The sequence below is a fragment of the Ixodes scapularis genome, unplaced genomic scaffold (genome assembly GCF_016920785.2).
Source record: "Ixodes scapularis isolate PalLabHiFi unplaced genomic scaffold, ASM1692078v2 PGA_scaffold4__175_contigs__length_147842914, whole genome shotgun sequence".
Classification (NCBI taxonomy): domain Eukaryota; kingdom Metazoa; phylum Arthropoda; class Arachnida; order Ixodida; family Ixodidae; genus Ixodes; species Ixodes scapularis.
The window spans coordinates 93815161-93885753 of record NW_024609879.1 but is presented as its reverse complement, the minus strand read 5'-3'; the positions used below and the strand labels follow the sequence as shown (position 1 = coordinate 93885753).

The window sequence follows — 70593 nt, the reverse complement described above, 5'->3', positions numbered from 1 at the left end:
CGGGCGGCCGCTTGTGCCACCTAGCTCACACATGCTTAATGACGGTACTCAGTTTAGCTTCGGTTTTGAAAGGCGACTAAAACTGGTCCTTTGGCGCAGGCTTGGCGCAGATTACCCATATTTTGGCAAAATGTAGCAGGATGTAGCAGGGTTAGCCCCTTGGCGCAGTTTGGCGCAATTGGCGCAGCAATCACATCACTGCAGGTGGATCACACATTAGCCTTGGTGAGGGCGTCGAGAATGAGAGCTTTCTCAAACAAAATACAACGGGGCAAGATAGTTGGCATAGATAAATGTTAAACATGATGATGTTGCCCAAGCCTAGGGAAAGTCACCACGTTTAGCTTTCTCAGATGAGCAAAGCTATATGCACTCCGGAGTGCATTTCGGACGAAATGGCTATACGCACTCCGCGCAGAGCTCATGCCGCTCGGGCCACCCTTTTCGAACGGCGCGTGTATCACTGGGGAGCACGTTAACACAGACCCCCGCCTGCATTCACGACGCTTCGCGGCGACAGTATCGGCTGCTAATTACAAAACTTACCAGTACACGCCGCTTCGCGGCGTCCAGCCGGCAACCCAAGCCCCGCTGTCCCCGGATCGCACCTCCAGAAAGGGAGACCGATACCATTTAGTTCTGTGAAGTTTCGTCGACAACATCATCGCAAAAAAGAAATGTAAATATCGCCAATGCCTCGACAAAACAAAATGTTTGAGAAAAAAAGAAAAAAAAAAAGTAGGCCCACCACGAATCGAACTTGCGTCCACTTGTGAACAAAGCGGACACCTTAACCCCTATGCTATGCCATCGCTTAGAAAACTCGTTAAGACCATTCGTTTTATACGAGTTTAGCGGAGTGCGTATAGCCATTTCGACCGAAATGCACTCCGGAGTGCGTATAGCTTTATTCTTCTCGGATACATATTCGGCAGTCGCAGGTTTCTGCTGGGGGAGCTTTGTCGACATATGTTCAATTTTTCATCCGAACACAGATGGTAATAAAGATCTCGGGGGCCGCTGATGCGTTTGTTCTCAGCATTTCTTAACACATTGGTATATTTCAGCACCTAGTACAGCATCAGAGCGACTAAACACTTGCAAATAAAGCACGGGTTGTCAATTGCTTCCGTCATGAAATAGCAGACGCTCACAATTCAAGCTCACGTTTGATTGCGTTTGACTACGTTGCCCGCGGGACGCGATTTCTACCACAAAGTCTACATTTGTTCCTTTCGGTTCCGCTGCACGAATGACACAACGTGGCAGACGAACCCTCGTCGTCTGCTCCCGCTCGTCGCTGGGCATGACGAGATTGCATTTTGACGCACGCTCGATTTTCTCGGTGCAGCTGGTGCATGCACCCGTGGGGTGCCGGCGCTCAAACGAACACGAAACGTGCAACCAGTGCCGGCCAAAACGAATCCGCGCTCTACGTTGCAAGTGGGCAAGCTTGAGCACGAGTGCAGTGAAACGAACTCGCTAGTAAATACTCTGCGTATCATTAATCTTCTTTTTCTTTCCGCAAATCAATGCCTGTTTAAAGTGACAACATATATTATTATTCTTTGTCATGAAAATGAATGAATAAATGCGTCAACGAGTGCGAGAAATTGTGCATCTGTTCCGATCTACTAAAAACGCTGACGACAAGTAACAGACTGTCAACTGCTGGACACAAGACAGGCAAGCAGAACTCACAATTCTTTTCCGTAACAAGTGGCATGGCATGCGCGAACTGTAAATTCCAAGCGAAACTTACCGCGGGAGCGGTACAGCCGGTGCCGCTGTAGCGGGCAGTGGCAGCAGTGGTAAGACCTGCGCCATTTTAGATTGTGAGCGGCTTGGAAACCGCATATCATTTTATTTTATAAATGTGGTTTTGCATCTTATTTTATTATTTATTTTGAGCTTATTTATTTATTTTTAGCGCCTCCCACCACAGAAGCACTCAAGGGTGGTTATGGTCGTGTTTCGAAATTTACTCTATTTTACTCCAAAGTAAAAACCCGCGGCTCTGCCTCGTTGGCCGAAACCCAGAACCCAAAACCAACGTTACTAAAACACTCAGTTGGGAAACTCCCATAGAGACAGCCCTAAAAATATGGCCCCAATCTGTCTCCGAGCACCGAGCTAATGACGAACACAACGCCACCATTTCTTTCGCAGCGGCCACTCGAGAAACTGCACGTGACGTCTATTTTTGGCTTTGACAGGGGTGGACCCCCGTCTCCCCGGCGGACGCGCCGCGTTGAGCTACTAAAGTTAAAATGCACCTAGGTCGGGACGCGCTACCTGAAAGGCCCGCTGAGACGAGCGTTTCGCCGCAGTAAGGTTGCAACGCCTATTGGCTGAGAGAAAAAAGCAAAAACAAGCAAAACAACACGAACCGGAAGTGACGAAAGTTTTTTTGTTTTGTTCGTTTTTGCTTGTTTCAATTTTATTTTTTGTTTTTACTTTTTGTTTTTCCAAGTGTTAGTTGGGTGCTTTTTGGAGCGGTCGCGTCGGTTCCAGCGGTCTTTCTTGTATTTTACGTTGTCGTGTTATGTGCCGTCGTATTGCCGAGTGGAGTTGGTCGTGATATTCAATGCTTGGGAACGAGCGTCGGCAGTGAAGTTCACAGCGCATTTATGCAAGCTAGCAGGCCCCGTCTCGCTACATGGAGGCCCGTGGGACGCTTGTTCGGAACGTAAAAGGTGAGTGGAATTTACCTACTCTGGTGGCGTTCGATCGTTGATGCGACACCGCAGTGGTGGAATTTGATAGCGCTTGGCTACCTCACGTAGCGTCGGGGACAAAGAAGATAGTAGAGATAATCAACGGGAGTGGCATGTGGCTCCCGGGTGCCGCCTGCGCCGCATTTGCATTCAGAATCGCACTTAAAGGGGCGATCCAACAATTTTTGTACTTCGCGCAAATACCGCTTAAAACGGATCCCTGACATTAATGACCTATGAAACACGCGTTCGTTTTTCACCCCACGCAATCGAAGTCCCAGAAAAAAATTGAAGAGAAACGAACAGCGTTCACCCCCTCAACTCGCAGCCAGAACAAGCGGCCACGTGATCTGGAGCCGATTATATGCCGCCAATGTAGATCATAGCCACGCGCTGGGGTTGGCAAAGCACAGGGCACGCGCTGAGTTCCAGATATTGTTATGGCTCGGCTATTGCCGTCGTCGCAGCGATTGGACACGGGCCACTACCCGAATGCTTCTCGAGCTAGCAATTATCACGAGCCCAAGTCGAGTGCCCACGAAATGCTCGGGTCCAATCTATGAACAGCATTCAAATATCGTCATATGGGTGTACTGCGATCCCCACGTTACGTCATGAAATTTTGCAAAAGAGAGATTGAATGAAAATGATCGCTTTTGTCCTTGAAATTACACCGCAACAAAGGAGTTTCTTGGCCAGTGACGTTGCGTGCGAGTATCCTTGACTCCCACTAGTGCCAGTAAGCTCGTGTATAGTGAAAAACATTCCAACTGAATATCGTTGCACAGCTCCTTTAAAGAAGGACCAAGCGCGTTGGGAATGTCAGCTTTTGACGAGCTCGTTCAGTCACAAAAGCGTTCTGTCGAAAGACGGGATTTACAAACAGATCAGGCTTCGCGAATTTCCCTCCCGGCGCGTCGAATTTGTGGCGGGTAATAATGTTACTGTTCATCCTGGTAGGCCTGCGATGGTGTTTTCTGCACAAATGCTGTATTCTGCCTCGTGGTACATTCACACCTGCAGCAGAACTGCTAAGCGATTCTGCTACAGGTTAATCGCGAAGAGTTGGGCTCTTCCATAATGTGCATGTTAAAGTGACAACAAAGAAGTGCCTCTCTGTTGTACTTTTTTGGTATTCAACTGGTTGTATTTTCTACTACATTTTGTTCAGAAAGCCACTGCGAGACAGGCATTATTGATGTATACTATCCAAAATAATGCTTGAGCATGAGACGAGGTAACAGAAATACTTCTATATGTGCCTGCTTTTTGTGTTTTTGCAAGACAAGTTTTTGTGTGCTTCCTTTAATGTTTTTGCAATTCACTGGCTAGACCACTCTTCTCATGGTTATTGTTTTGTTGGGTGCAAAATTTTCCACCCCAGGTGTCTGATGCTTGCGGCTGATGGCTTCTACCTACATGCATCAAACAGCGGGCCTGCACCTTCGCCGAGAAAGCAGTAAAACAGTTCTGGGTAACTGCAGCGACTGGGTCACCGATGCCGTTCCACTTCCTGCACTGCACTCCGCGTGGGTCAAAGGGCCAGCGCATGCCTTTTATGGGTTGTCGCCAGCCATAGTGAGTATGGCTTGGAGTCACGTCCTGCGAGTGAAATGCTTGTCACCTGAGTGGGGGGGGGCGGGGGAGTTGCCGCCGCCGCCGCCGTTGGTGGGGCTATGATGGTGGTCTGCGATGACAGACCACCAAGCACCATTGCACTGTTCCTGGATGAACTAGCCGCTCTTGAGGAAGAACAGGGTGCTTTGGGAAGAGCTATGGTGTCCGCTTTTTCACTAGCTCCAGCTGTCGCCACAGGCATTTTGTCGAAAGGAGCAACATCCATGAATGAGTAGACGGCGCTGAATGGCCGCAAGGGGCCTCGCTTCTGATCGAGGGGGTCAAGATAGTCCCGTTTCAACAGAGGTACCTATTGGGGTATTGTACAACACAGGAAATAAAGGGCCCTAAAGTTTTCTACCTCGACGAGGCGTGGGTTATGGCAGGACCAATTTTCTCAAAGGTGCGAGTTGACACAAATGCGGCTTTGTTCTGTGGACACCTTCATGTTTGGTGGCACGAGGCAGTCATTGCTTAACCCTGCTTAAAGATCAACGACATGGACTGGTCAAGGGTGGCATGCCTGAGTGGGACAGTAGAAGGCTGTTATATACCAACTTTAGACTTCATTCACCCCTTAACTGACAGGGCACTGGAGGCTACATGCTCGGTGAACCAGCCGATTGTCAGTCTTGCATCACTTATCATGCCCCTTTCTCATACTGATGTGCAGGTCGGACATGAGGCAATAAAAGCTTGGCCCACCAACCACATGGCTCCTTCCGCCCTGTCAGCGTAGGAGTAAATGGAGTGTAGGGGCGGCAGAGTTGGTGGAATCTGCTGAGTGCTTCTGGCGTAGCAGTTCGACAGTGGTGAGTTACTAGAGCACAAAATGCAATACCGCACTTTACTCTGAATGCTGCGAGCCATCGGAGTCAATCCAGTGCCGAACGTGCGTCACGTGGCCTGTCCGTTGGGCGCAACGGCACGTCGAGCAGTGTCATCTGGCAGCGACAAAGAGTTGGATTGGCTCCGGTGGCTCGTATCGTCGGCTGCGGTACAACACAAGGTGAAACGGAGTAGAATGTGATGGCGTGTTGCATCACAGAAGGTGAGCAAAGTAAACAGATAAAAGTTTGATTTTTATAATGCCTTTAGAGCGCATCACAGGCACCCCAGGATGGGCGAGAAGAAACCTCCTCGCCCATCGATATATTGACGGGGGACCGGGGGTAGAAGGGCCTCTGGGGACTGGGCGGTGCCGAGAACAGGCAAGTGTGTGCGACCGGATTTCGGGTAATCGTGGGAGACGAGGCCTGGGGGCCCTCTTTGTGTTTAGCTTTGGCTTTACGTGCTAATATCGGTGTAATGTCGCATGTCTTTGCAGTTTAGATTGAGTGTTTTTGAGCGTTGTGTTTTCCGAACAAATAAAAGGGAGCGAAATTCCCGCTCCCGTGAAACAACCAGGCTGGACTCTGGTTGTTTGACGGACCACGTGGGATCTGGCGTATCGGCGGCGGTATGCGATTTCCTACAATGTGTCCTTTAAAGGGGTACGGAAACATAAATTGAAATATTCAGATTTCGTTCGGATATGAGTCAAGCATGACGGATAATAACCGTAAATGATAATCGCACGTTTGTATTTTGAGCGATTGGCTATATTTTTCGTTCCAAACGGTGCACTCGAGCAAGCGCTCGAAAAGAAGCGAACGGAGAGCGCGATGCGTCATGGGATATTCGGCGCAAACAAAAACAGAAAGAAAAGACTTCCCGCGTTCGTGGAGTAGCAAAGCAGACGTGGTTATGAGCTTTGCCCTTGGTGGCGTTGTCAGCGTTGTGGTGGTGTTAATAGCGTCAGCGCGTTACAACCGAGCCGTTCGCAGTACCCGTGGTGTGACGGGCGTGTGGCTGGTCCATGGAGCACGTAGCTTCCACAACACTGTCAGCTTAGGGCTGAACGAGGTGGGGAAAGCGACTTTTGTTTGAGTTTTGAGGGACGGGCTAATCTTCTAGGGGGAGAATGGTTGTTTCCGGTTGCACGAACGAGGGTCCGAGAAAGAGAGGAGTCCTCCCTTTCCGTCTTCTTGGACTATTTGGTACAATACGCGATTTGTGAGTTCAGGAGGAAAACGTTGAAATGCCAAAGGGCGGCGCTGCTCCGAAGGAAACTGCTGCGTCACGACTACGTAGCAGTTTCCACAACGTTGCTAAACTACCTCCCAAATAGGCTCCGCATACATCCACCAGGTGCACATTGAAAGTCGTTTATTTAGCTTTAAAATTATTTTTCTTGTGCTTTTCAACGGAAGACTGGTGTTTTTGAGGTTAGGGTGCGACATGCAACACATTAAAGTTAAAAAATGAGCGCTGAAATTTCGTTTCCCTACCCCTTTAAGTTTCATATATTTTGGTCTTGCATTTTAACCACTATTGTATAACTTGTTCACACCAGTGTTTAACATGTTTGTTTCCTATGGTTGCATCTACAATTGCACTGTGTAATGCCCCTGGCTCCGAGGGTAAAATAAAGGAATAGAAACAAACCGATTCTGTAAGCTGCCAAGTTCAATTACGATCTCTTTCTGGATATGTACTGTATAGACTGAGCACCGGCCCTGGACAAGCGCAAGTCCATTGCCACAGACCGAATGCCAGCAGAGCTGCCGAGCCTCGCTTGTGTTTGGTCCCATGGTGGTGCACATTAGAGGCACTGTGTGGGCCTACTTTTCGAGGCCAGTCCCGGGCCTCCTGGCAACCCGTTCTGTTCGTCCTGACAACAAAGTGCGCTTAGTCAGCATACAAAGACCACTGTTACACTTGTTTGAACAAGGTTGCAGCTTTAGCGGGCTGCTCGACTGCCATGTTGTAGCAGCATTTTTTGAAAACGAGTTTCTTACGTAGAGTTTCTTACGTAGGCTGCACTCAATTAGAAGGCTGGGATTGAATCACATTTGTCCCAATCTGTCTGCCAGAATGTGTGAAAGTAGAACAGATAGCACATAGTTCTTGGTAGAGCAGCTCAAACTTGACCAAGGTTTACGGTAGGCCTGCACAGTGGTTTAGATAGAACACATCTAATTTCACTCTCCTTTATCACAGTGTGGAGCTAAAAACTAGTGTGCCCTACCAGCTGGTGGTGGTGTGGTGGCCGGTACTTTGCTTGCAGGACTTAACCGAGAAAAAGTTTTCGCCTTTTGCCAAGTTTCACTGAGGCACAGTATAGTTTGCTGCCTGATGCGATCGTAGAGCATGGATCCACCACTTAGAGCTACATGAGACTGGTTTGATCAAAATGAGAATTATATATTGTCCTTTCAGAAATACAAAGTAGTAAACTTTATAAATTGCCATAAAATTCTTTTCTTCTTTTAAGCTTTCTTTTTGTGCAAACAACAAAAAGCTTTCTTTTTGTGCAAACAACAAACACCAACAACTGGCATTGAATTAAAGTATGCCTAAAGTCGGCAAGCCTTTGAACAACTCTATCGCATGGCCGCAAAGCAAGAAGAAAAAAAACATAGCATATCGTCTGCTTTTTTTCCCTGCTCTCGCTTCGGACCACTGGTATGCCGATAGAGCAAATAGTCGTAACCTGTTATAAAATAAGGTGCCTAAGTTGTGCACATAAGGATGGCATACAGTTAGGTAATAAAAATAAGTGTCAGACGACACTTCACAAAGCAGAACAGAAAATTGCAATAAAATGCGGCAAAGAAAACAACAAAAAACAATATGCCTTTGCCTAGGAGCGGAGGGGAGAAACAATTTGAAGCCACTTTATGGCGGCTGTGTCATGTGATTCCAAGATGGCAGCGCCTATGCAACGGTGGGTGAAAAGATCTAGAATTTTAGAAATAAATTGAAGGGATGGCATGCAACCATTGGCAGGGGTCTGCTCTGCTGGCTCGGATGCGACAGGGGTTCACCATCACTCTGATGCAATCACTGTACCAAAGTGCTTGCCCTATTGTGCTGCACTCTACTTCATCAAAATAGAGAATTTGCACCACCAATGTTCTGAAAAATATATTTCCTCAATGCTCAAACTATTTGCTAAGGCTTCGTTATATGCCACTGTCTTATAGCAGATAGTTTTCAACTTTTGATTATTGCTTGATTTACTGTAGGTATGAAAACTTTTAGGAAACTGCAGCAGCTGACCACATGGTCACCCCCTGGCCAAAGCGAGGGGTGACCTCCAGCCTGTTTGGTAGCCTAGCTTGTAGCCCAAGCTACTGTTGCATTAGTAGCAGACTGCATTTGGAAGACAGTGTGGCTGTAGCTAGCTTCAGTTGCTGCATTGGAATGTGCATCTATTGACATTAGGTGACCATTGCAGACAGAACTTATTGTGCAGGGGGAGACTGGTGTGGCGAGATCAGGTGAGTATGTGGGCTCCTTTGCAGTACTTTTCAATGCGGCCGCAGAACATAGGATTCTTAATAAAGACTGAAAGTAGATGGCAGATATTTTCTGGCACCTAATATTTTGACAAGCCTTGCATGAAAGGCTTTTCTTTTTCTTACCTGGAATATGGGGCTGAAGTATCAGACTGCCCGTGATGTCGCAAACAAAAAAGAATATCACCAGAACATCTCTGTGCTAATAGTCGCTGACAAGATGAGAAATGCAGGGCATCTCTTAATGCCCAACCTCCAGCAAGCACTTATCGCCTTTTCTCATGCTTTCGCTCTGCGTAGATTGTTGAGGCTTGCAAGATGCCAAAGCATTGCCAAATGTAGGAAGCTCCTCCCTGCCATTCTCGTCTTACATTTGGTCCTCGAGGCACACTCCAAGTTGGTACAAAAACATGTGATGGTCTACTGAACACCCAGACACAATTCGAGCGATATGTTAGATATCGTCGTTAACGGAATGCGAATGGCTGGGAGTGTCTTACAAATGTCCGGCCTCTATGCATTGCCGAAGGTAGGAAGCTCATGCTGGAGGCAGGGAACTGAGGTTTCTCCCAGTGTCCTCACCTCGTGAGCGACTTTTAAAAGTGGCAATGCTACACCATGCAATAACGTTTTTTACGAAACCAATTTGTGGTTGATCTTATCAAAAGCATGTTATAAATCAAAATAAATTATATGAACTTGCTTCAGTCAAAAACAAATGGTGCTGTGTATTCAAATTTACATAAAATAGTTTTTCCTGAGCTACCTTCGAAAAAAAATTGCATTGAATAGTGCCGCTTTTTAACTGGAGTAGAAAGTCCCATGTCTGTGTGTAACTATCTAGACACTTTCAAACGAGCATACAGTAAGGAAACGAGGCAATGAATGTCTACCCTATACATGTCACCAGCGTCCTTTACTTGTACTACGAGACCTCTTCCAGCACAATGGAAGATCATGATTTCTCGGAGATGAAATGCATGCTTGAATAAAGGGGCAAACAAATCGGCCGCCCTTAACAATGAAACAAGATATAAAATCTGCACTCACAGAAAAGCCTGGTTTTAATTTCTTTATTGCTTATAACATTTTGGTATCAACTGGATTGATTGCTGCAATGCTATTAGTCAATATTGGTGAAAAAAAAGATGTGCTTGCATTGACCAAAGTGTGAACATTGTAAAAACATTTTTCAGCAAACACAGATCTCCAACAATATCCGGTCCCGCTGAGCAATGGTAGCAATACATGTACAAACATTCTCACATCTAGGTCAGTTGACAAGCTTCTGAAAACGCCAGACGCCTTTTTGCGGTGCGTCTGCTCAGTGGCGCCTGCCACACTATCAGCCCGCCCTATGGACAGATCCGGTGGAATGTTCGATGCACATTACCTGTAGTGAAAAGTGATTTTATTGTGGTTCTTATAGGCTCTTGGGCACCTGTTTCCGCATTTAGCGGTGTTGCCGTCTATGTAACTACCTCGCTAAATTTAGCGGGAAATTGAATTGGTGTTGAGGTTACGTGACGTCAATTTCCCCCCTAAGTCTAGCGGAGAAACTGAATTTGTTCATGGGTGTTAGTCATCCGACGTCATTTTCCCCACTAAATTTGTGTTGGGTCACCTGACGTCAATTTCCCCGCCAAATTTAGCAGGGAAACTTAACCCACTAAATTGGGCAGGAAATATAGCTAACATTTTCTGCTAAATTGGAGGGAAAGGAGATGTAAACCCTCCCCTCCTCGTCAAGTGCTGTGTTCTCTTTTCGCATTACAGAGAATTGTAAACGTCTCATTTTTTTTAACGCTGCTCTTCCGTGGAGCTTGTCAACCGATAGATATGAGAACATTGGCGTGTACCGCCTGAGCGGAGACATCCGTTTTCCCAAGCACCGGTTTTGAAACCCCCCTTTTCTTGAATCCTTTCAAGAAGACGCTCAGTTAAAGGGCAACTCCACTCCATACTTTCGAGTTTGGGATTATGACTGTTTTTAGTGCAGTCAGCGTCCCTGAATTGCAAGGTGTCACTTTTTCTCGTTATTGTGCGTAGTTTTAAAGATATCGACGCCTTAAAGTTTTGTTTGGGGCGCGGCCAACAAAACCGAAACTAGCCGCTAGAGGCCCCGGCAACACTGGAAATCAGCCGCTATGTGAACGTGACGTCAGGATCGTTCTCGTTCAACGAGTACACAGGCCGAGCGGCACCTACTTCTGTTGCGCTAGTCGTCTAAAGATAGGAAGTAAGCCGATTTTGTTTTAATTCAGTGTACGTGGTAGTTATCCAGCATATGTAGCAAGAGTTAGTGCGTATACCCAAAAGCTAGCGACTGGAAAACCCGTGAACTCGTACGGTGCCGTACTAGGCGGCCGTCGCCGTGCGTGCGCTATGCCGTACCCGTTGCTTGTATACCCAAAAGCTAGCGACTGCAAAACGAGTGAACTCGTTCGGTGCCATACTCTGCGGCTTTTTCCGTGTGTGCAGTCTTCCATACTCGTCGCTAGGCCTGAATTGTCATCGGGGCTCCGTGGATGGAGCGGCGTTGGTCTACGCTGCGCTGCCGGTGACGTACAGTACTGGAGGTCCTCTCGCTTTCGCGCGGCGGGTCAGTTTGAGACACGAAGCCTCAAAGCCCGAACACATATGTGCTGGGCTGTGCGCGTCTGTATTTTCTTTTTTGTTTCCTCGGGCGCGTAAAAGCCGGAGTCCAAAGTCCATTTGCTGAACAGCGTTCACCCACACCTTCTCCAATTTCCGGTCCGTTGGAAACTTGTGAAAAAGCACCTCCGTGCTGCGCAGCGGGTTGTTTGAGCATCCCACAGCGCTACAAATTTCATTCGGCATCTTTCGAGGAACTGCTGGGCAGTCTTGGGCGCACCGAGTTGCTCGCTAAAACGAGTCTTGGAGTCCTCGCAAGCAAATAAACAAAAGGCTATACCGAAGCTACATGGGCTACAGATAAAAGCAACGGCTAAACATGCCAATCACAAGCCAAAGTAGCGGTGGTAGCAGCTCAGAGAAGCGCACTCCGCGCAACGCCTGGACCGGAGAAAAAAAAAAGAATGATACTGACGTCACGGCCCAATGTTGCTTTAGCGATCGGCCGCCCGCTAAGGAGCAGCGGCTCGCGGTGGGTCGCATATTTATCATCAGCATTAGTTGAGAATGCGGCGTCCCACGGACGTAATATTTTGGCTGGGGTCGTATTTTGTGTCACTACAGCGATAACAGTAATTTATTTCATTTTGAGTTTTGGCCGGAGTTGACCTTTAAGAGAAAATGGTGACAAACAACCTTTTAGAAAATTTGTTTTTAGAAATACGCAATCCACTGAACTTGGCTGCATGCTCTAGCATTTGCTTGTTCCGCCTTCGCCAATGACAAAGCCGAGCCGGTCAGTCAGCAAGTCGGTCGCTTGGGCGGCCAGCATGTTCAGAGTATGATAGACAAGTTTTCGTGCAAGTCACAACCCTGCTGTTTTCACAATAATAATTTTACGTTCTGCCTGGTTTAGGGCCTAACAAAGAAGAGTGGGTGCTCAAAGCATAGGTCAACAAGCCTCACTGAATCGTGCGGTAGCCTTTAGCGTCTTTCAGATTTGCTTACGACGATCGAATGGATTCACTAAACGGCGCTCCTCTACAACTGCTTGTTCTAGGTGCAGTACATTCTATTAGCATAAAATAAAGGCACACAGCTAAAGCACCTCAGTGATGCCTAGCAGGTAGCGAAACAAATTTCTCTAACAAAGCGTGCGTGGTTACCGAGACATCACGTTATTCGGAGTGCAGATGCCGAGTATAACCACTGTACAGCTTTGTCTCCGTATTTGCATTATCTTCCAAGGTATTGTCCAGGTACAGGCGGCACTGCCGAGCAGACAAGCAAATAAATAAATATTTAACAAAGGGTACTATTCAGTTTCGCACCAGCACTATTACCGTCTTGCTTCGGCAAAACAGAAGCGGTCCTTGCAATTGCGCAACATAAAAAGAATAGTGCAGGTAGAGCTGCATGGAACCTACGTTTCTGGATATTTGCTAGCAAAATAGCAGGTAGTGAAAACAGGAAAATTAACCAGAAAGTGTGATGGGTTTAAGAAGGAAAGAAACGTAGACAAAAGGCAAGCAGTTCAGAGGAGACGACCCACCGAGCTCGACCTAACGCTGTAGGAACAATCTGAACCTGAAATACTACTTTCTGTACAAACACAAGATACCCACGATATTACACGATAAATAGCCACCAAAATTAACGTACCAATTAGGCAGTGCTGTTCGTAAGTCGCGTAAATCGCCGAAGTCACAGAACGTTCACGAAACAAAACGGCCATCTTAAAAAAAAAATCAATAGTGATGGTGATAGCGATGGGTCTTCTGTAAAAACTCCGAGGACCAATGTAATCACTTTTTTTCGTTTTCTTGTTTTAATTAATGTAAGGAACACGTATTCATCTTAGCAGAAACTAAAATCATGGCAACAAAATAGCCTAAAGTTTGAACATTTAGTTGTGCCGAAATACACTTTGTAATGTCTATAAACCTTGTTTCAGTAATTAAATGCAAACAGAACACAGACTTGAGAGAGAGAGAGAAGTGTTGAAAGGAAAGGAAGCCTGGAACTTACTTGGAAACCCTTGCTGATATGATAGCCTTTCCTTGCAAGTGTGAATGGTCAAGAGCCGATGCAATGATAGGCTGAAATACTTCGGGGACAGCATGCTTAAAGTGGCCAGAAATATTAAACGGGGTATATCTATCGTCTTTCCATCAAACATTTCGGAGTTTAATCTTCTCAATAATTACCTTCTCGCATGTTTCACAGTAATCCGAGGCATGGATTCACCACACTATTTTTGTCAAGTGTGGCATGAGGTATGCACCACCATCAGAAAAAAATATGACAATTTATTTAATTACGACAGGAAGCCACGAAAGGTGAAGATGGCAAGACCCGATCCACCAAAAAGGAGTGGGCCTAAGAGTGCAGTCTTGGTTCATGATTCACGACTGTAACCTATGATGAATGCAGAGAACAAAGGAGTCCATCGGGTCAACAGGAACCATTATCTGACCCGAACATGCAGGGCAATGCAGAGCAGGGGCAAATTTATGGGTCAGCCTGCGGGGGAAGAGAGATGATATCATGGGCAAAATGTTGCCCAGATCTGTTTTGTTAACCTAATATTTGTTATGTCACTAAACACCAACGTTACTAAAACGCTCAGTTGGAAAACTCACTCTTGGAACCTGGACCGCTGGCGTTCACCGAGACGAAACTAAATACGATAACAGCGCCACCCTTTTGCGACGAATTAAAACATGCAAGTTGTTTTATTTAGCTACTGCAAAATGACCCTGCGAGATGGCACCACGTAGAGTTCCTGTATAGGCTCTTTACAGGAGCCATAGTTGCATGACTGTTTTCCACGTACCGCCGCACCGCTACTCACCGAGATGTGATCATGTGAGGAGCAGACTCAAATGCCGTGCACGAAAGTACACATTGCACGTACCCTGGCATACGTTCCCCTACTTTTGAGCGCACCGTGCTGCCATTCGCTGGATTCAGTCACATCAGGAGCAGGCTCCATATGCCGTGCAGGAAAGACGGCGCTATGGAGATGAACACGCAACTCTGGCTCCCGTAGGGAGCCTATACAGGAACTTTAGCGCCACTGGCTCTTCTGCGACTCGACGGAACCACTAAGTGTAGCCGTGGAGTTTCCTTAGTGGCTGCTGTGGGAGAAATGGCGGCGTTGCAACAGACTTCTTCCAAAACCGACGTGCCCCATCGCGGTGAAATACCACGCAGTGCCCTCTGGGAACTAGTTGGCCAATTAGTTTTGGTTTCGACTGAGCAGCTTCATCTCATGCTATCACGCCGCGACCGAATACGCTGCTCGCGTTTTTGCTTATCTGAATTTTTTTACGAATGTACAATACACTCATTCTCGAGCGATACAAAACGAAGACCGGGGCACTTTCCTTGGTTCCAAAAACACCGGATATTATGCGTGCATATGCAAATGTAGTAAGACGTGGCTTAGTCACGTCACCCCACGAGTGCATCTTTGAGCTCAGTGTCAGTAATCTTGTCCAGTACCACTGAACTACAACTGAAATTTGGTCACCTTGAGCCCTACACATATTTTGTTTGCCAAACGTACGCTTCTTGTTACTTCATTGGGCGAAAAGCAAGCCACATCCTCACAGGAGTATCAAAGTTGAGCCCACCGTTGGCGCATTAACTTTTAAGGAAACACATTAAATTCAACCTCACTACTACATAAAAGGTACTATGTCTTCCTCGTGTCATCACATATCTCACACTCAAATTTTAAGCTGATAGAAGATTAAATTTTCGCAAACGCTAAGATCGGCTAGCTACGACGGGGGCCCTAACAAGCGTCCCCTACTCCTCACTAAGCCTTCTTGGACGAGCTTTTACTAACGCCCAAGATCTGTGCCTGAACGGTGTGTCTGAAATTATCTTGGCATACTCAGTCAGGAAGAAAGCAAACACATAACAAATATTATGGCTTTTAGCAACTGTCAAATGCGCATTGAATAATTTTGTTCGTTCGGCGCACCGCAGAATTCATGCCCGTCCAGTGCACTTCCGGTGAACGGTGCAACATTGTTCACACAAGTGCTCGACTTCTGCTTTCTTTTTTTTGTATGTGCGAATGTACCTATATTATTACAGGATAACTTTATTAGCATACGTGATGTTGAATACTAGTGGAAGGGGAGCGGGCGGGTGACTTCACTTCGTCCAGTGCTGCGGGGCAGTACAGATAAGAGATGAGAAGTGTGTTCGAAGGGAGCTTTTCAATGGCGCGTCCGCGTTTTACTTCGCATACTCAGGCGTATTAAGAAAAACAGTAATTGCAAAAAGTTATATTTCGTCTATGGATGCACGAAAAACAACAACAAAAAAAAAAACAAAAAAACTTCCTGATCTACAACACTAATGTAAAGGCGCGAGCTCGATGTATGCATACTTATTGGTTGCTACAGCTTGTTGATTTGTACACAAGCAAGATCCCCCAGCTTCGCAGCGTCAAGATTCCCAGCACTGGCTCGTCCACATACCTCGAAACGCTAACAAAAAGGCTCAAGTACAAAAATACAACAAGCATTTATACATCTCAGGCTTGTGCTAAAGCTTCGAGGTCTGGCCATTTAGGTTAGTTTAAAGACCACAAATGGCATTCTCGGGACCAGAAAATATGAAATAACGGCCGTTTATAGTCCACACTCCGTGTATAATCTCTTGTCGATGTGTCCATCGAAACCGAAACCATGCCACTCTCCTCCCTGGCTAACTAGGTCCCAGAGTGCAATCCGTGCCGTGTTGCATGCAGGAATTTATGGAAGTAGTCTATTGCGTTTAATTCGGTTCTCGAGTATGGATGGAAGCCACTAATCATTTCTTCCTAACAAAAGCTGGCATATGTAGATTTTTCACTGAAAAAAGTTAACCCTGGGGGCCCTAGTCCCCCCACCCTTAAAATCTGCCCATGATGCATGTGCCAAGAAAATGAGGGAGAAGAGTGGAAGAGAGCACGCGGGGACGTCAGGACACCCGAGCTCTGGTTAGAAGGATTGGTGGGTACACCTAAAGCTAGCTGCCTTTGTCTCCACTGCACTCGTCGAGGACGTTTGAATGCGAGAGCCAAACACTGGACGCCCGCATTCTGCAGTCGAACGTGTTCAACGAGTGCAGAAACAAAGGCTGCCTTTATCCCCACTGCACTCGTCAAACGCATTTGAATGCAAATGCGAAACGCTGGACACCGACGTTCTGCACGTGCAGTACAGACAAAGGCAGTTAGCTTTAGGTCTACCCACTAATCGTTCCAATCGGAGCTCTGCGTTTTGACATTCCTGCACCCTCATCCTCTCCTCTCTCTCAATTTCTTGGCACATAGAGTTCTGGAAGTTTAACAACAGTGGCTAGTGAAAAATCCGACATGACATCCACAAAAAAAAAAGCAGCTTTCTTTGGAATTTTTTAAAGGTGTTCTAAATTGCACAGCACTCATAGGATCTCTTCGCACTTGACCCGTCGCCCGTAGCACACTTCAGGACTAATCGCCAGACGAAAGTCAATTCAGAAGACCGTCCCACACGATCTCGCAGGTCCCCCGAAAATGGGAGACGTGCAGAGGAGTGCGAGAGTAGGCCAGCAGGGTGGCATACTCTCCCTGACACGATTCGGAACGAGCAGGCTTAAAGACAGACGACTCCAGAAGGAACGTCCGCACGTCCGCAGCTTACGTTCCCTTGGGGGAGGGAAACCAGTGGCTCCCACAACAGACACTCACTTTTCCATTAACAAAATTATTGAGACTTCTTCAATACAGCCATCAAATAAAGCAATCGTGCTCAGCTGCTGAAGAGCTGCGCTTGTTTTGACGTTCAGTAGGTGCACCGAGAACTCCAACTGAGTTACTCCGTTCGGAGCTGAGGGAGCCGCTACTGGACGCACCATCACCACTACTGCAAGGGAGGTCACGTGGAAATATTGTGTCCCTGAACTGCTCCTGCCGCTTCAAACACCTTAGAGTTGTCAGAGCTGCTCATCGGTTTCAAGTCGTACCCAAACCCAGCAATGCGTGTCGCTGTGGAGGGGGGAATAACTCATCAGCTGCCCAAAAACTATATGAGTAACTTATCCCATGAGTAGCGGGCCTTATAGCAAGCTCGTTTCAAACGCACTGGCATTATGCGAGTCATCTCCCAGAGTGCACCGCACTCGCGGAGTGCCGCATGAAGAACCGGTCTCAAACTAACTTACCGAGTGCAGCCTGATGCTGTCACCATTTGCATTGTAGTAAGAGTGCAGACCTCAAACTGAAATTAGCGCTCCGCTGTTCGACATGACGGGCAGGAATGCGATTGTGAGTTGCTGCAACAGGCAGTTTATATCTGTGATGACTTCAAACAGCTCGGCTGTAAGAGATATTTACAGATGGCATTAGTTCCTGTCACAAGCTCAGTACAAAACAGCTGTAACTTTTTGTTGAACGATACACTGGAAAAAAACTGTTTGCGCAAAAGCTTGATCAGAGCAAACGCAAGAAATTTGAAGGCTAGGCACGCCTTGCGGAACAAAAGGATGCCCACACGACGCTTTCTCTGAAGCATGCTCCTTCTGTACGAACAGCCCAAGTTAATTTTAGGGTTAGAATATTGTTTGCCAGCTTCACGCTATTTTGGATGGGTGTGAACTTGGTGGCGGGCTCAGTCTCGTCGTAAAGCGGTACTCGGTCTTGTTGACTGATATTGCCGTTTCGTTTGACACTGCGATGTGCAACACTCTCGAAGCTAGCTAGCTGTACGGCACGTTTCAGTCTTGATTATCGCCGCTTGTCCAGAAAGCTCTGCGACACTTGTTACAAATCCAAGCTATTACCCTCTAGAATCCAGACATAATTTTTAAAAAGTGCAGGACTGTGGAGAGGCAGTGCAACTTGCTTTGATCAGAATCGTGGTGCGATCAACAAGAGCTTGTTTGACTCCTCGTCAAGTGACGGCATAGTGACTCGTGCCCCCGAACGCTTGGATGCCCATCAAGCACCAACGTCCTGGACACATTCTGTTGGAGAACTTTTGCAAGTGTAATCCTAGGGCTACCTTTGCTGCTTGTAGTGCTATTAGAGTTGGAATGAAATTCCATGTCCAGCATTGAGTCTCTGCCATGGTGTTTGCCAAGCTGAAAAACTGTGCTTCTGTGTTAGCAGCCAGTCAAACAACAACTGTGCCAAAAACAGCCCGTCGTTGAGAAAAGGGTGAAACTTCCTCATTTTGAATGTGATTCAGCTGCATGAGCGAGAGTGCTTGCCAGGGTCACGGACCTGCACCAATAGGTTTATTCCCCTCAAACTTTTTGCTGAAAAGGGTGTAGACCTATATTCAGGATTTGGAACAGTTTGATTTGGTGCTCGGTCGTGCAGTCACTCAAGTCCGGAAATATAGGGACTACAGGTCTTTGGGCTCTTAAAGGGGCCCCCCGGAGCGTTCTGCGATGGTCTATTTATGGCGGTAACTCAATCTACAGGCTCTCAGGATCCTAAAAATCATAAAATTACGGTCATGCGTGGCGGATTTCCCTATTAAAGTTGCTATCAAAGTCCCCGGCAGGCCCCCCCTTGTGAGATGACCCCGGAAAATGGGAGGGGCATCTCTTTATGCGTCAGCCAATAGCAAGTGAAGGATTCTGGCGTCTCTGCGCGTCACCAACGCGGCCGACCGCCGATCCGCAAAGGAATCTCTCGAACACGTGCGGACCGTCGTCGTCAAGGAGCCCGGACTTAGTGCTCGGCAGTCGTCGTTCGTCGCACCGCACCGTCGCGCTGCTGCTGCAATACGCAGTCGCATTGCACAGATGACAAGGAAAAGTTTGACTCGTTGACGTGGAAGGATCGCAAAGCTGGCTTCGGAGTCAGGATCCATGGGAAGAAGGAACACGTGTCCCGCAAACGCACGCCTGCAGACGCCCCGGGAAGCAGACAGCCGACGCATCACCCCCTAGCAAGAAGCTTGCGGGGAGAAAACATAGTTCGCTGGTTTTGGAGCGATAATTGCGGACTATGTTTCCTGCATCAAAATCATGTTACGTTTTTCTCAAACTCTAATTTAAAACAAGCTTAAAAAGTGTTGCAATAATAACGTTCGCATTCACCCCGAGATGCAGCATTTCCATTGGTCAAGTTTTAGCGATGGGCAGGGAATGGGGGATTGTCTTCCATGAGAAAATAGTCCCGATATATTTCTTCTGCAATCTGCTTAATAAACGGTTTTGTAATCTAAAACTTTGGATACATATTAACTTGCACCTACTACGCAATATAACAACATAAACAGACGATCGCAGAAAGCTCCGAAGGGCCCCTTTAAGGACACCGAAAGAAGGCAACAAAAAGCTAAAATAGGCACTCTAAAAATCAAACCTTTATCTGTTTACTTTGCTCACCTTCTGTGATGCAACACGCCATCACATTCTACTCCGTTTCACCTTGTGTTGTACCGCAGCCGACTAACGAGCCACCGGAGCCAATCCAACTCTTTGTCGTTGCCAGATGACACTGTGCTCGACGTGCCGTTGCGCCCAACGGACAGGCCACGTGACACACCTTCGGCACTGGATTGGCTCCGATGGCTCGCAGCATTCAGAGTAAAGTGCGGTATTGCATTTTGTGCTCTAGTAACCCACCACTGCCGAACTGCTACGCCAGAAGCACTCGGCAGACCCCACCAACTCTGCCGCCCCTACGCTCCATTCACCTCTACGCTGACAGGGCGGTAGGAGCCATGTGGTTGGTGGGCCAAGCTTTTATTGCCTCATGTCCGACCTGCCCATCGGTATGAGAAAGGGGCATGATAAGTGATGCAAGACTGACAATCGGCTGGTTCATTGAGCATGTAGCCTCCAGTGCCCTGTCAGTTAAGGGGTGAATGAAGTCTAAAGTTGGTATATAACAGCCTTCTACTGTCCCACTCAGGCATGCCACCCTTGACCAGTCCAGTCGTTGATCTTTAAGCAGGGTTAAGCAATGACTGCCTCGTGCCACCAAACATGAAGGTGTCCACGGAACAAAGCCGCATTTGTGTCAACTCGCACCTTTGAGAAAATTGGTCCTGCCATAACCCACACCTCGTCGAGGTAGAAAACTTTAGGGCCCTTTATTTCCTGTGTTGTACAATACCCCAAGAGGTACCTCTGTTGAAACGGGACTATCTTGACCCCCTCGATCAGAAGCGAGGCCCCTTGCGGCCATTCAGCGCCGTCTACTCATTCATGGATGTTGCTCCTTTCGACAAAATGTCTGTGGCGACAGCTGGAGCTAGTGAAAAAGCGGACACCATAGCTCTTCCCAAAGCACCCTGTTCTTCCTCAAGAGTGGCTAGTTCATACAGGAACAGTGCAATGGTGCTTGGTGGTCTGTGATCGCAGACCACCACCAAAGGCGGCGGCGGCAACCCCCCCCCCCCCCCCCCCCCACTCAGGTGACAAGCATTTCACTCGCATGACGTGACTCCAAGCCATACTCACTATGGCTGGCGACAACCCATAAAAGGCATGCGCTGGCCCTTTGACCCACGCGGAGTGCAGTGCAGGAAGTGGAACGGCATCGGTGACCCAGTAGCTGCAGTTACCCAGAACTGTTTTAATGCTTTCTCGGCGAAGGTGCAGGCCCGCTGTTTGATGCACGTAGGTAGAAGCCATCAGCTGCAAGCATCAGACACCTGGGGTGGAAAATTTTGCACCCAACAAAACAATAACCATGAGAAGAGTGGTCTAGCCAGTGAATTGCAAAAACATTAAAGGAAGCACACAAAAACTTGTCTTGCAAAAACACAAAAAGCAGGCACATATAGAAGTATTTCTGTTACCTCGTCTCATGCTCAAGCATTATTTTGGATAGTATACATCAATAATGCCTGTCTCGCAGTGGCTTTCTGAACAAAATGTAGTAGAAAATACAACCAGTTGAATACCAAAAAAGAAGTAGAACAGAGAGGCACTTATTTGTTGTACTTTAACATGCACATTATGGAAGAGCACAACTCTTCACGATTAACCTGTAGCAGAATCGCTTAGCAGTTCTGCTGCAGGTGTGAATGTACCACGAGGAAACACCATCGCAGGCCTACCAGGATGAACAGTAACATTATTACCCGCCACAAATTCGACGCGCCGGGAGGGAAATTCGCGAAGCCTGATCTGTTTGTAAATCCCGTCTTTCGACAGAACGCTTTTGTGACTGCACGAGTTCGTCAAAAGCTGACATTCCCAACGCGCTTGGTCCTTCTTTAAGTGCGATTACTGAATGCAAATGCGGCGCAGGCGGCACCCGGGAGCCACATGCCACTCCCGTTGATTATCTCTACTATCTTCTTTGTCCCCGACGCTACGTGAGGTAGCCAAGCGCTATCAAATTCCACCACTGCGGTGTCGCATCGACGATCGAACGCCACCAGAGTAGGTAAATTCCACTCACATTTTACGTTCCGAACAAGCGTCCCACGGGCCTCCATGTAGCGAGACGGGGCCTGCTAGCTTGCATAAATGCGCTGTGAACTTCACTGCCGACGCTCGTTCCCAAGCATTGAATATCACGACCAGCTCCACTCGGCAATACGGCGGCACATAACACGACAACGTATAATACAAGAAAGACCGCTGGAACCGACGCGACCGCTCCAAAAAGCACCCAACAAACACTTGGAAAAACAAAAAGTAAAAACAAAAAATAAAATTGAAACAAGCAAAAACGAACAAAACAAAAACTTTCGTCACTTCCGGTTTGTGTTGTTTTGCTTGTTTTTGCTTTTTCTCTCAGCCAATAGGCGTTGCAACCTTACTGCGGCGAAACGCTCGTCCGCTACGGCATGGTTTTATAAAAACAATATTAATTGTTCCGCAAAACCTTGCGAACTAAAGATGATAAAAACATCACGCGCCCATCATTTGGTACTAAACTCCAATAAATTTCATACAAAAAGAGTCTTTTCCGTTTGTTTTTACGCAAAAAACAGGCTTTCAAAAAGCTCGAGGTGACCATAGCACAGACAAACGAAAAAGAGTGGCGCTGTTGTCGCATTTAGCTCGGTCTCGGTGGACGCCAGCGGCCCAGGTTTCGACGGCGAGTTTCCCAACTGAGTGTTTTAGTAACGTTGCCCAAAACCTACTCGCGTTACCTGCGTCCAGCACATCCCGCGCATCCAAGTACTGCGTGCATCCCTGCCGATCTTTATGATCCCCGCGCTCCGCCAGCGCCGCCAGCGCGGCCATTGGACGGCCATCTTGCATTCAACAAAATCGCGTTTTCAGTAGCGTTGCAGAGGCTCGCGGCTGCGTGTTCGAAAACACGCTTTCTACTCAATCGTCGTCATCCGCTGAAAAAAGATATATAAAACACCATACAAGCGGTGAGACTTACCATTGAGAACACAATAATATTTTTACAAAAGCGCAGTCTGCAGGAAAAGGCCACAACTCGTCGAAAGCAAGTTTTGCGAGCCAGCTTTCTTGGCACGCTAAAGTGCTGAGTCTCTGTGCCTTCATCCCGCTTGGGTACTGATCAAGAAGTGGAGCCGCGGCAAGGTTTTGAAGGTGTGTCGCGCGTAATGTATTTGCATCATCGACATCGAAGAAAAAAAAAAGGGGGGGGGGGGGGGGGGGGCACGAGTGAGGAATCTGTGTCATGCAGTATCTTCAGGCCGTTTGTGTGGAATAATTCTCTCATGTGTTTTTGTGTGCTTCACTGCCTGTCCGTTTGTTCAAATGAAGTTGAGAAAGAGGGGCACATTTATCAGTTCTAAACATTAGCAGTTTCAGTTATGTGACAACCGCAGATGTGGTACATAACCAAGGAGGTTAGAAGTACTAAGAGGGGGCACGTTGCAATATTGTTGAAGCCTAGTCATAAAAAGTTTAAACGATGTTGTGGCCAACGTGACCGTAGATCTCTCTGGCGTTGGTGCGCGTGACATGTCACGTGTGAGATGGATGGTTGATTATAGAAGGACTCCTTGCAGGCTTGCGCGTGCTCCGTCCGGTAGGTTTTATCAGATCGAAGGCCAGACTGTGGTGTATTCTAGTACCCCATAGCTAGATGAAGACTAGCTAAGGTCACGTGATGTGGTCACGTTGGCGTGGTAAATGAGGGGAGTTAGGAGGAAAATGAGAAAGAGGCGAGGCGTCAAGGGAGCATGGCCTGTGGAGGCTACGCGGCTGGCGTCATGCCCTCACCTACCCTTCTATCCTCCTTGTACGTAGCACGGTCTTCTTTTCTCGGGAGCTTTCGGTACTTTTTAACACGGTTCGAGCGCTTGAACTTCTTGCGTAGCGCAAGTTCGTCTGCTTCTTTCTGCAGGGGTCAGGGGCGAATGCAGAGGGGGGTCCGGATGTCCTGACCCCCCTCATGAATTCTGCATGTGTAAAAATTTAGAAAGTGGAAACGGGAAAGAGGGGGGGGGAGGAAGTCAAGTGGGTGACCACCACTTGACTTCCCCCCTCCCCCCCTCAAGAAATACCTGCGTCCGCCCCTGGCAGGGGTTGTGGTGTCTTCAGGACGTCTAGCCCTGATGGGCCGAACGATCATGTTGGGTACCATGATGACTGTAACCCAAAACTAAAGCAAAAGAAATTTTTTTTTTTTTTTTTTTTTTTTTTTTTACAGTGGAAGAGAAAGAATTGCGTCTCGCTCTCTGTCATTGTCTTGTTTATCCACGACGCTGTCCGTCCTAGGGTGCCTCAATGTCTTTCTATTTACGGTGATGTCACCTTTTGTAGTACCCGATGCCGACAGCACGCGCTTACGGGTAAATTACAAAGAAATTGACGAAAACGAAATGTCGCCATAGCACAGTCAGCGCCACAGACACATGCACGGACACGCTCTTCCACGCGATTCTGAACAAAAAAGGAAAATAAACGTGTGGGCCAAATGGCCAGATGTCTTCACCCCACCGTGCTCCACCCTAAGCAAAGCGCACATGAAGGCACCCTAGTCCGTTCTTGTTGTTTCTCTTCCACTGCAAAAAAAGAAAAAAGAAAAAAAAAAGAAAATAAGAACTCTTTTTTTTTGTCATCATTGTAAACGTTCACCAGCTCGCCTGCGCACTGGCCGTAATTGCCCCAAGGCAGCTTGGTTTGAGGCGACGTTGCTTCGAGGTCTCCCACTGTCCTTCAAATAGAGCTAATCAGTCCTCGGCATTCGGACATCACCACCACCCGTGCAAAAGAAGCAGACGAACTTGCGCTCCGCAAAGCCTTTGTGCCTCTGTGTTGGTGTTCAGTTAGCTGAGTGTTAGACGTCGTCTTTTCTATTTTTTGTTCCGCCTACTTTTTGGTGTTTCTCTCATGGGAGCCCGACGTTTTTCCTTATTTACTTCTGTGTCGTTGTTCGCAAAAAAATTGCATCGCGCGCTTGGCGGATTGTTCGAAAACGAAAGTGGAACTATCCAAACACAAATGCCTAACACATACAATTTCTGCTTTATCTAACAAATAACGTTTACTTCGTATCAACTAAGTTTTTTTTATTTTTCTGCGCTTTGAGAAATAAAAAATTAATTGACGTTCGAGCAAAAATAACATCGATTTGAACTCTTCGGAAGAAACGAAACAAGACAATCCAATCCAGGTTCCGTGGCTTTGTTGGGTTTGTTCACTTTGTCAACTTCTTTTGATTGCGGTGGATGTCGTGAATGCCCGTGGATGTATTTGAACGTTATTGCGGCTTTCTTTAAGTGCGATGTAGAACGTCGCTACCACAGATCAACGAGATCGAACGTACTCCTTCAATGGGCTTCAGATCCAGGGACATGCGCCCGTCTTCAACTCACACTTGCGTTAGATCGGCGCCATATGAACCCTTCGTGAGTTGTAGCGCGTTCACTTCAGAGTTAGCAACGAGCAGCTTGTGCACTGTGTGTATCTCCTGAGATTTGGACAGTCGTACTCCCACCGAGGGCATCATAGCGCCTACAAAGGTGCAATGAGAAAGTGCTGCGTCTCAACGTGTGGCGCCTGTCAATCCGACGGTGTGTCGCTCTTCAGCTTTCCCAGGAACCCTAGACTGAGGAGGAAATGGATTCGAATGGTCAACAGGGATCGCTCTAGTATCTCCTGTTCCGCCGTGGTGTGTTCTAGACATTTCCCAGAACATCTTGTAGGGACGAAGGCCAGGCCGCGACTGAAAAGGGGCGCCTTTCCGACGCTGCAGCTCCAAGGAGCGCCGACCGCGAGTACCGGAAAAAAACGACCGCGCAGTCGTGCCGGTGAGTGACCTTTGGTGATCTAGACTTGTCGGTTAAAAGGGACACTGACAGGGTATTTACACTTGTCGCGGTTTTAGTTGTACGTGACATATGATAGCCCAACTACCCAGAACAGAATTTGCGGCTCGAAATTCGGTTTCTTTCCGCCCGAGTCGCGATGACTCTCTTTTCCGTGGTAAAGGGCTGTTTTCTAAGGTTTAGACGCGACCACCAAAATTAATCGAAGTCGTGGGTCATTGAAGGCACACAGTCAGTACTAAAAAATGGGAAAAAAAGAGAAACTTATTTGTTGTGGCTTTCTAAAAGCTGTAAATACGTTGGTTGAAAAAAAAGGTTGCACAGACCACCGGAAGCATTCTGGGCGTTCACTGCATAATTCTCAGCATAACGTCGCTTCGCGTATCGTGGTTCTCGCGGATGACGACGGGTGCGGGACCTCTACGATACCGGCGAATTCTGTCTTCCTTAGAAAGAGAAATTTTGAACCGTTCAAAAGAATTCTTATTGATCCCGTACGACACGCCCGACCAGCAAGCCGATTACATGAAGACATCGTCGAGCTGTCATCCCTTTTCATGGCTGAAGACATGTCTCACTCAAGTACGAAGTGCGTACTTCGAGTTGAATACGCACGCGTATGGTTCCTTTACTAGGTGCGAATGTGGCGAATGCATGGTGCTGCTTGACTTCAAGCCGGGAGTGCATGTACCGAAGGGAAATCGGCAGCAAACTTTCCGACATACAGTCGACCGGCTGCATTACTACGTACGAAAGTGTTCCTTTAGTAGCTCAGTGGAAAGACGTCCGCTTCACACATAGCGGGTACAAATTCAATCCCTAAGGGGTGTACCATTTTTTTTTCAGGCATTTTGCCATCTTTAGATTTCTTTTTTTTACAATTATCACTGAAAAAAACAATTGTTGTGGACAATACGTCGCTGAACTAAATGGTATGGGATTCCATTTTTGACACCTCTGTCGCACAATGCCACTTTCAGATGCAGGACATGTGAGGCAGCTCTTCACGCAACATCTTGGGAGTATTCTTTTCGGAGCCAATCACGGGAATTCACCACGTGCACTCACTACTAATTGCCAACACTTAAATGTACAAAACAACTCAACTTGAAGTAAGAACAGCGAGCGGAACAAACATAAGTGCAAAGGAATCGCACGGCGAATGGATCCCGCAACGCGTTTTTGTCTGCTGCGCGCAAAATAAAAAATAAATAGCACGGTTGGGTGTAGTTACGTGACTTCCGCCACTCACTCTCTCCCCTGTCGGGAATACTTCCCGACACCATTTATTATGGTGTCGGGTAGTATTCCGACACCATAATAAATTGCCTGGAAAAAAAAGAAAAAAAAAAAGAAAATTTGGGGGGGTGTCAGTGTTCCTTTAATTGATACGATTGTTATACTTCGTTTCACATGAGAACACACCGTTGCCGACGTTAGAACCTAGTGGGACCAATGAAGCAGCAACAAAAACGCCTTGCACGTGACGTTATATGGCACCGTACCAGCCGTCATTGCTCCGTACTATGCTCGTGTGAGCGTGAAGAGGGCACCAAACCTGTCTAGAGCGCAAGAGCGGTGCTCTCCGAAATTCGCATGCGACATTTGCTTGCGGACGCTGGGCCCGAGATAGCGCGCCTCTGAGCGTGCACTGCCATTGTACAGCGCGGGGCAGAAGATACTATGGAGTTGGGAACCATTTTGAGGCGACATGACGCCACTAAAGGTGAAGCCGGGGGAGACTTCCGGTTGCTTTAGCGAAACAAAGAAAGGAGGAAACAGCACACAAATTAAAGGGTGCACTCTCCCAAACTGTCGACTGCATCACTGCAGAAAGTTGTCCCCAAGTATATTGTCTTGCAAATTTTTTGAAGATCTTCGGCTATTCCCAGTGTCACTTGTGCAACAACATTTACTTCGAGTGATGCGGAAAATAAACGTTGCTTATGCTTTACGGCTCTTTCAAGGAATTAGCAACTCATTTTAAGCACTTGAAGGCAAGGCTGGTGTTTTTTTTTTAATTGGGCTTCTGCTCCAGGCATTAAGTTACTCAGATTTTACTCTCAAGCAGCGGCAGAGTTTATACTTCCTGGCTTCAAAACAATGAAGCATAAAACAGCGTACCTCAGAGTCCAATTGCCTATAGACCTTTGAAAAAGGGGCCTTTTGGCCGCCGCCATCTTGCGATTCGACCGACCCCTATCGGCCAGAAATTTCTGCCACCCGCCCGAGCTGCAGAAACCCGGTCATCGTGACTCCCCACCTGCGTTATGCATTCGGAGTTCGCCGACTTTTCTTGAAAGTTTTGACTTTATTTGCCTGTTCAGGATGCTTACCCTTTTTGTGTTATCTTCCAGTGTGAGAATCAGGGAATTCCAGGGCTCGTAGCCTGCTCGGCCTTCGCAGGAAATGAACGTAGAGAGCAAACGTCAAGCAGCCCATGGCACAGGCCATTCAACATTCTTCGGGAATTATTTCCGTTAAGATAGTCTCCGAAAAGCCTTCCCGGCTATGTTCCCGGTCTTTGCGAAACAAATAGCTGATGGGATCGGGTTAAGGGTATGGGGACGAAATAGACTCATTTTTTCATTTGCTTTGGTGCTGTGCAAAAGGGCAGCTTTCCTGAAAACGTGCCCCAAATTAAGCCAAATTCCGTCCGTTCGTCTTGAAGTAACTATGGTTGACACTCTATTCGCAACTCCAACGCCCTATAGGAGGCGGGGCGGTAGTTCCAAGATGGCGGAAGAAACGGGGATAGATTCTGCAGGGTTTCACGTGCGCCTGCTCGCTGACGCTGCTCAGTGCGCTAAAAATGATTTGACTGAAAACACAAAGTGGTTAGGGCAGGATAATATTACAGGTGACGGAGGTGTTGATGCGCGTTAGCAAAATGATCATGCTGATATTTAAAAGTTGCAGAAACCTCGCCTTGGGAAGCTTCGTGGCGGGTGAGCGCGTTTTACGTACCGGCCACATTACCGTTTGTGGCAGAATATTTTTAAAGTGATAAAGACATAGTGTTTGCGCTTTACCTGGCCATTAGAGCTCTAAAAAGTGAGCCGCGCACGGTGACCGTCAAGCTTCGGAAGAGCAGCATTCACATTATTGATGCCTTTGTGTCACAGGCTCACAACTCGCTGCTCACCGTCTGGGTTTTAGCGTATTGCAACACGTGATCAAACTGCCCTATGGTTATTGATAGGAAGTTTGTTACCGCAGGCTACCGCGCGGTGTAGCGTATACAACCGGAGGCACGCGCTGCGCCTTTGAAGCTCAATTTGCAGCGCGTGCGAGGAGCGTTGCCGTGCTCACGGTAGAAAAAAGGTAGCCTGCGATAACGCAATGCTAAAACTGCCTATTACCATTATCGGCGTGTTTAGGGAATTAGGGGTTTTATTTATTGCTCTACCAAAAATGCATATTTTAATATACCATACCTTTTTTTTTTTTTCTTTTTTGTACCTTGTTATTTTCAACGTTGGGGTCCTTCTCGCCAAAACTGCCCGTTCTAAACTCTCATCACGAACGTCTGGCTGACACAGACGCTCTTAAAGCTCTTCGGGTATTTCTTTATTTACTTTGTAATTACCTCAAAGCAAGTACGCTTATTCTATCTTTTAAAAGTGCTTGGAATAAATGATCATGTTCATACGGCCTTAAAGCGCAAACCCATTCCCGACGTGTATTGCTCGACATATCGTTGTGCGACCAATTTTCTCCTACTTAGGGCAAAGAATAGACTTTTCGTAGACCGTACGCTAGATTTCCACATTATTAGTGGGAGCGTGCGCCGTCTCGTTGAGCACAGATCGAGCTAGCGGTTATGCACAAGACCAGCAACCCGCAGCTATATCGTATATATGCGATATAAGAAAAGTCCCTAATGAAATTAGACATCCCGGTCCTTCGCGCAAGGCTGTTGCGAGGTGGAGCACAAGAATTCATTTTTTAACACGCTCACTTTTTTCGTTACAGGGTGATTTCAGATAAGATCGACCAAAGGATGGCTAGTCGACATTTTCAAATCAACTGATGTTTTTATATGTTATTGTCTAGTGTCTTGTATGAACGAATCCAAACTTAGTTTTGACTAGAAAAAATACTTGGGGACAGGAAAAATCGTAAGGCATGAGGTGGTGGACAGTTGCATTAACGCGCACTGATGGAGGGGGCCCGTTTGAGAGTGAATAACTAAAGCGATAACATTAGGAGAACTCTAATACGTTTTAGGCGCAAACTATGGGTATAGCTTGCTTGTAATATAAAGTAATCATATTTATTTAAAATTTATTTATTTTTCTAAAAATTGACAAACATGCCTGCTCGAACGACAAATGGCAAACTTTGGAGGTCTGTATCTCATGAAATAATTTAATCATTATGATATAATTTGCAGATATTATTCTACTAATATATAGCTAATATTTAAAAAATAACTAAGGTATCTGTGTGATACAATAGTTAGGATATATTTAGTCAAACATGGAAAAAAAAAATCAAACAAAGAAAAATTCCGATGCAAATAAAAAAAAAACGCCACCCTCGATTTTTTTTAAATTTAGGTAACCTGTTATACTCTATTTCGGCATTCATTTCCATTAAAAACATGTTGCATCATTTTATTGAGAAAGAAGATACAACTCCCCAAAGTAGGGTCCTTTTTCAAAGCCTACACTTAGCAGTGTTTTATACAAGAACTGACTCTGAGTTCCAGTGTCATGAAACCAACACACATCTTTTATATATTTTTATTCAGATGAGGCCAATGATAACTAAAGAAATCGTTCACACACTTAAATTAAGGAGAAACTACTGTGTACAAAGAGGTATCATATTACGGACTAGTGATCCGAGAAAAGATCATGCAGCCATCGGCCACTAGGAACTTTGTTTACTTTATTCTCCTGCGACACTATATGCTATTCCCTCTTCCGCTCTACCTTCATCTCTCTCTCGCTCTCTCTCATATATATCCCTGATATATATCCAGAACAAAAATATGTTCAAGCATTCCCTTTCTGCGTGGTAGTGTTCTGTGGCTAGCAAAAATCATTTCCTCGCTAAGCTCACGATTATGGCAAAATAGTTGCCGGAAACCGCAGACGACACTCGTCGCGAGTTCTGGCAAAACGGCCGATACGATCTTTTTTTCGCATTTCCCCGCTCGCTGTCAGGGACAAGGGGGTTCGCTTCAACCAGCAAAACATGGCCGCCGACGCCTGTTTACTGAGCAGTCATGCCTGTCGCCATCTCACTCACTGGCGTCACGGGCGATAATATCAGGCACAAAGGGGCACACCAACCGGCAGCATTATCCCCAAATACTCGAGCCTCGCGTAAATACATAGAGTGTAAACGCTGTCGCCATGTTATCGTAGTAAGACCGCCCCCCCCCCCTCCCCCAACGGGGGACTGCAGTACGCGACGGCGTACTAACACAACGGCGACGATATCGACATCGCGGGCTCCGAATTTTCCCATAGTTCTACTCCACGGGCATTTCTCGAAACGCTTGATATTGTGTACGCCCGCCTGGAAGGATTTCAGGCGCGTAGTTAAGATAAGGCGGTTCTCCGCGGCAAAAGAAAGCAATTTCACAAAAGCTTAAAAGCGGCGGCGACGCGTGTGCGGTGAACGCTTGTAGTTTTGGTGTAGACAGGGTGTGTGTGTTCTCGTTGTTGACACCAGCCGGCGATAAGGCACTGCAGGCGGTAGCTCAGTAGAGCAAGGGCTAATCCGAGTGACCATCAACGTAACCCCACCGCCAACCCCTTGCGAACCGGTTGCCGACATGGCTCAGGCTGTGTCATGAACCACGTGGTAGAAGCTCGGGTGCTCTCATATCAGCGCGTGGAGGGACGACAGTGCGATTCCGGAAAGTCTTTTTCGAAGGCCGCTGACCACAATTTTTTGTCTGGAGACTTTCCTTCTTTATTCCTTTGACGTGGATCAAGCTTTGCCGACAGCCTCAGTTGTGACCTCTCTTTTCAAATGTACGTTTGCAGTGAGTGAGCTCCTCAGCCTCGGACGTGTCACTTGTGCACCCAGTAGTTCTTTCATTTGGCAATTATATGCCATCAGTTGGGGTTTAATTTCTTTGATTTATGTATACATTATGAAGACGTCCTGGAGCTCCGAACGAGTGTTTTGTGCAGATTGCTTTTGCAAACACAAAAAGACTATACCAAAGCAGCGGAATTTTCGAAGTGTTGGCGAGTTGGACCTAAACTCGTTGAAGCAAATTCTTCCGCCTGACTGTTCCACCAAAGTAAGTTCGACGGACTACCTGTGCTACCATTGCTTCATGCACATCACTAAGGAGATCTCGATGCGAAGCTCAGAGCAGTGCCCTGACATATTTGTGCCAGCTGAAGAAGCAATTGAAGATCTAAATCGCAGCATACTACCTACAGATGTGTCGCCGCTGAGACAACCAAGCGTTGTAAGAAGTCGGGACAGGCCTGCCTATGTCAAGAGAAAGCAGACAGAACTGGAGCAGGTTGCTGTCAAGAATATACGCTCAAGGCTACGTATTGCGTACGACAGGGACGCACCATCGGGGTCGTCCAAACCAACATGCTCCACATGCACTGAGTGGGTGGACAACTTTCGGCAGGCCTTTGAAACCGCCACCTCTCTCCGGGAACGTTGTCAACTGCTTACACTCCTGCCGTCAACACTGACGAAGAATGAGGTTCAAAAGATGATTCCACAGGCCTCAATGTACCTCATCAGTAAATCCCGAAAACTCAAGGAAAATCATGGCGTGTGGTATGAGCCGGATCCTTACACGAGGTGCAAGGTGAGCCCTGAGAACCTGTCTGCTGCCCTAGAGTACTTCACGAAAGACGACCTACAATGTTCGCGCCAAAGTCCCAACCAGAAGGACGTCATCTCTGTCATGCTCAACGGAGAGAAAACGTTCGTGCCAAAGCGCTTCATGACACGCTCAATACGAGAGGCCTTCCGTATATACAAAGACAAGCATCCCGATTCCGGCGTTGGGCTAACGAAATTTTATTCGTTGCGCCCTAGATGGGTCCAATGTATTCCACACCAGGAAGTGTGCGTTTGTGTGCGCTGCGCCAATTATTATCTTTGTATTGCCGCTCTAGAGAACGTTACAGGCTCAACATTCAACACTGGTGAAATGAACTCGGCATTTCTGTGTGACCCAGCAACAGAACTGTGCCTTCAAGGAGACTGTGATCACTGCCCAAAAGGCCAGTTTCTTACACTCCAGGAACTTGATATCCCGGAGGATGAAGAGATTGTGCTTGCAACATGGGAGTCCGGCGACCTTGTGAAAAAAACTTTGGAACCTGAGACTTTCCTAAAAGTCATCCAAGTGACGGTTGGAAGTTGGGTACTTCACAACCATATCCGGCAAACGCAAGGTAAAGCGATCTACGATGAAAAACAGTGCATGCAACGCGGGAGCATTGTCTTTCATTTTGACTTTGCTGAAAACTGGACCATCGTGCTTCCTGACGAAGTGCAAGCATATCACTGGAAAAAAAAACAAGTTTCGATATTTACATGTGTAGTGATGACAAGAAAATCTACAAACAGCTTTGCCATCATCAGTGAGGACCTGTGTCACGACGCCGCTCACGCTTGCTTGGCTCTAGAAAAAGTGAAGGAGTGGGTTGAAGACAACGTTGCGGTATACTCGTACGTGACGTACGTAAGTGACGGCGCCACCAGTCATTTCAAGAATCGCTACCAGCTTCACCAATTTGCAAAGGACGATTGCCCACAAGCCCAGTGGTTATTTTCTGCATCTGGACATGGGAAAAATGCATGTGACGGAGTTGGCGGACTCGTGAAGCACCAGGCCACGCTGAACAACCTGAGAGAACGTTCAGTAAGCGCAATTCAGACGGCCAGGACAATGGTGAGCGTTCTATCAAAGAAACTGAAAGGCGTGCATCTTGTATATCTGGACGAAAATGAGGTTGTTCGGTATCGTGAACAAAAAAAAGAAGAGTGGCTGACGGTGCGCGCCTTCCCTGGCATTCAGTCTTGGCACGCGTGGCGGCTCAGCAAGTCATCAACAGAAGGGACCTGTGACGTATATGTAGCACGGACAGTCGGATCTGCTTGGAAGCAACTTTATTAAATGGGTACAGCGAGGAAAACCTTAGCGTAAAGAGCCGAATTTGATTTCCCAAGGACTGCTCATTTTGAATGCAGGGACATCTTATTTATCACATTTTTCTTCACGGGGTATTTAACCTACTGTTTTTGTTGGTGGTTACTAATAATTTTTATCTGATCACTATAAAAAAAATCCCAAAATGTTATCCTCGAGCAAGATAAAATATATCGGCTTGCCACGATTCATTCATACACCGAGAGCATCGAAGCTGCTCCAGTTAGGCACTATGGCATCCGTCACCTGAAATTGTTTGTAATCGTAAATACACAGCCAACCTAAATATCTTACTATTATATCTTTGTTTTTGTGTGTGGAAGTAAAGTTATTTATTTTACTCTAGATGTAAAATATACCGGAAGGTACAACTTCACACTGCATCATCTTTTCTCAAATCATTAGTCTCTAATATGATACCACTTTGTACGCTTATGTAAAATGCTGTATATAGTTTTTCCTCCCTTTTACTGTGTGACCGATCGCTCTTTTTATCAATGACCTCATCTGAATAAATGTATATAAAAGATTCGTGCAAGTTTCATGAAACTGGAACTCAGAGTCACTTCTTGAATAGGACACTGCTAAGTGTAGGCTTTGAAAAAGGACCCTACTTTGGGGAGTTGTTTCTTCTTTCACAGTGCAATGATGCAACATGTTTTTAATAGAAATGAATGCCGAAATAGAGTATAACAGGGTACCCAAATTTAAAAAAATCGAAGGTGGTGTTTTTTTTTTATTCGCATTGGAATTTTTCTTTGTTTGATTTTTTTCCCATGTTTGCCTAAATATATTGTAACTATTGTGTCACTCAGATACCTTATTTATTTTTTCAATAATAGCCATATATTAGTAAAATAATGTCTGCAAGTTATGTAATAAGGATTAAATTATTTCATGAGATACAGATTTCCAAAGTTTGCCATTTGTCGTTCGAGCAGGCATGTTTGGCAATTTTTAGAAAACTAAATAAATTTTTCATAAATATTATTACTTTATATTACAAGCAAGTTGTACCCATAGTTTGTTTGTAAAAAGTTTTAAAATTCTCCTAAGTTTATTGTTTTAATTATTCACTTTCAAACTTGCCCCCTCCATCAGTGCGCGTTATTGCAACTGTCCACCTCTCCCTGCCTTACGATTTTTGTTGTCTCCAAACTTTTTTTCTGGTCAAAACTAAGTGTGGATTCGTTTATACCAGACACTAGACAATGTCATATAAAAACATCAGTTGATTTCAAAATGTCGACCAGCCACCCTTTTGGTCGATCTTATCTGAAATCACCCTACAACGGCTTTACGCATGAAAGCCGACAGCCCCTGCCACCTTTTCCGCGCCGCTGCCGACTCCGTTCTTCTAGTTGTCCGCGGGAGGGCGAGCGGTGCGCTGGAGTTGCGAATATTGGAGTTGCTGTGTTATTTGAAACCATTCTCAAATTGTGTTTGGATAACGCGGTACCCTGGGTGGGATACATATAATATGTGTTTTTTGACCTATAAAAAGGAAGTATTTTAAGTTAAAGGCAACAAAAAGGAAATGTGGCACTAAAGAACTTCATTAGCTGGCGGCTACGGCAAATTCCACTCATAAAATGATTGCCCAGCATGTTCCCTTACTTTGAGTCCCCATTTGCAAAAACAAGGATCATGTCAGAAGTGTGTATGATGGCACAAAGTTAAAACACAGGCTGCCTTCTTTTTTGTTTTCCCTTTTCATTTTTCTTTAATGGTGGGGGGGGGGTTACAGGTTACCAGGGAGCTTTGAGACGCACTTGGGTTCCCGAAGTGCTGCGCAAGGCTCGCCAGCCACGGTTTGGCCATCCCTGATATTATCCACGATTGAGACTGGGCCACCATGATATTCCTCTGCTTTTAAAAAGCTAATGAATAAAAACACTGGAGAATACTCACAATGCGTTTGGGTGGGCCAATGTTGAGCTAAAAGTATGGCTCCTTGCCTCTTGCAAACATGCAGCAAGAAGCTCTCATGTGAGTTTCCTTTGTATTCTCTGTTACAGGGTCTGACAATGCTCCTGCTATTTCAGCTTGTGGGGCCTTTTCTTCTGAAGGTGCTGATGATCTGTCCTCTTCGCATGACCATCTACATGTTGAAGAAGCAACCATCACTGTGGTGAAGCAAGGCAAGCTCCTTTTGCAGCACAGCTCTCATTGCTCTTTAGAGTGCACAACCCGTGGTAGCGAGCAAGCTGTACACTGAAACATAGCAAATATCAGAAAAGTCTTAAAGGAACAATGAAGACGATTTTATTTAATTTTTTTAAATGGTGTTTTTATGCTTCTTGGGAACATAGCATGCTGCCCAATTTTTTGTAGACATTTGTGACGCATATTTTTGTGCCTACGAAAGAAGTAAAGAAACCGAAACTGAACTATCTCCGTTCTCGTTTCTGGGCCTCCGAAAACGGAGGTGACGTAGGGAGTGACGTCAGATGTGAATAGTCGGTATCGGTAGCATTTAGGAGATCGAGACTCTGGTTACCACGGTGGGTTATAGCAGCGCGGTGGGGCGGTCGTTTCGCCGAATCTGTCAACATCTACGGCAATGCCGCTTTCGCGAGCGAGTTCGAGCTTCCGTTCAGTGACCGAACACCAACGGAACGGGAGTATGTGTGTGGCGGCCTCTGCCATCACCCGACGGAGACTGCCCAGCCGGCAACCAGCGGCCCGCATGCCGAAGGACGGACGCGGGGGAGACGCGGAGGGGAAAGCGGCAGCGATCCGGCCGTTCCGGGATCCGGTTTCTCCGCGAACGTCCTCTTTTCGTCGTCAAAGAACACAAAACTAGCGTCGCCCGAACGAATACTGGTCTTCAGTCGACCGTTGGAACAGCCGTCTACAGCTACAATTTTGCAGAATCCTTCCAGTACCGTGTTCTTTTTTATTTTATTTTGTTTGCCCATAGTTGTTCGTTGCCCGCTTCGCGTTCAGCGTAGCAAAGCAAAAAACAATTATGCTGCTTTATTTACAATTTAGTAATCATTTTCGGTCCGATTTATACTTTTCATGGTTATTCAAGTGGAAATTGGAACAGTATTCCTAAAAATCGCGAACCAAAACGTGACCGAGGGCACGTTTCTCGTTTCGACCAATCGCTGACGCGTCTCTTGTGACGTCGCGCTTCTTGGCCCCGCATCGGTCACATGAGCTCCTCTTCTCCTGGCTTCTCCGGCAACTCTCGGGGCGTCGCTCCAGTCGATCCCGGTACGATTATTACCGCGACTGTTTAATTGATTTGCGCGTCATAGAAGCGCCGGTTTCGGCTGAAATTTGGGCAGCGTGACATGAGACGTGCCTGGAACCCAGTTCAGTCGCCAAAAAGATGTGCGAAATCGCCTTCATTGTCCCTTTAAGCTATCAGAAACCATGTCTAAAACTAGAGTCTAACAAGCCGTTGGGCATAGCAGTTCCTCCATGTGATGGAGTACAGGTTGGTTTTGTTGGTCGTGGCTCACAGAACTGAAATAGAATGATATGGCTTCATCCTCGGACCACTCTGCTGCCATCTGAGTCCTAAAAGTCGATAAAGGATTCACCAGAATTGCCAAGCTTACACGCATACACCAGTCTCATCTATGACTGTCAGCTACGGCGACGTGCCGTTGCTCAACTGAAAACTTGCCACAATGAAGAAAAATAAACAAACCCACAGAAATTCAAACTGTAGCCTTTAACCCCTTGCCTACTCATTTTTTTTCTTTAAAGATCGTACAGAAAGCTTTATTAAAATCAAGCAATTTGCGTCAAAATAAAGAAAAACGTTTCCTTGGCTTTCAGGCGTAGTCTCGTGCTCTATACCAGGACTTCTGGTCGTCTCCTCTTCTTCAGTAGTTCTTCACAGTATGATAGAGATCGAGAGATTAGCAGAAACCTCACATAGGACATCGTTTTGCTGAAAATTGGGGTCTCCACTATGGACCTCTTGGACCAGTTCATTTTGACTGTGTGTTTTTTCACTTGCGTCATAATGATGCACAAGGCAAAGTATGCCTTTATCTCATCCGGAGTGGTGTCAAACCATTGCTCCTCATAGCATTTCTTGGGACGATCCTCGTCGCCCATCTCTTGTTCGGCGTAGCGATTTGTCTCGGCAGAGACAGACGCCCAAAAATCATGACTTGCAAACACGGAAAAGGTCGACAAGGCGCTTGTCTTCTCACCAAGACTGCGTTGAACCCTTGCTGACACACCTGGCGTTTCTACAAAGGTGAACTGAGCAGGCTGGTTGTCCCTCTTCTCCCAGTTCCACTGACGTGCAGACGAAGAAGTCGATGAAATGCTTCCAGGATTCGCATCGTTTTCAACACTTTTCTCACTGTCCGTTGAACTCTCATCGGATTCCGAGTAATCGGAAAGGCAGCAGGATTCGTCGTCAGAAATACTGGCGCATTCATCACTTTCAAAAAGAAGTCTTTGTATATCTTTGTCCGCCAAAGCAGATTTCCGCGCCGAAGACATATTTTTGGCGCACTTGCTTACAATAGCGCGCTTATTTTTTGTCAATGGAGCGCCCTCTCTCTGTCAAAAGGCAAAGCAAACAAGAAAAGAACCCAAGGTAAACAGGAGCAACAGAAATAGTGCTGCCATCTGCCGCAGAGCTCACAAAACAAGCTCTGAAACCGAAACACGAGTCACACTCGTGGTCGGGTTTTATGGTCCGTAAATGGCGGCACGAGTGACACTCGTTATTAGTAGGCAAGGGGTTAAACTATCTTTTAGATGGAGGAGCGAGCCTGGGAGCTCAGCAGGAGATTGGAAACGGACCTCCGCGCCCTTCGATTACGGGCGATTGATACACTATGGACACAGTTAGAAATAGTTAAAGGCAAGCCGAAACACTTCTTGAAAAAAAACGAGTTTGAGGTGAATTCTAGCATATTTTTATCCCGTGAATTTGAATATCACGTTTGTTTTCCCCAAAGATGTAACGGAACACGAGAAAACACGAAAAACCTACGACCAATCGTAACGTCATACTAGACACTTTGGGTCACCAAGCTCGTGTCGCTCGCGTGGGCAGCGTGTGCAATAGCAAGCATACCAGTTATATTTTTTTGCACTGACACCAGTCATGGCGTCTCTTTCTGACCTTCTTGAAAATTGCAGGAGTGCGTGTGCATAGCTTTGACAGGCGGCGAAGATGCATGAGGGCAGAGATTCCGAAAGCTCCTGGTATGACGTCCCGCCGCAGGAAGGGAGGGGCTTCAGCGGTACTTTAAAAGTTAATTTCTGCAGCCTTTGTGCATCAAATTGAGAAATAATCCAGATATTCGTGATTCTAGAGGCCAAATGAAGACGATTTAGGCGTTCTTCCTTAAATACAGAACCGTTTCAGTTTCTGTCTGAGGAAAATCTTGCAAACTTTTAAGGCATCCGTCAGGTACGTCACATTATCTTTTCATGTCGGGATCACTCATATGTACGCACCCATGCCACTCATCTTATTATGCACTACAATTCAACCACAAACAATAATCGACTGGAATAACCTCCCAGCACGCATAGCCAAGGAAGATGATGTAACAAAATATTATGAACATATCTGCGATGATAATGTCTAGCTTGTCAACCTTGTACCAGAGCACATCTTGTTCGTTATATCATGTGGACCCTAGGTGGTCTTAAGCGTATGACTTTCTGCCAAAGGTATTTACATACTAGATGCATGCGATCTCTTGAGAGTAACGATGGACGTCACCATTTCGTCAGTCAAATATGACTCTGCTTTGGACTGGGCCCGGTGCAACATTCCTTTGCTGTCATACCCAACAGAGCCCGAGGAGATACTTGATACTCCAACCAGAGAAAGCTTGTGTTCCGAGGACTACAGTGGAGTGTCCACTACTCCGCTGCACTTGGAGGGAGAGGAAGACGGGGCTTGTGCGGTGAAAGAAGGTGAGCTTTTTAGAATGTTGCCATGTGGCTTCAAGAATGTTTTTTGTTTCAACCAAATGTGAGCAGAAATGATGTCTCCCTCTTTTCAGGAAACTAGACGTATTGGAAGAAACAATAACCACATATTGCTGCTTTTAAGGGAACAATTTTGGACATAGAAACTATTGCAGAATTGGCAAAGTAGGAAAGCTCCACTTCCGTTCTACATAATTCTTCATTTTCTATGCATCACTTTTTCTTTTTTGTTTATCATGTGTTCAAAATAACTTTGCATGTGTTATACGCAAAGGTTTCTCGTAGATCTGATCTCGCAAATACTGCGAAACGTTTCGTCACGTTCAAGAAATAGATACAGATTGAAAATGTTTCAGGGCTATGGGATAACTATGCGTATTCGGAACCAAAGCATTTCCCACCCCCGACAAGGATGAAACACACGATATCAAGGACACCTTGGCTTGTTATGAGTTCAGCCGGCTCTACCATTAGCATATGGCCATTCTTTGTGCTCGTTTCACAATTTTAGTCTTTTTCTTTTCACGAAGGAGTATAATGGCTATGGTGGTCAGGATTCGCAAACCAGCTCGAATGTACGGTAGCTCGAGTCCCAGAGGTGGCGGTACTTGATTTAAGAGCTACGTTGGAACGGTCTCACTCCTCGCTGCTTGTTTTCTCGCGTTGCACGGTCACAAGTTGTTCGATTGAGTCGTGATCGTGTGACCGGGCTGGAGAGCAGACAATGTTTCCCTGTATCTGCTTGTCTCAACCAGGCAGTTTAGGTTTTCAATACTTGTGAATGGCCATCCTTCATCCGAACGCGACCGACAACTGTGCTGCTGGATGCAAGTTTGATCTGTTGGAAAAAGTGGAGCGCCAGTGGCATTCGCAATGGCACGAGATCTCTTAACTGCGACGGCAAACGAAGAGGCTTCTGTGGGCCAGAACTTCGATAAGTGTGGATGCTTTCCGGAGTCGTAGGTTGAGCTTGCAACGTATGTCACAGAAGTGCGCGGTAATCCCTACCCGTGAGGTGCAATGCAATCACCGAGCGAGCGCGAAAGATGCGGTTCATGTGGTCGTTTCCGAAATGCGAGATTTTCTTGGGCGAAGCCGACGACGTGTTTTGGGAACATAGCAGTGATGACGACGGGAAGAACAGCCCCAGACGGACAAAAGACATAGGAGAACGACAGGGAGGAGTTCCAGTTGTCTCGCATCCAACGTGAGCTTCCTAACTTGAATAATGCTTTGGCATCTCGTGCGCGCGTGGGCAACTAAAGCACGCCGGAAGGTGTTGAGTGCGCGGTGTAGGCTAGGCGTTTTTAAAGAGGCGCCCTGCAGTTCTCCCGAGTTTGCCATACAGTGTGCCCCTAAACTATAAATTTGTTTTCGTTTTGCTGACATGCAATGTGAGGGGCTAGACCAGGGGTGGCCAGGCTTGCCTGGCCTAAGAGCCGCAGACAAAACCACGGAACTTCCTAAGAGCCGCGTGGGGGGGGGGGGGGGGGGGGCAAACTTGACTTTTGTTCAGAGTCTGATTCTACATAGGGGGGCACAAGGCTGTATGACTGTACGTATGGCAGTACAAGGCTGCCAAACTGCAAGCTGCACTGTGCTTTATTCCGAAATCCTTTCTTTTTTTTTTCCTGGGGAAACGCGGAAAGGGGCAAAGGGGGGGGGGGGGGGAGGGGGTGTTCTTTTATGAGGGATCTGCGAGCCGCACTTGAACCAGCAAAGAGCCGCATGCGGCTCGCGAGCCGCGGTTTGGCCACCCCCGGGCCAGACTTACAATCGAGTTGACTTACAATTGGGAAAATACGGTAACCAATTTTCCCTCATTGTTTTCTTTCGTTAACGGGCGCTGGAATTTAGAGTGGTTGATTTACACGCAGCATTATATAGTATACAAGAAACTAAATGTTGATAAGTCACTTTTGTTCTCAAGATAAACAGCCGTTGGCTGAGTTCATAAGGCCCAATCACGCACTTGCGTTCGCTTAGGATCGAGTTCACGTGATGTCTTACGTCTAGAGAACACACTGCACGCTGGAGGCATCTGTCAGGTGACCTTGGAACTGCATTTTACTACGGTCGAACCTCGTTGTATCGAACAGAGCGAGGACCGTGAAATAGTTCGATATAATCAAAATTTGATATATAAAGTCACACACAAAAAAATCGTCAAAGTACAGCGCGATTTAATCAGTAAAAGGCTAACGGCAAAAAATTACTAGTACTCACATGAAGCGTTAAGGTGAACTATTGATTCCGGCGTAAAAAACTGCCGCAGCGTAGATTGCTGCATAGAGCTGACCGCATGCCTTATAGCGGCCGGCTCCACTGTCTCCAAACGGTCCACCAGCGCCAGATCACTACCGTCGATTGCACTGCAGTAGCGGCGTAAAAGCGAGACTCTTCCCGACAATGTTGTAACAGGCCTTGAAGCGTTGCAGCCACCCGCTACTTGCGGCGACGCTTTGTGCTTGGTGGATGAACGCGAAGTTTTTTGCTTTCTGTTGAAGCATTGGCCTGACGCCGGAATATTCCAAGTCCTTGCGTCCATAAACCACTTGTGAAGTGATCTTTCCACCTTTTCAAAGGCCGGTGTCTGAACACGGCGTGCGCCGGAATGCTTGCTTCGTTCAGCCTTTGATTTGATGTCACTTTTCGTCTTCAGCAGCGTGCTTAATGTGCTTCGCGGTATGTTGTACGCTTCGGCAACGCTGGACTTTTTTTCTCCTTTTCAACCCGGCGGATGATTTCAAACTTCGTCACAAACGTCAGCGACGTACGTTTCTTTACGTTTGTTGCCATCCCCACATGCGGTTGACGCAACGTCGGAGGAATGAACCCGGAACCACGAAACTGCACAGGGCATGAAAAGAGCGATGCTGGCGATAGGATTGAGCTGACTGGACTGAGCCCGTATGCCGCCGAATCTGGATGGCACCAGAGGCATAAAGATTTATGTGGGCATGCGCTTGAATAAAAGTCACAAACACCTGCTTCGCCGTCGCTATCCTACGCTGTGTTGCGGGAAAGCCCGCGTATCCTCCGATGTGCTGCGGGAAAGCCTGCCGCCTGTCTCCGGAGCGCGGCTTTCTGGTGCTGCGGAGTTTGATATATTCATTTTTTAACCGACCGAGTTCGCTATAAAAAAATTTAAAATGCATGTAATTCTTATGATAGTTCGACAACGATTCAATATAAGCAATAATTTTATATATCCGTGTTCAATATAATGAGGTTTGACTGTAGAGCGAAAGGTTTACATTCTGTCTGCAAAAAAATTGTAGTTTGTAACATTGTCAAAAGGTCTTCCAGCCAAGGAGGAAGGTATAATGCCCGTAAAAGATGGGAAATATACAAAAACTGAAAGGGTTTCACAGCTGTTTGACAGATGGCATTAGTGTGTTTTCTTGTCAAAACAGATTTAAGGGGTTTTAAGGCACATGGTCATAAGCAGGAGCAGGGGCGTGAAGCGGTCTTTACTTTACACACAGATATCGAACAGTATTTGTTTTGCATTTCCTTCGGCAGAGGTGGACCCCCTGTCTGCCGCTTCGACCTGCGGGGATGGCTACCTCGAAGATGCCGTCTGTCTCCACTTTTCCCCCGAATTCCCGGAAAAAGGCGAGGCAGCTTCTCTCAGGGTGAAGGAAGGCAAGTCCTCACAGACATATTTTGATAAACAGCCGAATTATAACTCTAGATTGAGCTAGTGGGTTCATGATTTTGATGGGATTGAAAAGCGCCAAAAGAGACAGGCAGAGAGTGGCCGTCTGTGTTGTCTGTATCTTTTTCGTCCCTTTTTTTAGCTTTTAGAAGTTTGCGAATACTCACATATACAAATACAAATCGAATAGTAAGTTCCCAAATAATTCGATTTGTGAATCAAATTCCTAGTATTCGGTCACCCTAATATTCAGTATATCCGGGCAAAGATGAGCAGTAGGCACGGAGCCAAAGGAATAGCTGTTTTTTCTCCCGACGTTAGGGCAGTGACGTTGAGACATACCATGCGAGAAACACCTCACGGTTTTACCATTCCACAAAAAAAAAAAAAGATCAAGCACACAAACTAGAAAAAAAGTATTGAATGCCGCCACCTCATAGCACGCAAATTTAATCGCGATCGTGACACAATCTAATCTTGAATCACATCTGAAACATCCTATTTGCGCCGCTTGCAGATATGAATTGTTGGGAAACTGCAATTCCACGCCATGCCTATTTTGTTTCGCAAGTAAACCTCCTTATTTCAAATTAAAGCACCAATGTAGGACACAAGTGGCACACTTACAAATTTGGCAATAATTCATTGCATTTAGAACTGTGCTAAAACGGCTTCATACGTACACTTATGTCCACTGTCGGACACTGTTAGCACAAACACAGAGTTGGTGCTTTCCAGCTTGGGGGATATACTTGTCATACGAAAAAAGGACATTTAGAAAACTAAGAGAGGGGGGGAAGAACTATGCAGTAACACTGGATTGGTAACTCCCTGTGCATGTACGATCAAATTAAATAAAAGCCACATAATATAGTTAGATAGTAAGTACTGTTTTATCCTTTCTGCTCTATGTAAAGATGCTTGTTCTACGTTCAAAACATCACCTGCTGGGGGTCATTTTCTTGTACCAGTGACAGGACTGTCATAATAGCAATACAGTCGAGCGCGGTTATATCACACCCGGGTATTTTTAATTATTGTTTATATCGAACAGTCCAAACATCCCCTTTAAAATCACACGTAATAGTATAGGAGCGTTGCCTTTCTGTATCAAACTCTCATGCTGGGGACACTCGCTCTAGTGAACGAAGCACGGCCATTCGCACGGGTGCCAGTCGCTTCTCGTGTTGCAGGGCTGACAAAACACCAAGCCAGCATGCGCGCACTGGGATACGCAGGGAAAGACCAGTTGTAAAAAAGAACCATAAAAAAAAAAAGAAAAAAAAAATTGGAGGATGGCAAAAGCAAGGGGAAGGGCAGGGGGTTGGAATGGTAGCGTGTGCTCTTTCCCCGAACACCGCGTTCGCTGCGCGACTCCTTAGCCCCAAGTCCAAAATAAAATAATCAAAACAAAAAAGTTTTCATCAAGTTGAGTGTGTCGACAACAACGGTAGAGCAATCGCAGTTTGAACTCCTTATCTTTGTTTACCTTTTTTTTTTCAATGTTTTTGCTTTGCCCGTTTTTCTTTTTTTTTTTTCCTTTCTTTTTTTTTTTTTGCTGCCTGAATTTAGCGAGGTTTCTTTTCTTTTTTTCTTGCTTACCTTTATTCTATATATCAGGGGTGGCCAAGCTGCGGTCCCCCCCCCCCCCCCCCCCCCCACTTCCCTCCGGGTCACGCGAGCACTTCCCCATAAAGAGAAATCGAATGTGTTTTAAATCAGAAGACAAGTTGCGGTTTGGTAGTCTTGTGCTACGGCATGCTACCTTACAAACAGTTGGACTTATTTTGACTCGGATAGATTGAAAGTATTTCGAGTTTAGTTTATTGCTCTAAACAAAAGTATGCCCCCTACCCCCCCCCCCCGCGGCTTTTGGAAGTTTCATGTTTTGTTTGTGGCTCTTAGGCCGGGTCAGCCTGGCCACCTCTGCCATACACCTTTCCAAGAAACACTCGACCCCAGAGGCAGCAAACCGTTTTCGAGCCCATTCACTGGGTTTGAGGCTAGACCAGGGGTGGCCAGGCTGATCTGGCCTAAGAGCCGCAAACAAAACCACGAAGCCTCCAAGAGCCGCGGGGGGGGGGTAAACGCTTGTCTTGAGCAATAAACGTAACTCGAACTACTTTCAATCTATCCCAGTCAAAAACAGTTCTAATGTACGTAAGATGGTAGTAGCACAAGACTACCAAACCGCAACCTGCCTTTCGATTTAGCTCACGTTCCATTTCTCTTTTTGGGGACGTGCTCGTATGACCGGGAGAAAGGCGGGGAAGTGGGGGGGTTATGGAGTGAGCCGCGAGCCGCACTTTAGCACACAAGGAGCCGCAGCTTGGCCACCCCTGGGCTAGACTCTCACCGGCATCCCTCTTAACCCTAACCGAGTGGACTGTGATTTCGATAGGCGCAGCCTGTGTAAGCGCAGTTTCAAACACTGCTGGCGGCTAAATTCTCGTCTTTTCGCGCTGTATTTTCTGTTTCATGTGCATTTATTTTCCCAAGGTCATTGAGAAAGCATTGTACCACATTTGAAAAAAACAAGAAAAAATCAATAAAAACCTATAAACTATTTTTGTTGGGTATGTGCGCGACAGAACGAATGCGACTGGAATGTATAGTTCTAGTTTTTTTTTTTTTTACGATAAGTTTTAACGGCACCGTGCAATTCGCTGCATGTGAAACGACAAAGTGCTTAACTGTCAAAAATAATTTACAACAGAAGATAGCCGAGAGGCATGCATTTTTCACACTCACAAATAACGTGTTTACCGATGGAAAGGATACGGACATGCAATTTAGCGAGTGTTAACATTCAAACAAGATATTGTACATACCACACAATGCAGCGTTATCTGAAAAGAATTTATTTGAGATAGATCTCAAATAACACTGTCACAATCGACGACTGTCACATCTTGACGATCGGACAGAATCCAAGATGACTTCGTTTTGGGGCAGGTTTTGGGGAGAGCTCCTTTTTTACAACAGCACCGAGGCAAAGGAACGAATGCGACTGACCCGTTTCCCACCCCAACCCGGACAACTATTTTTGGAGATGACTGAGGATTCTACGCCGATTATCTCTGGGAGAAGGAAAACAATGTTTGCAAAATCGCATCGAGGGCCGTTTGGCGTTCTTCGCCTCCTTCGTTTCCCGTGAATGGCTAGGCACTTACCAGCCTTATTTCTCACAATGGAAGATAACACAAAAAGGGTATGCAGCACACATAAAAAAAAATTAAGTGGAAACTTTAAAGAGGTGTAGAGACCCGCGCTGATCGGGTCTTCACAGTCCAAGAGAGTGACAGAAACTTTCTAGCTGATAGAGGGCTCGAGAGTCGCACCAGCCGCATCAGCAACATGGTGGCGGCCTAGGAGCGTTTTTTGAAAAAATGTGTAGATCGAGGTTTTTTTTTTTTTTTTTTTTTTTTTTTTTTTTTTTTTTTTTTTTTTTATGCAGCTCGTTTTTTTGTTTTTCATTTTTTTTTTAACTATTTTCAATAGTTTAAAACTGGCAAACTTGCAATAGCAAGTTTGTCAGTTATATTTTTTTGCACTGACACCAGTCATGGCGTCTCTTTCTGAACTTTTTGAAAATAGCAGGAGTGCGCATGCATAACTTTGACAGGCGCCGGAGATGCGCGAGGGCAGAGATTCCGAAAGCTCCTGGTATGACGTCCCGCCGCGGGAAGGGGAGGGGCTTCAGCGGTACTTTAAAAATTAATTTCTGCAGCCTTTGTGCATCAAATCGAAAAATAATCCAAATATTCGTGATTCTAGAGGCCAAATGAAGACAATTTAGGTGTTTTTACAAAAATACAGAACCGCTTCAGTTTCTCTTTAAGGAAAATTTTGCGAAATTTTAAGGCATCCGTCAGGCAGGTCACATTATTTTTGCATGTCGGGATCACTCATATGAGCGCATCACATTCCACTCGTCTCTTTATGCACAACCGTTCAAGCACAAACAATATTCGACTGGAATAACCTCCCAGCACGCATACCCAAGGAAGATGATGTAACATAATATTATGAACTTACGTGCGATGTTAATGTCTAGTTTATCAACCTTGTACTAGAGCAGATCTTGTTTGTTATATCATGTGGACTCTAGTTGGTCTTAAGCGTATGGCTTTTTGCCATAGGCCATGCGATCAGTTGAGAGTAACGATGGACGTCACCACTCTGTCACTCGAATATGACTCTGCTTTGGACTGGACTCGGTGCAACATTCCTCTGCCGTCTCTCCCAACAGAGCCCAAGGAGATACTTGATACTCCAACCAAAGAAAGCTTGTGTTCCGAGGACTACAGTGGAGTGTCCACCACTCCGCTGCACTTGGAGGGAGAGGAAGGCAGAGCTTGTGCGGTGAAAGAAAGTGAGCTCTTTAGAATGTTGTCATGTTGCTTCAAGAATGTTTTTTGTTTGAACCAAATGTGAGCAGAAGTGATGTCTCCCTCTTTTGAGGAAGCTAGACATATTGGAAGAAACAATAACCACATATTGCTGCTTATAAGGGAACAATTTTGGACATAGAAACTATTGCAGAATTGGCAAAGTAGGAAAGCTCCACTTCCATTCTACATAATTCTTCATTTTCCATGCATCACTTTTTCTTTTTTTTTTTTACCATGTGTTCAAAGTAATTTTGCATGTGTTATACGCAAAGGTTTCTTGTAGATCTGATCTCGCAAATACTGCGAAACGTTTCGTCACGTTCAAGAAATAGATACAGATTGAAAATGTTTCAGGGCTATGGGATAAATACGCGTAATCGGAACCAAAGCATTTCCTACCCCCGACAAGGATGAAACACACGATATCAAGGACATCTTGACTTGTTATGAGTTCAGCCGGCTCTACCATTAGCATATGGCCATTCTTTGTGCTCGTTTCACAATTTTAGTCTTTTCCTTTTCACGAAGGAGTATAATGGCTATGGTGGTCAGGATTTGCAAACCAGCTCGAATGTACGGTAGCTCGAGTCCCAGAGGTGGCGGTACTTGATTTAAGAGCTACGTTGGAACGGTCTCACTCCTCGCTGCTTGTTTTCTCGCGTTGCACGGTCACAAGTTGTTCGATTGAGTCGTGATCGTGTGACCGGGCTGGAGAGCAGACAATGTTTCTCTGTATCTGCTTGTCTCAACCAGGCAGTTTAGGTTTTCAATACTTGTGGATGGCCATCCTTCATCCGAACGCGACCGACAACTGTGCTGCTGGATGCAAGTTTGATCTGTTGGAAAAGGTGGAGCGCCAGTGGCATTCGCAACGGCACGAGATCTCTTAACTGCGACGGCAAACGAAGAGGCTTCCGTGGGCCAGAATTTCGATAAGTGTGGATGCTTACGGAGTCGTAGGTTGAGCTTGCAACGTATGTCACAGAAGTGCGCGGTAATCCCGACCCATGAGGTGCAATGCAATCACCGAGCGAGCGCGAAAGATGCGGTTCATGCGGTCGTTTGCAAAATGCGAGATTTCCTTGGGCAAAGCCGACGACGTTTTTTTTGGGAACATAGGAGTGATGACGACAGGAAGGACAGCCCCAGACGGACAAAAGACATAAGAGAACGACATAGAGGAGTTCCAGTTGTCTCGCATCCAACGTGAGCTTCCTAACTTGAATAATGCTTTGGCATCTCGTGCGCGCGTGGGCAACTAAAGCAGGCCGGAAGGTGTTGAATGCGCGGTGTAGGCTAGGCGTTTTTAAAGAGGCGCCCTGCAGTTCTCCCGAGTTCGCCATACAGTGTGCCCCTAAACTATAAATTTGTTTTCGTTTTGCTGACATGCAATGTGAGGGGCTAGAGCAGGGGTGGCCAGGCTTGCCCGGCCTAAGAGCCGCAGACAAAACCACGGAACTTCCTAAGAGCCGCGGGGGGGGGGGGGGGGGGGGGGGGGGGGGGGGGCAAACTTGACTTTTGTTTAGAGTCTGATTCTACATATGGGGGCACAAGGCTGTATGACTGTACGTATGGCAGTACAAGGCTGCCAAACTGCAAGCTGCAGTGTGCTTTATTCTGAAATCCTTTCTTTTTTTTTTCCTGGGGAAACGCGGAAAGGGGCGAAGGGGGGGGGGGGGGGGGGGGTGTTCTTTTATGAGGGATCTGCGAGCCGCACTTGGACCAGCAAAGAGCCGCATGCGGCTCGCGAGCCGCGGTTTGGCCACCCCCGGGCCAGACTTACAATCGAGTTGACTTACAATTGGGAAAATACGGTAACCAATTTTCCCTCATTGTTTTCTTTCGTTAACGGGCGCTGGAATTTAGAGTGGTTGATTTACACGCAGCATTATATAGTATACAAGAAACTAAATGTTGATAAGTCACTTTTGTTCTCAAGATAAACAGCCGTTGGCTGAGTTCATAAGGCCCAATCACGCACTTGCGTTCGCTTAGGATCGAGTTCACGTGATGTCTTACGTCTAGAGAACACACTGCACGCTGGAGGCATCTGTCAGGTGACCTTGGAACTGCATTTTACTAGGGTCGAACCTCGTTGTATCGAACAGAGCGAGGACCGTGAAATAGTTCGATATAATCAAAATTTGATATATAAAGTCACACACAAAAAAATCGTCAAAGTACAGCGCGATTTAATCAGTAAAAGGCTAACGGCAAAAAATTACTAGTACTCACATGAAGCGTTAAGGTGAACTATTGATTCCGGCGTAAAAAACTGCCGCAGCGTAGATTGCTGCATAGAGCTGACCGCATGCCTTATAGCGGCCGGCTCCACTGTCTCCAAGCGGTCCACCAGCGCCAGATCACTACCGTCGATTGCACTGCAGTAGCGGCGTAAAAGCGAGACTGTCTTCCCGACAATGTTGTAACAGGCTTTGAAGCGTTGCAGCCACCCGCTACTTGCGGCGACGCTTTGTGCTTGGTGGATGAACGCGAAGTCCTTTGCTTTCTGTTGAAGCATTGGCCTGATGCCGGCATATTCCAAGTCCTTGCGTCCATAAACCACTTGTGAAGTGATCTTTCCACCTTTTCAAAGGCCGGTGTCTGAACACGGCGTGCGCCGGAATGCTTGCTTCGTTCAGCCTTTGATTTGATGTCACTTTTCGTCTTCAGCAGCGGGCTTAATGTGCTTCGCGGTATGTTGTACGCTTCGGCAACGCTGGACTTTTTTTCTCCTTTTTCAACCCGGCGGATGATTTCAAGCTTCGTCACGAACGTCAGCGACGTACGTTTCTTTACGTTTGTTGCCATCCCCACATGCGGTTGACGCAACGTCGGAGGAATGAACCCGGAACCACGAAACTGCACAGGGCATGAAAAGAGCGATGCTGGCGATAGGATTGAGCTGACTGGACTGAGCCCGTATGCCGCCGAATCTGGATGGCACCAGAGGCATAAAGATTTATGCGGGCATGCGCTTGAATAAAAGTCACAAACACCTGCTTCGCCGTCGCTATCCTACGCTGTGTTGCGGGAAAGCCCGCATATCCTCCGATGTGCTGCGGGAAAGCCTGCCGCCTGTCTCCGGAGCGCGGCTTTCTGGTGCTGCGGAGTTTGATATATTCATTTTTTAACCGACCGAGTTCGCTATAAAAAATTTTAAATGCATGTAATTCTTATGGTAGTTCGACAACGATTCAATATAAGCAATAATTTTATATATCCGTGTTCAATATAATGAGGTTTGACTGTAGAGCGAAAGGTTTACATTCTGTCTGCAAAAAAATTGTAGTTTGTAACATTGTCAAAAGGTCTTCCAGCCAAGGAGGAAGGTATAATGCCCGTAAAAGATGGGAAATATACAAAAACTGAAAGGGTTTCACAGCTGTTTGACAGATGGCATTAGTGTGTTTTCTTGTCAAAACAGATTTAAGGGGTTTTAAGGCACATGGTCATAAGCAGGAGCAGGGGCGTGAAGCGGTCTTTACTTTACACACAGATATCGAACAGTATTTTTTTTGCATTTCCTTCGACAGAGGTGGACCCCCTGTCTGATGCTTCGACCGGCGGGGATGGCTACCTTGAAGATGCCGTCTGTCTCCACTCTTCCCCCGAATTCCCGGAAAAAGGCGAGACAGCTTTTCTCAGGGTGAAGGAAGGCAAGTCCTCACAGACATATTTTGAAAAACAGCCGAATTATAACTCTAGATTGAGCTAGTGGGTTCATGATTTTGATGGGATTGAAAAGCGCCGAAGGAGACAGGCAGAGAGTGGCCGTCTTTGTTGTCTGTATCTTTTTCGTCCTTTTTTTTAGCTTTTAGAAGTTTGCGAATACTCACATATACAAATACAAATCGAATAGTAAGTTCCCAAATAATTTGATTCATGAATCAAATTCCTAGTATTCGGTCACTCTAATATTCAGTATATCCGGGCAAAAATGAGCAGTAGGCACGGAGCCGAAGGAATAGCGTTTTTTTTCCGACGTTAGTGCAGTGACGTTGAGACATACCATGCGAGAAACACCTCACAGTTTTACCATTCCACAAAAAAAAAAAAAAAGATCAAGCACACAAACTAGAAAAAGAGTATTGAATGCCACCACCTCATAGCACGCAAATTTAATTGCGATCGTGACACAATCTAATCTTGAATCACATCTGAAACATCCCATTTGCGCCGCTTGCAGATCTGAATTGTTGGGAAACTGCAATTCCACGTCATGCCTATTTTGTTTCGCAAGTAAACCTCCTTGTTTCAAATTAAAGCACCAATGTAGGGCACAATTGACACACTTACAAATTTGGCGATAATTCATTGCATTTAGAACTGTGCTAAAACGGCTTCATACATACATTTATATCCACTGTCGGACACTGTTAGCGCGAACACAGAGTTGGTGCTTTCCAGCTTGGGGGATATACTTGTCATACGAAAAAAGGACATCTAGAAAACCAAGAGAGGTGGGGAAGAACTATGCAGTAACACTGGATTGGTAACTGTGCATGTACGATCAAAATAAATAAAGGCCACGTAATATAGAATAAATAAATAATAAAGGCCACGTAATAAGGAATGCGACTGAAACGTATAGCTCTAATTTTTTTGTTTTTTTTACAATAAGTTTTGACGGCGCCGTGCAATTCGCTGCATGTCAAACGACAAAGCGCTTAACTGTCGAGAATAATTTACAACAGAAGATAGCCGAAAGGCATGCATTTTTCACGCTCACAAATAACGTGTTTACCGATGGAAAGGACACGGACATGCAATTTAGCGAGTGTTAACATTCAAACAATATATTGTACATACCACACGATGCAGCGTTATCCAAAAAATATTTATTTGAGAAAGATCTCGAATGACACAGTCACATCCTGATGATCGGACAGAATCCAAGATGACTTCGTTTCGGGGCAGGTTTTGGGGAGAGCTTCTTTTTTCACAACAGCACCGAGGCAAAGGAACGAATGCGACTGACCCATTTCCCACCCCAACCCGGACAACTATTTTTGGAGATGACTGAGGATTCTACGCGGATTATGTCTGGGGGAAGGAGAACAATGTTCGCAAAATCGCGTCGAGGGCCGTTCGGCGTCCTTCGCCTCCTTCGTTTCCTGTGAATGGCCAGGCACTTACCAGCCTTATTTCTCACAATGGAAGATAAAACAAAAAGGGTATGCAGCACGCATAAAAGAAAAAAATTAAGTGGAAACTTTAAAGAGGGGTTAGAAAACATTGAATGCAAAACTGCAAAAACGAAGGTAGAGACCCGCGCTGATCGGGTCTTCACAGTTCAAGAGAGTGACAGAAACTTTCAAGCTGATAGAGGGCTCGAGAGTCGCACCAGCCGCATCAGCAATATGGTGGCGGCCTAGGAGTGTTTTTTGGAAAGATGTATAGATCGAGGTTTTTTTTTTTTTTTTTTTATGCAGCTCGTTTGCTTGTTTCTCATTTTTTTTAAAACTATTTTCGTGTTTTGTTGCCGGCGCTGTGTGGAGGTCGTGACTAGGCGTAAACGATTGCGGTGTTTGTGATCTTTACCATCTAAGCTCTGCTGTATTTAGCGGCTCTTAGAGGCTCTATTTGGTAAGGTCCCGTTTTGTCATTTCTCGTTTGTCGCGGCCTTCGGTATTAGCAGAGACACGCGGAAGTTTCAACTGGAGCTGAAGTTAGGATGTTTTTGTATATCAAATTATCAATATATCGAACTATTTTACGGTCCCCTGTACACAGGTGTCACTGGAATGCCGGAAAACCTTGAACACACTCCATATTCCTTTCAATTGTTATTTTGCTTAGAATCGCCGCTTGTTTTTGCACACCTGCAGTGGAACAGAGGTCTGGGCCCTTGCTTTCTGCCAGTGACGTTTTGTATGGATGGCGGGGAAAACTGGGAAAAAACTACTGAGAATGTAGTTTCGGTCTCGGTAGCGAACAAAATGTAACTTTTTTTTTAATTAACTAGAGTGTATCAGGGGGAACGAGATACTATTTCAGAATCAGGAAGCCACCCGCATTCAGGCATTGTTTTTGGATTCAGTAGCTCAAAAAATCAGTGGAGTACACCAAGAAAACAAGCTGCCATGTCGTGCCCTCTCAGTTTCCCTGAGCTAGATTGCAGCCTATGGCTGCTAACTGTCACTCTCCCTGTTGCAGTGGAAAGTGCCCAGATAGGGTATGTGTGCTATTGCGAGCAAAACGACTGAAGATGCTCGATAAAGATTAAATCATTCCTCGTTTTCAATCTTGTTTTTTTTTGTGAAATATAATGGACGGGTATCTCGTGCTTCTTTGTAAACAGAACCAGATGAGTTTGCTCCTGCCCTTGGGATGGAAGATGAGGGCGAGACCTCTGAGGCCTTTGACACCATGTCATTTTTGCCAGTGCTGCCGGAGGGACAGCGGAGGGATGGTTCCCTTCATGTTATTGAAGGCAAGCTCTTCTGACTTACTTATTCTTGTAGGAAGTATCAATGCCATCAGTAAGAAGGCTAGATTGCTTTGTTGTCTTCCCTTTCGTGGCTTGACGTATCGGCACAATAGAAACATTGTTTTTTCATTTACTGATGAAATCCAAGGTGTAATGGCGTGAAAGTTTGTGAATGCACCATGATATTTATGCTTGAATAACTCATTTACTAAGTTTGACCCTCTGTACCCTGAGCGTGACTACAGTATTCGAGAACCTGTCATTCTCAAAAAGGATGCTGCATGGGCATCCCGTTCACTCGAGTGACGATTGATGGCAGAAATACAGAAATTTAGGTCTTCTTGTGAGCATCAAAATTGTCTCGTTGAGAAAATATAATTTATTTCTCTCTCACCCTGTCTAAAGTCGTGTGAGCAGATTCACGCCTCCCTTCGACTTCGGCTGTCGGCAACAGTGGCGTGTTATTCTCCCCAGCAGTGCCGGACGAGATACTGCCCACTCCAACGGGCGGAGCTTTCCCTTCAGAGGACTGTGACAGAGTGTATTGCTCTCAGCCGGACCTGGAAGGACACAACAAGAGCTGCGTCGTGAAGCAAGGCAAGCTCGACTGCACACAATTTTGTCATAATCAACGTAACCTCGTCATTGTAATTAGCTGCAACGAGTAAAAGCTACCTTGTTCCCATAGTTCGAAGAAAAGCCCAAAGGCAGGGAACACGAGTGCTTAGCCCTGGTACTTTTTTTAGCGTAGTTGAATTATTCAGAGTTAGCCTGCTTTGTCTTTAGAGCTTCAAGTCTGGTACTCAGTGCCAATTTGTTAGAATGCTGGTCTTCTATTTTTGTACCAGGTCAAGAGGCTGTCGTATTCTTTCGAGTTTACACTTATTGCAATCCTACATACTCGCACCTGCAGCTCGTTGCTCGCCTTCTTTCGGCAGAAACGGGAAGCACTCTAAAGAGGCTGCCTCGGTTCTTCTGCTCAGTGGGCACGGTAAAACTGCTCGCAATCAAGTCTCGCGAACAGCCATTTCTGATTGTATGCAACAGTTTTGATTGTCCCCCATGGGGCTCTGCAGCCTACATTGGATTTTACTTTACTAGACAGTTTTAATGTTGCATATAGAAGCAAGTGCTGTTCATTTACGTAACAGGTGCATGCTCCACGCTGCACATGTGCATCGTCGCCATGTGCCAATGTACGACCGCAATTTCGGGCTTTGCATGCGTGCAGTGTGGAAAATGCAATGCCATCGCAAACACAAAGTGCTTGCATTCGCTCCTATACGCAATATTAAAACTCACTACTTTTTCACATGTTTTCCAAGGCCAACGAAACTCGCTGTAGTCAGCTGGCGTGTAGGCATTCCTGCGAGCTTAGGGGGGCCCTGCAAGGACTTTTTTTACTGGTTTTTAATTTGCACTGAACCTGAGCGCACTGAAAGTAGTAACTTAAAGGGAAGATGGGGCACTTCTACATTTGAGAAAAAATGCTTGAATTGCGTTCATTTGGCCTTTAGAATAACAAATATCAAAATTATATTTCAATGCGACGCGCCGGAGAGCCACAAGAGCAATTTCAAAATAGGGCTGAAGCCCCGCCTCCTTAGCCTTGGGCAGCCAAAAGAGCCGTCGATGACGTCACGGACAGCGACTGTCTTTCGCGTTTTTCTCGCGTTTAACAGTACTTACGCAGCAAGTGGTTTCGGTATTCGGGTTCATGGGGTAAAAATACACTAGAATTCACTTCTAACTCATTTTTTTCAAGAAGCTCCGTAGCTTCCCTTTAATGAACCTTGTCTTTTCTCAAATTTCGCTTTGGTTTGAAAGTTATAGGCAAATTCAAATTACAAAAACAAGCAAAGAATAACCTCCTTCATGATGCCCTTGGTCGCTTGAGTGGCCGTGAACTAAAGGAGGGGTAGTGAGCTTAGCGAGCACTCACGGCTGCTCCACTCCGTGCTGACGGCTCGAAAGGGCACCGCTAAAGTATTTTCTGGATAGGCCCTATGAAGCGGGCAGCCAGGGCGGCTCGTATTACATTTGCTGCGCGATTAAACAATAATTCGGCGTGACACTTCACTGGCCACAAACGTTGCATACATCCGGGACCTTTCACGCTCGCCGCTCGTCGGTGCCTAATCCCACTGCACCTTTTTAGTATGCGCCGCCTTTCCACCGCTTGGTGGCAGGTATGTCAATGGGTCATTTCTTGTTTTCATACTTTATAAACTGCATTTGCTTCTTTTCTGATCTAAAATACCTAACAAAAACTACTTTTATAAATGATTTAAGCGGTTCACGCCACTTATATTTTGTATTTCGAATAAAAAGAAGCTTTTAGCGGCTCTGACCAGTAGTAAGCCCAAAATCAACCTACGGGGGCGACCCACGGTGCGCTTTCGGCACCGTGGGTCGCCCCCGTAGGTGGAGGAGGTTTCCGTGTCGTCTGGTTAAAATGTGATGCACTGATATTTAGTTACTCTCTCCGTGCCCGCTGGCTTGCCCGAACTCCAAGAGGTGTGGAAACCACAAAAAAGATAGATGCTTAAATATGATTGCAGGGCCCCTTTAAAAGGCTGAAATGGGCAAAAGGAGGGCATATAAATATTGAAGAAATAAATGTTCTGATAAGTTTTTAATTTAAAAAAAAACTGACGGAATTCGTTTTTTTTTTTTTTTTTTGAACGTTTGGCGCGGAAGAATTGGCAGCGAATTTGGAAATACAGTTGTCAAATGTGGCGACTTTGGTAGCACCATATGTATACTTCACCCACAACTAATGTCATTTTACATGGATTTCTCAGGCTAGCTAGAATGTTTTTGTAGGTTTTAGACTCTTTTTATTCTATAACCCTTCAATTAAAGATACTGCAATTGGCACTAGTAATCATAATATGCCATCTTTGGTTTGCCATAGATGTTCACGCATTTGAAATTAGGTCATAAGCAACAAATTAAATTAGAGCTTGAAAAAATACCATAAAATAGTGAGCAAGTGCCCACTCAAAATTTGAAGATAATTGCGAAAATATAGAAGATGGGCACGTGTGAAGTCATCAATCTTACATAAATATGTACTGTGCATATTTTTTCAGATGTTTCTATTGTTTTGGGAAGATGCTTAGTGTAGAATGGGGGGGGGGGGGAGGGGGGGACAGATGCATGTTATTTTACGGTAGGTACTAAAATATTTTAGTTGTACATTAATATTACAAATTGCGGTAATGTAGGTCCCCAAGGAAGGCCACAATCACAAAAATGTGCCATTTGACCATAATAGTCTTTACAGAAAGGATACATTTTGTTTTCTTCTTAGCATATGAAAACCTTTACATCGTCATCAAGATAGACATAGACACTGGATGTAATATAAAGTCGTATGTGTATTGCCTTAAAAACACACAGACTTCGTTGTCTGACTTGGATTTTGTTTTGGGGTTTTTGAAGTGAGAACAGCATTTATTAATTTATATGTTTTGTGAAAATATGCTAAACTCATCTCCCATGGCAATATTTTTAAAATTTAGATTTATTTTGTTATTCTTGTGCTGGGAATAATCTGAAAGCAATTAATCATGTAAATATGGAAAAAAATTCATTGAAATGCCCACAGTTTAATCATTTTGCACGACAATTACCATATTTACTTGCATAATGAACACATTTTGTTTTGCTGAAAAATTGACACATATTTGAGGGGTTCATTCATTACGCAGGGTAACATTTTTGCATTTACACATTTCGAGCAAATGTCACATTAGGTGCCAATATGACACTGCCAGATACCTTGGCACGTCTCGTCTGATGGAGGCGCACCCACAGCTGGTCAGGGACATGCCACAGTAACCATGCTTTATAAATTGTGAACCTTTGTAGGGCGCCTCCGGAGTGCCTTTTGTCGAAGGAAAAGTGCCCTACGAAGCTCACTTAGCATGAAGAGCAATGCGGCCATTCTTAGGCCTAACCACTTCCACGATTTCACTGTCCGAAAGTGGACCACAGACGACAGCGTGTTTATTCACATCAATGCATCCGATATGCGAAGAGTCTCGGGGCTGGGCGATTCCTCGACCCAAGCTTCATGAAGTGTGCATGCCACTTGGTTTCACGGTTGATCATTTCTGCAACTACGTACTTGCAGCCATTACCAGAGCAGCTTGGCTTGGTTTGGCTTGACTTGACTTGACTTGTCCTGACTGCTTGGCAGCAAAATAAAATTGGCTTAGTGGGCTTGGTTGCTAGCTACTAAGTTCTAAGTACTAAATTCGAGACTTGCGGAGCTGGAAATTAAAGGTGCATTTACTACGCGAGGGGAAAAAAAGTCCAAATATTGGTACCCGTTGTGGGGGGTGTGTTCATTATGCGATTGCATTCATTATGCGAGTAAATACGGTATCTGAGCGAGAAAAGGCAGCAAGAACACAGAAATATCAACACTGATTTCTTTTAACAAATACTATATTCTATGTTACCACTGAACTCTCCAAAATATTTCGAACTGCCTGGATCGTAAACATGTCACAAAATAAGGTTTCCGCAAAAAACTTCTTTAGCTTAATAATTACGCGGTGAAACACATCTTGAGTGAACCATAATTAATACCTATACCGAGAAATTAAATCCAAAATAGACGCAAGTTTGGGTTTCGTTCCTTAATTATAACGTGCCTCGTAGTGTAAATATTACGTTAACCACCGTTTTTGTTTTCAGGATAAAGAGGTAACCTGTCCGCATAACACCCCCAGCTTCCTCATAAGCGGAAATAACTTGTTTCGCTTTGTGAAGCCAGCACACTAGACGGGCTCAGCAACTGCTATACCAGCACGCATCTCCAACCCTCACTATAACCTTTATTCTTGAAAACGAGTGGCACCACCTATAGACAGCTGGAGTCGCGAGCAGTGATCTATTTGTAAGATTGACCAGCTACAAATCTGGGTAGAGTCTACAAATTGGAGACTCTACCCATTGAAATTGCATTGAAATGTAACGACCATTTTTCAGGTAATTGAGAAATCCCCAGAAATAGAGGAAGCAAGGAGAGCATGCTAAAAATTCCCATGCAGATCAACCTTTACCTTAAATACCTCGAAAAGTTTTGTCGCTCAAACTTTTTTAGTTGGAAATATTCTAAACCCATAGCTAGAGTTTTGAAAAATAAATGTCTGCCTATTGTGAACTCGTGATTGAACACCCATGACAGAGCGGTGGGAGCTACCTGCATGCCGTACCAACCAAACGCTTCCCTTTCATTCCCTCACCTTGCTCTCATCTTCTCCGTGTGGTGGTAACGCGATCATGTGGTGAAACGTAGACGAATGACGTGACCGACGAACATGTAGCTTGCACCGCACTATTGGCTTAAGGGTGAACATAATGGAGTGCTCTTCATGTCTCATCTTCTGCATTTCTCACTCAGCGGGATTACTAAGTGCCCGCTGAATTAATGTTTTCCAATTCTAAACGGCGTCGTAAAGAAAACGTGTTATCTTTTTCTTTCTTGCTGCATTAGACACGGTGACAAGAAAACGGGGGTTGGCAAGGGTATGCCCCCTTGTTTCTTCATGTTGGTTGGTGTTTAAAGGGGAACTGCGCCGATTTTTGGAACTACCTAATCCAAAGGCATCATTTGAATGCGGATGGCTTCCTGATTTTGAAACGCTATCTCGTTCCCCCAGATCCACTCTAGTTAAATAAAAAAAGTGATATTTTGTTCGCTGCCGAAACTGATACATTGTTTTTCCTAGTTTTTCCCCAGTTTTCCCCGTCGCCCGAACATGACGTCACCGGCAGGCAGCGAGGCACGCGGCCGGCAACTGGTTATGCTTGCGCCCACCTTTCTCGCATCTAACAGCAAGAAAACCTGGGCGTTCGTGCTATTTGAAGTTGATAATAACCTCTATTTGCACAAAGTATGGCCCTGGCCTATGTGCTGAACTACGAGAAAGTAAAAACAGAAAAAAGAAAAAAAAGGAAGCATTTGGGATTTTGAGAAAATCGTTTTTGCAACTTGGTGCGCTCGAGCCGCGGCTCTCTAGTTTCGTGCAATCGCTGGGAGATCCATTCTTCTTCTATCAGAAGGTGGCAGTTATGCTGGCAAAGAAAGGTCGACAAGTCAAGCAATAAATTTTTTTGGACAAATTACCTAAGCACCACGGAGAGTAATGCTCGAAATGGGGACACAAATGCCTCGCAGGCTCGTCTTTTACCTGAAGGTACATGCCATTTGTTTTAGAATTTCTTTAGGAAGTTACTGTTGCAGACGCCTGCATGTGTAACTACCCTTCTGGCATGCATAGGCTCCTTGGAGCTTAAGTAGTTTAGCAAAATATCTATAGAGCATTCCAGAAAAGCTCTTCTGGTCGGTGCCATTTTCAGCGTTCAAACCTGTGGTGCGTACTTTGCTCGCCTTCCAAAGCGATGAACATGTGCATGCTGGGCTGTGACCTAACACGTGTAGGCTGTGATTCTTGTAAACATTGAAATGTACGGAATGAACTGCATTCGTGTAGGCGAGACGGCAGGTTTCTGTTTGTGAAGATCGCGCTAAAATGAAAAGAACTCCGCAACCACCAAGCCATACATCAAGGTGCAATGAAAGGCGTATAAAATACACAAATACACTTCAAATAAAGACTATTTGCTTGAAATATTGCGTAAAGTACAAAAATGCATCATAAAATTTCTAATTCAAAATAAGTTAAAGGCTGACGACCAGACTTGAGATTCTGCAAGGTAGAAGATCCTCCCCATTATGGGAGAGGAAGAAATAGGCAACGGTGGACAGGGTAGAAGGGGGAGAGGAGGAAGCGAGGGGAAAGTGGAAAGCTTAAACTGGTCATCGGTCTTTAACACAAGTTATCCCCCCCCCCCCCCCAAAAAAAAATAGCTTGTACATTCTTTTGTTTTTCACTTTTGGCATAGAATGCAACACGCTCATCAAACACTCATCCACAAGCATACATATAAAACAGTGTAATTCTATGTAAAAACGTTTTTAATGAAGTTTCGGTTTTCACAGCCTCCATCTGCTGTAAATTTGCATGCCCCTCCTAAACGACATTAATATTTTCATACTTCAAAAACTTTTCAGCCCTAAATCACGTTTCTCCGCAATAGAATAAAATAGAGACGTTTTCACCACGTTTTCTGTGAGGAAACATTGTATGCCATCCATTTGACAAACCAGGCAATGGCTCGTATATTAATGGAGCTCAACACCTGTTCCATAAACATCTGTGAAACCAGACACGAATGGCAGTGTGTCAAAAGTCATGTCTAAATTGAGACTTGAACTTTGTTTAGACGTTTTACTATACATTTTCAACAGATCAGCTGCATAAGTGGAATTTGAGAGTAGCCCTAGCTAAATTCGATGTCTGAAACAAATATACTATATGTGAAAAACAAAACAAAAAATACTGAAGCAATTGTGAACAACAAATGTGACTGCACGAAATGTTCACTATAGTACTAGGATGTGCACTATTTTTCTCAATATTATTAACGCTCCTCTTTGGGCGGATATTGTAGTGGTTACAGGGGGCTTGAGTCAGTGCTCGCCGCTCTTGAAACTGTTGTTCTCCGGCCGCAGAAGGATACTCTACTCGCAGCACGCGGCTATGAAGTATGTAGCCACGTACTCTAGCCTGTAACTTACAAACTACTGTAAAAATCTTTATTTTCGCGGCCTCTATTTTTCGGGAATCGGTCAAAGAGAACGAATTGCGGCCACTAAATTCCACAAATTCTAGACGCCTGCGTTGAAACAATTAAGGAGCGAAATTTTCGTGTGCCCTTAAATTTCGTGAATTTTTCACTTCGTGAAATTCGCGGGCTTTCAAACGTTAAAGGTTTTACAGTATTCTGAGCATGAGCGTAGAATGTTCTACGCGACACTAGTTCTCTTGGCACACAGTTTGCGCAAAAAAATGGCTGGCCCCCATTGCGCTGCTCGGGAGCACTTTTTTTCTGCCACGAATACAAGGGTAAAAAAAATAAGTTTTTCCTGGCACTGTTCGTACAATCTATTCCAGGTAAGATTGCTACCCATTGCAAAGGAACTTTCAACCTTGAAGCTGTGAAAAAATAATCTCGATCGATGGCGCCCAGAGAGCGACTTCGCGGCTGCCCGAGTCGCTCGTCTGCCTGCCCATCCATGACGTACACGGTTAGGGAAAAGTAGAGATTTTTCATTGTTGCCAGTAGAGAGTCGCCTCCTGGAAACCTTGCGGCCGGCGTAACTTGAATATTCAATATCTTCGGGCAAAAACTTTATTTTAATGAAATATTTTGGCTATTAGTTAAGAAAGGGTTATTGATGCGGTCGACCAATTTTCAGCCATATCGAAGACTGTAAAAAAATCGGCGGAGCTCCCCTTTAAGCATAATTTTTGCAGATATAAGCCTCCTGTTGATGCATGACTATGAACTAAATAGTTTTTACCGTGAGCACTCTTGTTTAAAAGGCATCTAGGCTTCTGTGCCGATTTATCGCATCACTCCTAAGTACTGGAAAGGTTGGCCGGTCGTATAAGAGAAATAAAGCTTTCTCAAGAGATTGGGAACCCCCGCAGTTACGTCTACAAAGAAAACCCAAACTCTTTGTTTTTGTTTTTTTTTTCATTTGTTCGAAGCATAGCAGCTGGAATGTATCCCACCTGATAGTGTATGAATCAAATGGGGTGGGGTACGCTTTGAAATTTGAACTCTACAAATATTTAGCAAGAAACGCGTGATCGGCGATTTCTCGGAGGATTGTGCTCATAGTATATAGGTTTCTATAAAATGTTCAAATAATCAATAGTTCACAGCTGCAAACATCTTGGGGAAATAAGTTACTAAAAAATAGTCACTTCCTGTGTTATCGAAGGCCCCCTGAATGCTTTATTGCCATTGATTGTTTTCCAGACCATACTTTTTTACCTATGGTTCATTAAAAAATGTGTCGGGTCCTGCTGTATATAAATCAGTATAACACAACATGGGTCGAGCTTTGTTTTTCATTGCAGTTAATTTGAAACAGTTCCAACCTACCCAACTTTTTAATTGTTCAGGGTTTATCGCAGGTTTTTGACTTATGTACAACTTTTCCTGTAAAGGATAGGTATCTTTTTCCCTCCCTCAGTTAGAAAGACTGGAACTTGTTCATTTTGTCTTCCCAACAGACGCAGACGATGTGCCAGAGTGGAGCTCCGACTGTGGAGGAAGCCATAGCTTGTCCTCTTCCCAAGAACGATCTGACCAGGAATGTCTGGACGAACAGGTGAATCCAAGACATGGCTGTTCTTTTGGAACCTGCTCCAGCATCTCCACAAAGAAGATCATCGTGATTGAAGGCACACAGACAGAAGAAGCGTCTAGGAAGCATCGCTTAACTACTTGTGAAAGGATTCTCACAGATGAAAGGCCCTTTAAATGCCTTGCGTGCCCTAAGGCTTTTCGGACTAAGTCTTCCTTGAAGGTTCACGAGAGATATCATAGTGATGAAAAGCCGTTTGAATGCCCCTACTCTCCTAAAGCATTTCAAACAAAACCATGGTTGACGAAGCACAAGATATCTCACAGCGATGAAAGGCCGTTTAAATGCCCCAGCTGCCCTAAAGCATTTAAAACAAAGTCACTCTTGACAAAGCACAAGCTATCTCACAGTGATGAAAGGCCGTTTAAATGCCCCAGCTGCCCTAAAGCATTTAAAAAAAAGGCAACCTTGACTGCGCACAAGCTATTACACGGTGATGAAAGGCCGTTTAAATGCCCCAGCTGCCCTAAAGCATTTAAAAAAAAGGCAACCTTGACTGCGCACAAGCTATTACACGGTGATGAAAGGCCGTTTAAATGCCCCAGCTGCCCTAAAGCATTTAAAGTCAGCTCACACTTGACGACTCACAAACTAGCTCATAGCGATGAAAAGCCGTTTGAATGCCCCTACTGTCCTAAAGCATTTCAAGCAAAACCATGGTTGACGAAGCACAAGCTATCTCACAGCGATGAAAGACCGTTTAAATGCCCCAGCTGTCCTAAAGCATTTAAAACACAGACAAACTTGACTGTGCACAAGCTATCTCACGATGATGAAAGGCCGTTTAAATGCCCCACCTGCCTTAAAGCATTTAAAATCAGCTCATACTTGACGACTCACAAGCTATCTCATAGCGATGAAAGGCCGTTTAAATGCCCCAGCTGCCCTAAAGCATTTAAAAAAAAGGCAACCTTGGCTGTGCACAAGCTATTACACAGTGATGAAAGGCCGTTTAAATGCCCAAGCTGCCCTAAAACGTTTCAATTCAAGTCAACCGTGACTGCACACAAGCTATTTCACAGTGATGAAAGGCCATTTAAATGTCCCAGCTGTCCTAAAGCATTTAAAAATAAGTCAAACTTGATGACTCACAAGTCATCTCACAGCAATGAAAGGCCGTTTAAATGCCCCAGCTGCCCTAAAGCATTTAAAAATACGTCAAACTTGACGTCTCACAGCTTATCTCACTGCGATAAAAGACCGCTTAAATGCCCCAGCTGCCCTAAAGCATTTAAATATAGGTCAAACCTGACGTCTCACAAGCTATTTCATGGTGATGAAAGACCTTTTAAATACCCTAGCTGCCCTAAAGCATTTAAAAAGAGTCAAGCGTGACTGCGCACTAGCTATGTCACAGTGATGAAAGGCCATTTAAATGCCCCAGCTGCCCTAAAGCATTTAAAAATAAGTCAAACTTAAGGACTCACAGGCTATCTCACAGCGATGAAAGGCCGTTTAAATGCCCCAGCTGCCCTAAAGCCTTTAAGAGAAAGTCATGCTTGATGGAGCACAAGATGTCCCATAGTGATAAAAGGCCGTTTAAATGTCCGAAGTGCTCGCTGCACAAACGAGCAAGCTGCGCCAGCGTCGTTTGTGCAGCGAGCACTTCGGTGCTACCGTGTTTGCAAGTTGTGGGAAGATTCGTTTGTGGAAAACGCGTGCCCCACCGTTCTTGTTACGAATCCGTTGCTGCAAGGACTTGCTCCTCTGGGTGAGTTGCTGTCAGAGCAATCTTCAGTTAATTTGACAGCTTCGTGTTTATATGTTAGGATAGAGTACCGATAAAGCACCTACAGTCAGAGATGTAGACACTCCAAAACAGTAGTTTCTTTCTTTCTTAATTGCATTGCCTATTGGTGAGTTTGTTTATGGTTTATTTATCGTTTATTCTTATGCAGCTCACCTGCAAGCCTTTTCCTTTATTTCGGTGTTGATTTGTTTGTTTGGGTATTCAGAAGTTTAGTTTGTGGGAGTTGTTTATAGAGCATTTAGATAATTCGATGATAAGTGCTTTTCTCTTAATTTGTACATTAAAGTAATTAATTTCGTTTTACATGTTTGACAACTTTACTGTGTTTACTGCCTACTACAGTTCTTGGTTCCCCTTTGAGGGCGGTGGACTGCCAACGGAGTTTGTAGATGCGTGTTTGAAATACCGCAACTCATTTGAATGGGGTTCAATAAAAAAATACATTTCAATGAACGTGCTGTTTCTGTTTGATTGCACTGGTAATATCACGTGAAGCGCAATTGTTGTGAAGTATATCGCGCACGGCTCGTCTGCTAGACCGGTGCCGTGCTGGCCGCTCCCAGCGGCCGGCGCGGCACCAGCCTAGCAAACAAACCAGAAAAAAAAAAAAAAAAAAAAAAAAATAACCGGGGGGGGGGGGGGGGGGGGGGAAGAAGGAGGACCGAGGGCGCACGCCAACGGCAGTGGTGGCGCCATCTGGCTGCCTTTCGAGACAAATTTTAATCTCCGACCATACGTATGTTCGCCTTTCTGCCACTAGCGCCTCGTGGCGCTAGTTTTTCCTTACCATGGTTAGGGAGGCTGTAGTGAGGGTGGGCGCAACTCAAAACCTGGAGAGCGTTTGCAATTTAATGGTGGCGCCTGAGGGAGAGGATTCGAGAAAGGATATGCGCCAGTGTTGCCTGCACGAGAGCAGGCGCCCGCTCTGTTGCAACTCTGTTGCTCCATGCGCCTTTCCTCCTCTCGCCTCCCATTGCAAGCAACGAGCGCCTTGGCGCAGCCTCTCTCGCTTCCTTCTCGCTCCGAGAATTGCAAACGTCGAGCGGAGAAAGCAAGGTTGCCAGACAAGCAGCAACGTCCAAGATGGCGGAATTTATCGTTTCGTGCTCCTCGGACGGCCGTCGCTGGAGCCAGAGCCGTATATGTAGAGAGTTTGGCCATTCGTTGGGAAGTAAAGGAGACAAATGAAGCGGCGCCATTGGCCGAAAGCGGGCTGGGCGTGTTCCAGGGCGTCTTCAGAAATTCGAATGTGACCAACCAGAAGCCGGAAATAATACCCTGGCGGTGGTCGCAAGAAACAAACCTGATATTTGCATTGGAGTAACTCTCGATGGCTGAAAATATGGTACACGTGATGTTTCAATCACACTCATCTAAAATGATGGTGGAAGAGTGCGACTAGCGGAAAGATCGACATAATCCTTACGCCAAACGCCGAGCGCCGGGAATCTGCCGTCAGAGCGGTCACACTCTGTCCGCGCAAAACAGAGTTGAGCGGCGCATTTGTTTCTTACATCTTGCTGCATGATCATGATGAAACAACACGTCCACCCTATTTTCAACCACAAAGAGTTACTACACTTCACTCTTACGGAACAGAGACCTTCGATGATCGATCGGCTCAGAACTGTTTCTCGCTACCACCGCTAGGGGATTCTTTTCGGCTTCTGGTTGGTCAAGAGAGCATGCCAAGCCCTCTTTCCGAGTCTGCCGCACACCCTGGCTCTGCCCGCGCCTCCCAATGACCAAACTCTCTACATACACGGCTCTGGCTGGAGCTAGAGCACTATATAGCCAGTCATGGGTAAGTTACTTTTAAAAAGTAATTCGTTACAGTTACAGTTACTTTCAGAAAAAAGTAGCGAAGTTACCGTTACAGTTACCGCAACAAAAGAGTAACTCGTTACAGTTACAGTTACTTTTAAAAAGTAACGACGTTACTTTTCAGTTACTTTTCTATAACACAAAAATAATTTTGAAAAAACTAGAAAACGCTTCTCGCGTTTTATTGCAAAAAATTTTAAAAAGTACGCCTTTTACTTCATATTGTAACTTAGCAGCAGTTGCTTCTCCAAGTTAGGGTTTGAAAGTTTCCACGCCAGAGTAGTGGCGCAAATCAAAATACGAAACATGCGCAGTGCGGAGTAGTGGCGCTAATCAAAATACGAGACATGCGCAGAGCCCTTCACGTGTATTATTGTTTTACGGTTGATTCACCCGATTAAAAAGCGTTTGCACAGAAAAAAGAAAAGACAGCGTAGGTAGTGCTTCAAGACACTAAGATGTAAGTGTTTAGGCACGAAGTACAAGCGCGTGCGTAAAGATAACTAGATATTTTTTCATAAAATCTACACGTGGCTATATTCGGCTCGTTACTCGCGAGAAAGAACGTATTCACAACTTTGTGCAAGGCCAACTTGACACTCGAAATTTCGGAATAGACGATTTGGACAGTGCAAGGAATGGCTTAATTGCACCTCGTTCAGTGATATATTATTCATAAAACACTGCAAAGTAACGACAAAAGTAACGTCGTTACTTTCATCGTTACCTCAGAAAAAAGTAATAGAACTACAGTTACAAGTTACATTTTTAAAAAGTAACTCGTTACAGTTACAAGTTACCAAAAAAGTAACGAAGTTACAGTAACGCGTTACTAGTAACGCGTTACTACCCAAGACTGTATATAGCTCCTTCGGAGCAGAGTAGCGCAATCTAGGACGCCGCCTCTCGGCGACTAGCGGCGAACGCCCGGAGGTTCCAACTGCGGTCAGAATGCATGGAGAACGTGAGACAATCGCTGTTTCTTCAGTATTGTGGGGGTGTACGGAGTGGCAATTGTTTTTGACATAATAATGGAACATTTTAGAATAATTTGCGCTAAGTTTTGTGCCCCGCAAGGACCTGACTTTTTTTAAAAAGTTGCTTGAGCGGCATCATGCAGCAGACGACACGGCAACATCACACCATTCACGTGACCCGCTCCGGCCAACCCGAAAAGCCCATCTACGCTGCGAGCAAAAACCGTCTGCTTCAAACGCCATTGCCTTGGAAATTGCCTTCTCAAAATTTGCACACGCATCCGATATTATTAAAACTTTGATAAAGTGTTTAGTGCTTTACTAACTTCACGGCAGACTAGTTTTGAAAAGTGTGAACTCGCCGTTCATTTTTTAATCAGCCGTGTTGTATCGATCTCCATGTATTCTCCCATAGGGAGGGCCGCCTCCTGGAACCCTGAGTACCACGTGACTCGCGCCGAGCCGCTCTGTCGGCCATGTTGTCGGTAAAACACGGGGTTCAAAGGATTGCGCTACTCTGCTCCGTAGGAGCTGGAGCCACATCCACACAGACTAGAGCACTATATAGCTATATAGTGCTCTAACACAGACAAGGCTCCTTCAACACCGGAAGTGACGTATAAAACCACGTGACCTATAAAACTAATATAAAATTACTTTAATATTATATATTAAGCAATATCATAAACTTATACAACCCGCAAATATATTTACAATGTATTTTTATGCACTTTTGAAATTAAAAGGTCACGTGGTATAAATAAAATAAGGCTCTTGAGCTATTATTTTATGTAAAGAAGCGGTGCTATAAAGTCTAAGTAATTGTAGACATACTGTAAATTAGTTTGTCTCATTATATCAATATCCTATGACGTCGCTTGGCGGAAGCTGGGCGCGCCGCGCCGGCGGCTCTGCTAGCGCGGCTAGCGCCTGGCTGGTGTGGCTGTCGGTGGCGGTCACTGATCTCTATGGTGGCGGTCTGGCGTCGGCGCGTTCGTGGCGTTGGCAAAGTCCGTCGAGCGTCAATTCGTTGAGTGCAGCTGCTGCTGGAGCAGCGCGGTGTCTGCGGTCAGACGCGTCGGTGAGGCGGTGGAACTCGAGCAGTGCGCAGGTCGTTCGATACCTTCAGCTGGTGTGGCGTAGAGTGGGTGGACTGAGCTCAAGCATATGAGTTTGCAGCTCGCGTGCACGTGAAGGCATTGCGTCGACTGGGTCGTTCGTTTCGCCTGCCTCGCCGTCACCCTCTTGACTGCGTTCAACTACGACGTGTATGACCGCGCCCCTGAGTGAAGGGTATTGACGCTGCTGGTCGGGCGGTGAACGGAGGGGGGCGGAGCCAGGGGGGGGAGGGGCCAAAAAGGGAGAGGGGGGGTGCCCCTGTAAGTGAAGTAGCTCGATATGGGCTGACGGGTAACTTAGGTGCTTGAGACGTTCGTATTTTACTATTGGTGATGTACTACATGGTGAGCCCTTTCTTGACTATTTATGAACGAAACTCAAATGAAAAAGTTGGCGTAGGGCGAAATCCTTGTTGAGGTTGACACAAAGCCCCACTCTGGTGCCCCCCTCTCCTTCCATGGTAAAGTTAGTTTTACCCGGTGCCCCCGTCTCCTTCCATGCTAAAGTTAGTTTTACCCGTCACCGTAGAAGTGTTCCGAGGGTTTATTTCTGAGGATTACTTGTTTGACTCAGTAGACACATAGCTGGTCTAGGGTCTTTCCAGCTAGAGAGGGCGCACCTCATTCCACCACTTTCCTTGGAACTTTGAAGGCAGGCTACATTCAGCATTGTGCCTAAAATCTGTCCGTGGGGCACAGAGGTGTCGAGCTGAAGCCTATGCCAAGTTCTACAGCTAGGAGCGTGTTTACACTGATAATAAGTGAAAATGCACTGGCGTATCATATCTACTTGAGAAACTTTTGCCTCATGCCAGCTGTTTTGAAAATGTTCACATCGGCCTTGTTGGACGTCTACCACCCTGCGAAGGCTATCGATACCTCCTCACTATTGTGGATCGGCTTACCTGCTGGCTGGAAGCGACACCTATACAAGACATTGTATGCAGCCGAGACCATTACATCAGCTTTCATTAATACCTGGTTCACACGATTCCGGCACGCCCATTGAGGTTGCAACAGAATGAGCAACAGTTTGAGGCGTTTTTTTTCTGACGCCTCTCTGTGCTGCTGGGAACCAGACACATGAAACTGCCTGTCATCCGCAAGCCAATGGTCTTGTTGAAAATTTTCACTGCCAACTAAAGGCTTCAATTATGACCAATCAAAATCCAAATCATTCATTGGATCTCCCCCTGTAATCTTTCTTGTTCTTTAAGCAACTGTCGAAGAAGACTGTGCCTGTTCCTCAGCTCAACTTGTCTATGGCACTTTGCTTCATTTGCCAGTTGAGTTGGCAGCTCCCTGACACCTTGCAGCAACACTCGCCAAGACTGGGACCTACGTTGAAAGACGAGAGAAGATCTTTGAAGGCAGCATGCCAGTACCGACCCCCACCAGAGCAACCACCAAATCATTCACTGCAAAAGATCTAAATAAACACTGAACCACATCTTGTCTTTATGAGGAATAAGAAACATTTTACAACCAAAGTTAGTGGACCAGAACTAGTTTCCAGTGTTCACAGACCGCCTCTAACAGCATATGTTGAAGCAAACCCAAC

General features: G+C 45.7%; 1 long non-coding RNA gene and 1 other non-coding gene across 3 annotated transcripts; one reads left to right on the top strand and one right to left on the bottom strand.

Annotated features, from left to right (window-relative positions):
- Nucleotides 1–13330: 13330 nt before the first annotated feature.
- Nucleotides 13331–20790, bottom strand: LOC115324287. Of its 2 annotated transcripts, XR_006078209.1 has the most exons (4): nucleotides 20738–20790; nucleotides 19898–20036; nucleotides 17480–17634; nucleotides 13331–13795 (listed from the first exon to the last, which is right to left on the bottom strand). It is a non-coding gene; the product is annotated as an uncharacterized LOC115324287 (long non-coding RNA). The 2 variants fall into 2 exon arrangements; XR_006078210.1 differs by lacking the exon at nucleotides 19898–20036 and having other exon boundaries at nucleotides 20738–20789.
- Nucleotides 20791–24660: 3870 nt separating this feature from the next.
- Nucleotides 24661–64989, top strand: LOC115319879. Its single transcript, XR_005715343.3, has 8 exons — nucleotides 24661–25473; nucleotides 35665–35787; nucleotides 39437–39559; nucleotides 43100–43222; nucleotides 51166–51288; nucleotides 53934–54065; nucleotides 54540–54659; nucleotides 63230–64989. It is a non-coding gene; the product is annotated as a zinc finger protein 79 (transcript).
- The last annotated feature ends 5604 nt before the right edge of the window (nucleotides 64990–70593 follow it).